Here is a 72,089-nt window from a genome sequence, read left to right on the forward strand (position 1 = left end):
ATTTAAATGTTAAGCTCTTTATATATATATATATATATATATATATAATATATTTTTTTTTTGTCATGTCCTCATTAACATCTCATTATTAAGCAGTTAGCACTCATGAAAAGGACAAAGAAGGAAAAAGAAAATTAGATGCAACTCTATAGGGTGTATTTTCACCTTGATGAGCAAGAGTAACTCATTAGGGTATACTCAAAGTCACACATACATTTCAAGGGGATTATGCCCTCAAGGTATTTTGAAGTTATTAAAATGTTAATTTTTTACATAAAAGAGTAATTTACTAATCTCCAGTAGGAATGCATGTAGTGACAAATATACAGAAAGAAGAAAAATAATTAAACAATTCCAGAATTCCTTTTTTTTTTTTTTTTTAAAGTGAGGGTGGGAGAGATAAAATGTAAGAATAGAATGGCACTATAATTTGAAAGTTAAAATGGTTTAAATGCATACATAAATTATTAATAGTTTCCTCACTGCTGGGACTTCTGCAAATTGTTTTATATTCCTTTTTGGAGGGAAAGAGAGGGAAAAGGATTGAGAAAAATATCTGAGAACTGAATGAATCCCAAACCAAATGCATATTTGATCGCACCAGATACAAACTGAATCCTCTAGAAATGAAACTGTACTGCATTAAGGATTCAGTCATGAAAGGCACAGACTCCGTAGTCTATGTGTGTGTTTCAGTGCTCTCCTGGAATGTTTTTATAGAGAAAATGACTTGGTCTGATCTATGAAAAAAAACCTGAAAGAACCAGTACTTATGTGTGAATGACCATCAGGCCATACATTCTATTGAGTTGCGATGTCTTGTTAAGAGATATTTGTTTTCTTTCTGAATTATATTTTTCTTGAGCAGAAGCAGTAATGTCCTAGTCTATTTAGGAGTTTTCTCCTGTTTGTTTTGATAGTATACCATGGCCATGATGCATTTGTAGTAAATGCTAGGCATTTCATAGAATTCTTATGGAAGATTTGAATATCTCAGATCAACTGGAGGAGCTCCTCCGCAGAGGCAGTGTGTGATTTAATGAACAAGTTACATTTTACTCTTCTTAATTTGTGAAAGTGTTAACTGTCATCACACAGGAGTGCATAATGGCACCAACAGCAAATGTTGCTGAGACAACTTTTTGGGTATCAACAGTGACAAGCTGCCAGCACTAGATTCCCTCTGTGATCATAAAGAGGAGAATCTCTAGCTGCATTTGAGAAGTTGTGGCATTTTAATGCCCAGTCACATATTTGGATGTTAATTTTGCCAAAACTGTACAGTTAGTACAGCTGCCCTTCCATAGAGCAGACCCCTAGGGATATTAAAATATCTATGTGCAAGAACATGATGACAAAACTAAGCCTTTTTTTTTTTTTTTATTAGTTAAATGCTTAATTGTACAAAAGGAATTAGAAGTAACTACACCATTCACAGTGAACTGAGAAAAATACAAAAGCCAAAATGAAACCATAATCATTATGTATAACATTTTATAACTTTTATGTTATGTGATTTGAAACAATTCAGATGAAAGCAATGCAAAGCAGGCAATAGGAACATAAATCAACAACCACGAAAATAGGGAAAATGAGTATGTGAAATGAAGAAATGCCACTCTGAGCCAGGAAGCCATCACTGTTGAACATTACTGTCTCAGGCACTGTTTCAAAAGGCCCAACAACAACACTTCCCCTGCAGATTGCAACTCTGTATTTACCTCATTAGTCAAACAATTAAATACACCATTTGATGGTGGAAATTTTCCATACATTCAAGAACCATATTTTATGTAGTGCTCTATTTTAGGATATTATAAATTAGTGCTGTATGCTGCTGTAACAGGTCCTTAGTTCTTCTATCTCTTTGCTTAAATGCAGAACCAATCACAAATATATATATATATATATAGATGGAGCACTTTAAAGCAAGTTTCAAGCAAGAAATACATATTTGATCAGTCATTTCAGTTTAGTAATGAATTTGATCCAGTGATATCATTAAAACCCCAACATTTTTGTGATTCAACAATGAAAATCTTGGGATACACAAATAATTTTCTCCATTAATTTGACTAAAAAAGTTACCAATACTGTCCTCAGAAATTATACGATTGACTATGTAGTATAGAAAATCACATTAGAGACAATAGTGAAGTCCAGAAATAACCACCTTAAAATAAGCTATTTTGGGTCCCAGACGTTATTTAGCAGAGCTTGACATGCTTTTTAATGTGATGAGCACTGTTGTCAAGCCTGGGTGTTTACAAATAAAATTCAGCTCAGTAGATTCCAGTTTTCTCAGATGATTCTGCAGACTGTTTGCATTGCAATCAGAATGCACAATGGAAGCAGAACAAGGGCAACAGAAGTGCTTATGGGGAACTAGTACTTAAATATAGCTTTTTTTTTTCACAATTTTTAGCATGCATTTTAATAATTTGAATTACATTGAACAAGTTATTGACACCAATCAATAACAACTTCAGTGTGCAGATTCTCACCAAACACAAAAAAGAATTTGTGGAATCACAGAATCATTGAATGATTTGGGTTGGAAGGGAACTTAAGGATCATCTAGCTCCAAACCCCCTGTCATGGGCAGGGACACCTTCCAATACAGAGGTTCCCCAGGGCTCCATCCAACTTGGCGTTGAACACCTCTAAAGACAGGGCATCTACAACTTCTTTAGGCAACCTGTTCCAGTAACTCAGCACTCCTAGTAAAGAATTTATTCCTAATGTTTTATCTAAATCTACCCTCTTTTAGTTTAAAACTGTTACCTCTTGTCCTATTGCTACACTCCCTGATAGAGTCTCTTTCCTGTAGGCCCCCTTTAAGTACTGGAAGTCTACTGTAACATCTCCCCAGAGACAATTTGTGGCATGCACACAATAAGCAGAAGAAAAATATTAAAAGCTGTTATTTACAAAGCATCTTGTTCTGAGAAGAGGGAATTCAATAGTAATTTCTGGAGGTTGAAAGGTTTAAAAGCTTTGAAAGATTTAAAGCTTTCAAAATGGCCCAGTCTAAACTAATAATGGTTAACACTGGAGAATATGTTAGAATATTACTCCTGCTGTGCCAGTTGGCATGTAATACTTCCACTTAGCAATAAAAGAATATTGTTAATGTGCCTCAAGTGTTTCTAAATTCAAGTTAAGTACTTCCTCATTCTGTCTGTAGCCGGGACCATTCTTTCATGGCTTGAATAGACCAAACTAAGTTACTCAGGCTGTGCCTGTATAGATGCATGGACAAGAATAACAGTAGGATAATTTTAGTGTTTTTGTTTGTTTGTTTGTTTGTTTGTTTGTTTGTTTTTGGCTCAGGGTGTTTTGGTGTAGTAGTTTTACTTCATGAAAAAGTTTACTATTTGAAACTATGTATTTATTAATGGGAACAGGAATTACAGTGTCAGGACAGGTTAACAAACAGTCCTACCTAGAATTCTGCACATTGACCAGTGTGGGATCAGAAAAAGAAGAAAGGTATTAAGTGGAAAACCTATGATGTACACAGAAGACAAAGAGAGGCAAAGGATTTTGTTGTTGTTTTGCTTTTGTTTGGTAATCATTTGAGATCTTTGTTTTCTCTTTACAAATTATATATATATATTTGGCATATTCATACCTTGGTTTTCACAAAACTGAGAATATTCATCATCTCTATTTTGAGCTGTTTTAAAAGCTATGGTTTTCTGAATGTATCGAGAACTTCTCACTCAGCATAACTCCATTTAAGTGTAGAAAAACACAGACTACTTGTGTCTGAAAACTTAGGAAATATGTCTCTAATATTTTCCTGAGAGTTCTTTAACCATTTGCTTTTGAAGCAGTTCATAGATATTCATATGAATTCTTATCATATTACTTAACTCAACAGACGAACATTATGTTCCTGCATCCAGAACATACTGGACTGCTTCAGCCTGCCTGAAGGTGTCAGCTCAGAAAAAGGTTCAAAACCCTTATTGTGCCATTTAGTTGCTGAGTTGTAGGAAGAAAGAGCATTCTTTAGTCCTCCATTTGCCCTCCTCTCTGAGTGTATGAAGAATGGTATAGCAGAATCTGAAATAACAGAAAGTTATTTCTCTTTCTGTTTATGCAGTATGGTTCATTTTGTATTAACACAAAGCCTCGTCCTTAAAACTAGCATCTTCATTCATCTCTATCAGTACTGTCTAGGACTTTTCAGTAAGCAGCAGAGAGAGCCACTGTGAAACACTGGTCTTGCTTGCTTTCTATCTAGTTTGGCCTGAAGGTCAAGAATGATATTTTGTCTCATTTGACTAATACTTCTCCTAACAAAGGAAAAAAGAAGGGAGTGTGAAACAAATGCTACTGGACTGCACAGAAAAGAGATCTAAGAGAAAAAAAAAATGCTTTAGGAGAGAAAGACATTGAGAACCATCAATACTACTTTTTTTTTTTTTTTTTCTTCCCCACTCTCCCTAGCTGATATGACACTTCTTGACTTTTATAGGTCAGTCTGCAACTTTGTAAGTTGCAGAGGTCCAATGAGGTCCAATAGAGGGACATATAATTGGTGGTTATGGTCTCAAAAGTTGTTTTCATTTGTTTGTTTTTGTTTGTTTTTGTTTGGTTGATTGGTTGGTTGGTTTGGTTTGGTTTGATTTTTGTTTGCTTGTTTGTTTTCAGTCTTTACTGTCTGTGTTCTAATTCCGAGGTGAAAAAGTTCACAGCACAGTAGGTAGCTGTGGTGCCAAGCAAGAGAAGATCTGTTACCATCTGATATCCATATCACTTCCCACAGGGCACAAAGACACACAGGGAATCAGAACCATGGTGTCAGAAAATCTCTTGAAAATCTCTCAAAATTAAGAATGGAAAACAGTGAAGTAAAAAGAATGAAAATCATCACAGGATGACAAGAAGACATGGAAGGGAGGAGACAAGCCAATAGGCAAGGCCAGAAAATGTGATCCATGTGTATCAGCATATATATTTATCCTGTGTGTGTGATGTGGCAGGGACAGAGAGAGAGAGCATACTACAATGTGGTTATTTAGGCATATTCCACCCATAAGATAACATAAAAACTTTAGTTCTGTGGTGGTTTTACCCATTTGTGCAGCTGAGCTCTACCACAACCCCTCTCAAAGGTAAAGGGGGAAAAAGTAGGATGAAAAGGGCTCAAGGGTTGAGATAAGGACTGGGAGATCATTCAACAATTATCGTCATGGGCAAAACAGACTCTGCACAGGGAGATTAATGAAATTTATTACCTATTGCTAACAAGCTACAGAAGTGAGAAACAAAGAAAACAAACTAAAAACACCTTCCCCCCAACCCCCCCCCCCCCCCCCCCCCCCCCAGTGGCACAGGAGAATGGGGAAATGGGGTCTTCAGTCAGTCCCTAATGCTTCATCTCTTCCGCTCCTTCAGGGTCCCTGTCTGCCCCTGCTCCATGGGGGGACCCTCCCACAGAATGCTGTCCTTTCCAAACTGATCCTGCGTGGGCTTCCCACAGGCAGCAGATCTTCAAGAACTGCTCTAGATATGGGCCCATACCACGGGGTCCATCCCTCAGGAGCAAACTGCTCCAACATGGGTCCCCCACGGGCAGCAGCCCGCCCAGACCCCCTGCTCCTGTGTGGGCTTCTCTCCATGGGCTGCAACTCTGGCCCGGGGCCTGCTCCTGCGCGGGCTCTCCATGGGCCACAGCCTTCTCCAGGCCACATCCACCTGCTCCACCGGGGGCTCCTCCACGAGCTGCAGCGTGGAGATCTGCTCCATGTGGGACCCATGGGCTGCAGGGGGACAGCCTGCTCCACCAGGAGCCTCTCCACAGGCCACAGGGGAATTTCTGCTGCGTGCCTGGAGCACCTCCTGCCCTCCTGCTGCACTGACCTTGGGGTCTGCAGGGCTGTTTCTTACTCCTCACTCTCTCAGCTGCTGTTGTGCAGGATTTTTTTTTTTTTTATTTTTTCCCCCCTTTCTTAAATATGCTCTCCCAGAGACACAAACAGCATTGCTTACTGGCTTGGCTCTGGTCAGTGGCAAGTCCCTTTGGAGCCAGCTGAAACTGGCACTTATCTAACAATGGATAGCTTCTCACAGAGGTCACCCCTGCAGCCCACCACTACCAAAGCCATGTCAACCCAAGTTCTCAGTGAAGAAAGTGTCACTTCACAAGGCACTACAAAGAAATCATCTTCTAGTACCTTTCTCTACTTAATATTGTTCCACTGAGTGTGATAGTATATTAATATGATCCTTTGCTCACTCAAGCTCAAAGGTCAAAAGTATCTACTGTCCCTAAGTGTCTGCATCATGAATTTACATTTTCTCAGCATTGCACCCTCAGCACTCTGTTATTATGAAAGTTAAAAAGTTAAGTTCTAAGGAAAATTTCAAGATTAAACTTGTATAAGCATCCCTAGCTTTCTACGCTGTTATGGATGGAACTGGGATTTTGTAATTAAAGGTGTGATCACATTATTACAGAATTGCTTGCAATTGCAAGAATATACGCTATTTTTCCAAGTGATTTTGGTCTCATTCTGTTCATAAAACTACCCTTGCCTAGTAAGTATTTTGCTATGTTTTGCTGCTTCTATCTTTTTTTTAAGTGTTTTATTTCTGATTTTGCAGAATTTTGTAAATGCAGTTGTTTAGCTTATTTGATTTTTCCCTCATTGTCAGCAAATCTTTTTAAAACCAAATACTCCTCATTGCCATATAAGTATCTGTTCTACAGTTCTCGTATCACTACATTTGAGTTGCCTTCTCTATAATTAGACAGTGACTTCTAAGTTGGAGTGAAGTAACATTCTCCAGAAATAAACGAAAAAGAGCCCGCTCCAAAACTTACATGATAAAACATGCATATGTGCATCTTGCATATGCAATATCGTAGTAACAGATATCTAATATCTGAGATAATAGAATATTTTGCATGTGTCATAGCTGGATGAAAACATCACGCAAGAAAACTAAAAGCTGCTTCACATCTTCACATCTGCACATATAAAGCACAATATTATACATTCCAGAAAGCTTCACTGATTTTATACAAATATATATACATATATACATCCATAGCATTTTATTATTTATTTGACATAGTACCTGCCATTACAATAGAAAGGAGTTCTGTACTAATCCTGATATTCACTCATGTCCAACTATTAGAAGCACTATCCATAAATACAAGAATTTTCTGTCCCATGCTGATTTTATATATTTGAATTTTTAGTAATTAAACATTTGAGCAAGAGTTAAGTGGGTAAAAATAAAAATTTCTCATAGTTAAATTAAAAATAAATATATTTCATGATGCTTTATTTTCCAGGGGTCTGTAGCAAAGAGAGGAAGTTCATTTGAAAGCTAAAGCTTTACAAAATAACCTTCAGTGAGGAGTGGTACCTTTCATTGTCCTATAGGAAATTTGTTTTGCTTTGATAGGCCTTTGAAAACTGTGGACTGAAAATACACTGTAGAGTTTTTGCTAAGCTTCTAAGTTGCACAACTGAGAAAGCATTCACTGTACATGAATAGGAGCTAAATTATCTGTGTATTGAAAATGCTTTTCAACTGTAAGGCTGTAGGTTCATGGCAGAGCTTAGGTCCCAGAGAACAGTTTCCAAACACTTTCTCAGATGCTCTGGAGAGATCACTGTGCTGTTGTGATAGATCTCTTCAGCATTCTTTGGCTGATCTGAACTTTGATCCATTTTGATCCATCTCCCTGGAGGTATTTAAGACCAGGTTAGATGAGGTCCTGAGCAACCTGATCTAGTGGGTGGTGTCCCGTCCTGTGGCAGTGGGGTTGGGATTGGAACTACATGATCATTGAGCTCCCTTCTAACCCAAGCCATTCTATGATTTTTTAAAAAAAGATCTCTCTCTATATATATATAAATAAAAAAATAAAAAAAAAAATCCTTGTTGGGGGCAGAACAATTCGTTTGGTTTTGATTTGAGACATGCTTCTTATGATTCTCATGGACAAACTGTTAATGTATGGGCTGGATCAGAAGTGAGGTGGACTGACAACTGGCTAAATGGCCAGGCCCAGGGCGTGGTGATCTGTCATGAGGCTGGAGCACAGTAACTAGTGGATCCCAAGGGACGTTACAGGGTCCCATCCTGTTTGCCATCTTCAGTAATGATCTGGATGGTGGGGCAAAGCATACCATCAGCAAGATTGCTGATGACAAAAAACTGAGAGGAATGGTGGACACACCAAAAGGTAGTGCCGCCATCCAGAGGGACCTCAGCAACCTCGAGAAATAGGCTGACAGAAACCTCATGTATTTCAACAGAGGGAATTGCAAAGCCCTGCACCTGGGTAGGACCAACCCCAGATACTAGAATATGCTGGGGACCAAAGAGCTAGAAAGGAGCACTTCAAAAAGGACCTGGGGATCCTGGTGGACACCAAGTTGAACATGAACTACCAATGTGCCCTTGCCACAAAGAAGTCTAACGGTATCCTGTAGAAGTGTTGCCAGCATGTCAAGGGAGGTGATCCTTCCCCTTCTGCCTAGCACCGGTGAGGCCACACCTGTGGCCCCCCAGTACAAAAGAGATATCAGCATACTGGAGACGGTCCAATGTGGAGCCATGAAGATGATGACGGGATGGGAGCATCTCTTCTATGGAGAAAGACTGAGAACGTTGGGACCATTGAGCTTTCAGAAGAGGAGGCTCAGGGGTGACCTTATCAACATCCATAAATACCTGAAGTGAGGGTGCAAAGATAACAAAGCCAAGCTCTTTCCAGTGGTGCCCACTGCCAGGAGAAGAGGCAATTGAGCACACATTGAATCACAGAAGGTTCCATTTGAACACCAGGAAACACTTTTTTTTTTTTTTTTTTTTTTTTAACGATGTGTGTGACTGAGCAGTGACACAGGTTGCCCAGAGAGGTAGTGTAATGTCCCTCCCTGGAAATGTTCAAAAGCTGCCTGGACATGATCCTGGGCAGCCTACTTTGGGAGGCCCAGGGGGCTTGGACCAGATGACCACCAGAAGTCTCTTTCAAATTAAACCATTCTGTGATTCTGTGATTCTGAGATTCTGTAGTTATTAAAGAGGCAATGTGATTCATGGGAATAAAGGATTTAGAGAAGCAGCTATACTCAAGCTAGATGAGGTCCTCTCTCAGGACTACTTCATGACTACTGAATGCATGACAGTCATCTGGAAGTTCAAACGAGAGTAACAGACATATTTATGTTTAATTTCAAATATATAGGAAAAGATGTACTTTTCCTATATAAATGGCAAAACGCAAGAGGTGAGTGAAATAAACAGGCAACTAATAGTGGACTCCAAAATAGTATCACAGCAATGCTCTACCTTTTTATAATTTTACACATGCATGTTGCTTTAGCTTCTGTAAGAGAAAAATGGACACCATTGCAAACCTTTTACATGTCATGATATGTTATAGGAAAGCTATGCTTTCTTATTTAAAGAAAGATGCACAGATACTGTGATATGTCTCATGCACTATATGCTTCCATCATTGTCTTCATAAGAGTCACATTCAATGGATAATTACTATTGTTAAAATACAGATGAATTATTATTGTTAAAACACAGAAATAAATGCTACACTGAAATAATGAATGTGACATAATCAATATGTATTAAAAGCAGTAAAAATACCATAATGGAATTATTATTATGGAGTCATAGGAATATGAAAATGAATAGTATCTCCTTACCATTACATTCAGTCTAGTCATTGACTCTGTCCTCCAGACCCATATGTAGATGGGTTTCCATTTTTCTCTTTAGATGCAAGAGATGAGAAATATGTGAGAAATATGTAAGAGAAATGTTTTGTCTCTCTCCCAGTCAAACTTTGTTGTTTGCATTAGGCTTTTAAAGAAGATATATAAAGAAACTCCAGCATTACTCACTCTTTGAGATCCATTTTAAACATTAAGTTCATGTTTCATAATAAAATGAGTATACACAAAGGTGATTGTGTACTTTTATATGTGTCTACAAAACTGGGAAATGATTTCACAGTTTAGAAAATGACCCATTAGGCAAAGATTTCTCTCTTTTGGAATCATGGGTACTGAATTTGGAGAAACTGAACTGTAGTAGCCTTCCCTTTTTATTTATACTGATCAAAATGTTTCTAGATGATTAAAAAAATTCAGTCATTGTTCATCTACATTTGCATAATGACTTTGAAGGGAAAGTCTCATATTTAATTGCCAATTGCATATGCAGCACATATTTTCAAATATATTATTTGACAGGATTTCATTAAAACAAATTAAATTAAAAAGATCACTTACATAGGCACAGAATAACCACACCAGGCCAATGTTTATGATGTGTTTATTACCGATAATTGGAAAATACAGTTTTGTACCTACTTCATTTATTCCCTTAGCACTGATGCATTGTATGTGAATATTCAGAACGCACTGTACCTTGACAAGAAGAGTGGCCTAGTTTTCATGATATTTGGGTACAACAAAGAAGGAATAAATATAAATATAACAATATCCAGAATTAAATCCACATTGAACTGATTAAATTAGTCAGGCTTAGCAAAATTTATACAGATTTTTTTTCTTTCCCCTGGGCAGTAGCAAACTTCCACAATTTTAGGCTGTTACTAATGAGATTAATCTTCTATCTTATTATCAGCTCCATTTTCTATTGTTCATGGGTAACTGCAACTTACATGAAGTTATGTTTTGAATAGTGCCATACCCGTCTTTCCCTCAAATTAGATGGTATTGGCTTGAGAGGAGCATTTGTTCCACTAGAGCCATATGATTGGAACAAAAGTAATATGACAGATCTACTGACATTTATGAATGAAGTATTTCTGGCACATACAATACTTGATTTTTGCACTTTAATACCAATTTTTTGGCAGCACAACTGCTGCAGATGAAAGAAGTGAGTCTCAGCTCTTATTCTTATTCATGTGTTGACCTTAAATTACCCATTTCCCCAGATGGCCAGTCATCTCTCAGCTCTGAAATGCTAACTGGCACCACTATGCTTGTCACACTACTGCAAACCAGTTCTCCTTAAATTCTAAATATCTTCTCCTAAATAAGAAGGGTTTTGTGACTATCTACCAAAAATAAAATAAAATAAAATAAAAATTAGAAAAGGGAGATTCTCTGCTTGACAAAGAGAGGAAAAGGAACATTAGATTATTACCCTAGACCTTTCACTATTTGTTTTATTTAGAATTACTTCAATGAAATCAACTCTACTGTCAGAGTGAAATAAGGCTATCACCTACATTCTTCTGAGTACAATTCATCAACCATTGTATCCAAATTGAGGCTGATGGAGAAACTACTTTTCTCCTAAACATGCTTGAGTAATTTTGGCCTTGGAGTTGAACACAATCTCTTTAAAATGCTTTAGAGGAAAGAGAGTCACACAAGGCAGAAAATGGCATGGTGAACACGTTGTGCCAAAGGCCTTGACAACAAGATCACTAAGTGTTTGGCTTCGGCAATATCACTAAATTATTCTATGAGAAACACCTTAGCCCACAATTTAAATAAAGAGCCTGGTTCCACTCACACAGAAGCAGCAAAATAGTTCAAATTGGAAAGGACTTCCTCTGCTGTGTACAGTGTATACTAGGACTTGGGGTTACACTCTTTTTCTAACAAGTATACACCCATCTGATTATAGTCTTAAGTAATGTACATAGTGTCAGATTCTTTTATGTGATATGATTAGCATCAGTTTCATTTTCTGCAGTTATGAAAGTTCCTGCACACACAACCTTTTTTCATTTCATCTAACTGGTTAGCCATTTAGGCTTTTTAAAAGGGAATGATGCATTCTGATTATAATGATACAGCGATTTCTGATAGAATACAGATTCACTAAGTTACAGATACTCACTACTACTAAATAAGAACACTCTGACAAGAAGAGGTACTTAATTATTTTCCCTGTGTGGAGTATAAACTATACCATTAAAACCTACACACATGCAGTTTTATTTTCTTACATATTACTGTTTTTTTCCCTTTCTTTAAAATCTTCCTATACTTTCTTTCCTTCTTAATTTCAGAAATCATGTCCCCTTTTAACTTACACTTGGAAAGCTTATTCATCAGTTTCCAGATTTCTGCTATTCTTTCTCTCCATTCTTTCTTTAGCCTACTTTATCATCTGTATTTATGTCCAAATTAATTAATTGTTTACTCCTTTAAAAGAAACATTTTTTTGGTTGTGGTATCCATGCAAAATTCCTTTTCTTCACTCAGTTAATCTTTTCCTCTATACTTACCTCTGGTTTATAAGATTCACTCTGTTACACCTTGTTCAATTCACAAGATTCTTTGTCTTGCCTAGTTCATGAGCTCTGAATTCTCACCCTAAATATATTCATTACCTCAATCTGCTTCTCTCAGTTTGTCAGTTCTGCATTGACTCTTCCCTGCATTGTCGTTTTCATTTCTTTCTTGATTTTGTGTTTACTTAGCAAGTTTATTTTATTCCAAATCTCTCTAACCTAATCAAGACAATTATTCTCACTCCCAGTCTATGTAGATATTGACATCTCTCATTCAGTGATTGTCATATTTGCTTGGTTCCTGTGAAATATTAGACACTCTTTCCTCTTGCAACATATATGACACAACAGTGCTGATAACTGTTCTTAACTTCATGTTAGAACAATTTTTTAACCTGAAGATTAATTTTTAACATCTAAATACTTCCAACATCTCAGGAAAAGGAAATGATTTCAGTCTTAGTAGTCAATGCAAGTTGTAACCTTTCCATGCAGATTGATCCAGTCAAGATTTCACAATTGAAATGTTTACATCATAATTCTCACATCAGAATCTACCATATTTCATTTTTTCCTTGTTAAAGCTGATCGTGACATTTTTCTAACTTTGTTACAGTTCATTCTTTTTGGTAAGAATCCTAAAGGAAATTACAGAAGGCACAGTGGATAAAGTAAAGCAACCAAGAGCTGGAGTCACCACGGTTGCCAACTAAATGATGCAGATGAATCTGTGTTTAAAGAACATCAAATGCACCATCTCGATCTAATCCATGACAGCAGATTAGATTACACTTCCCACAAGCCTGGTATACTGTCCTATATTTCTTTCATAGTGACATATGTTTCAGTCTGTCTGTGCCTCTAAAGTTTTAATAAAAATCTTCTATCAACTTCTGTGATCTTAGAGTGAAATTCTCAAGTGTGTGATTTAAAGTCTAACCGGGATCCTCAGGTTTAGTCCAAGCTATTATCCTTGTTTTACTGCCCAGATGTCCCAATATCTTCCACTTGTGTCCACAGAAGTCTACAAAGGAATATAATAATTCTGAGTGTTAGTTCCGATTAGAGAACACAGGGGAGATAATGATTAATGAATTAGCAACAATTGATGCATACAGGAATGGATGAATTTATTTCCAACAGGATAAGAAGCAATATATTTAAGTTGAAATAAGGAAGACTCAGATTACAAATATTGAAAAAAATATATATTTTTTATCTAGAAAGAATAATTGAGCTCTCAGAGTATCAAATGACTTTTGGGATCTTCTATTACTGGAGATTTTAAGGGCAAGTTAGACAAATATCTGCTAGAAATGGTTTAAGAATATTATATGGTTTAAAACCATACCATGTTCAACATGGCTTTCATATCCCTCACAGGAAATTTGTTTTCCCTCGACCTGATTTTGAGTAGACAGCTGAAGTTGATAAACTGAAAGAGAATGATAAAAACTTATATAAAAATACTAAATATATTTCTGTTTCTTTCTACTTCCATAGTAAGGATAAAATATTTTATTACTACCAAAACCATCTAATAACCCTTATGCTGTTTTTGGCTCTTCCTCTAGCTTGTTCACTTCAGATTATATGACTGCATATTAACTGAAATGCTATTACTGAAGAAATAATTTTAAAAAATCACAGGAAGTGTAGTTTAAGTAAAAAAAAAAAATTTAAAAATCACAATTCATTTTTCCCAGTTCAAAACTTAAAAAGGAGAGAGATGTTCAAATGCTAGGGTATTCCAGCATTCATTTCAGTTTATAGTAAATCACACAGCTTCTCTCAGATTTTTTCTTATCTTCTGCCTCTTCCCATTCTGTAGAAGTGAGAAAGGCATGATAAATCAACCAAAACATAATAAAAGGAAAAGTAATATACTTTAAGTTGTAACCTTCACTGCTAAAGCTCTCAGGAGAATAACTTCAGTTTTACTATGAGCTCTGGTATTGATATTCTGCACTTTAACATTGTACATGCAACCAGATATCACATAGGTAACCTGTTACATTTATGTCCACAGTAGAGAATGAGCTGACCTTGGCTGAATACTATGCCTTTACTCTTTGGAGTCCTGTCTTTTTCTCACCACTTTCATTCACTATTTCATGAAAGAGTGAGTGTGAATCAAGAAAAGAACAATAAAAGAAACATAAAACAAAAACTAAATACAGTTTTCCTTATACATGTAGGAAACAAATATACATTATATCATTTCATTACCAAGATCAAAAGCAAATCTCTACAGAATTTAGTCTCATGTTAAGCTTGATTACAAATCAGTAATTATAACAAACATGAAAATCTGAAAAATAGTAGCAATGTTTTAAACTACAACGGTCTATGAGAGATTCTTCAGAGAGGCCTTACAAGAATTTCACACAACTATCATATGTCTAGAATTACAACAAGGTCAGTTAACTCCTGATTGAGACTTTAGGCTTATACATTGCAACCCCTCATTCAACATTTGCCTGAAGCACAGCTTCAAACAGGAGCAAAGCAGCCAGAGCTGCCTGGTTCATCACCTGGTTCAGTGTGCTGAGTAAAGATAGAAATCATAGGCATTAAAATTCCAGTTGTAGCCAAAAAGGAAAGTAAACGGTAGGACTCCATGGTCTTAGAGGTTTTCCAGTCTAAATGATTCTGTGAGTCTATGATTCTAAACTTAAAGGTGCTTTAGGTGTTGTTTAACCTGAGCATGACCCTGTTGTATTAATATGTTGTAACAATATGTCTGGAGTTATGTCTGGAGATATGCTTACTCTCTATCCTACTCTGGTTTCCAAAAAAAAACAAACAAACAAACAAAAAAACACCACTAATAATAAAGCAACATATATACATATATTTTATGCTAATTATTAACAACATTTTTGTGTCTCAGCCTGTTTCATACTGCCATCCAAACAAAGGTGCAACCAGCTCTGGATCTACTTTTGTTTCTGAAGTACATTGGGTGATTTTTCTGACTTGAAGACATACCAATTCAAGTCAGTTGGTATGACTTGAAGCTATACCCACCTCAAAGTGTAGATAATACTACGAATTGCAGGCAAGATTATACATTCTGTGCAATAGATGCCTTGCAATGTGTACAGTTCTTTGTGTAATACATAAAATCAAGTGCAGCCACCAAAGATATATCACCAATTTAGAACACACACACAGCAAAATCCTGTTGGCTTAGACATGACAAGGTAGATAAGATTACAGCTTTATAGCCATGGTTACAATATCATGCCAATATTTCTGAGGCATTAGTAGAAAAACTCCTTTTGTTAATTTCATAAGATAAAAACCTGTAGAACTGTGTTGTTGTTGTCAATGAAGACAAAAGAAAGTAGTAAGGCCTATCATCTAACATTATTATAATTCATTCCACCTAACATTAAAGCAAACAAGCAAACAAGAAACAGTTTGCCCATGCAAGGTATACCCTTAGGACAGTCACTTTAATAAGACAGATCTCTGATGTGTATTCATTAAGAAAAACCTGGACCCAAGAAATGTAGTTTAGACAGTAGTTCAGAATAAGACTCATGATGTCTGTCTTGCTGGCATTTACAGCCCGGATAGTTATTGTAGATTATTTTCTTTCTTATAGCCAGTAGAAAATACTAAGTATCTCTAGGACAGAATTAAATTTCTGATTTAGGAAGAGATATATATTGCTTCATTGATTTTATCTTTGACATCATAACCGAGAGAAATATATTTTTAAATTGATTAGAATTTTAACTCTCTAAAATTATTTAACACTCTAAAATTATTAAAGTATACTTCTACTTGATTTCCTCTGAAATCTGTCTTGGAAAAGATAAACATAATAATAATAATAATAAAGCTGATAAAATGCAATCAGGATCAAAACTGCATTAAAACCCACAGAATTACATGTCATGACTAATAGCAAGTAAAGTGCAAATCTGGAAGGAAAAAAAAAAAAAGCTATGCTTTTAATTAAGTCCATTGTCCTCTCAGTCAGACATCCACTCTAATAACCTACTGCAAATTTCTAGGAAAAAATAAAAAATAAAAATACAGCCAAACTCATGGTTCTGCAAAGATTTGCCTAGTCACTTAAATTTCTGTATCTTCTGAACAGCTCAGCTAACTTCACCCAGTCTGCTTACAGAGCACGAAGATGAAGTTAAACTCTGGTCTTTATAGTATCAAGACAAACTCCTGAAACCTGGGGTATTCACATTCTTTTAAGCTGAGTCTGTTTTCTCGGCTTCTCCTCCATCCTGACAGTAGATGTAGGAATTTCCCAGGGGAAAAGACACTAAATTACACTAAATTCAGGCTCTGTTACACAGTCAATGAAAACACCCACCACAAATCTTGTGTCTAACTGGATACATTTGATTTAAAAAATAATTCCTTTTCACAGTTTCACTGTCATAACTGGGTCATAATGAAAATAATACCATGCAAAATATATTGTCTTTTTCCATCTAATTTGTTTCTGATAACTAATATGTGTATTTTTCAGATATGGCCTGATATATATATATATTATTTTTTTTTCTCAGCAACTTAAACCTCAGCAATTTTTTGAACAAGAAGTCAACTTTCCTTTCTTTTGCCATATCCAGCCCCTCTAAAAAAACTCAGTATGGTACATAAAAGGTTTTTGTTTCAGTATACTTATCAAACATATTGGCCATCATGCAAAGTTAGATGAAAAACTGCTATTTGGAAAGTGACTAAGCAAATAGAAAGATGCAATATTCTCATGAGACTAATTATTACTATTGGTTGTTTTGAAATTTAGAGCACACAGTGCAAATTAGATATATCCAGTAGGCTTTGGAAACTCAGAACAGCTGTAGTGGTTACACAGGTGATGAAATTGTTGTGCTTTTTCTAACATCAACCTGAGTCATAAAATGGCTTATGAATTATTCCAATAGGGCAAACGGGTATACCCTACATTTCTACTACGCTTTTAAAATGGACTTTTCAGTATTGTCTTGTTTTTTGTTTGTTTGTTTGTTTTTCTATTTTTCTACACTCTCGCTTGGTAAAAACTCCTATTTTGTCTTTGTCTATTCCATAATTTATGTACAGATAAGAGAACAGGACCAAGGTTAACAGTTTAAATTACAGTATTTCTCTTGTTGTTATCTTCACATTCAATGGGTTACCATGCTTTTCTTGGAAATTACTTAACTGCTTCTATGAAAGTCACCTTTAAATGAAAAATTGGAGCTGTTTTAGCTAAAAAATCTTGTGCAGGCCTTTATAATAATGAAATCATAGTATTTGGGCACCATTAATCTGTTTGCTACTTAGCAGATCTACACAGAACAATAAAAATAAAATCCAAAAAATCTCCTTATTCCATAAATTCACAAAAGCTGTGACGTCTGATTAGTTTGTTTCTGCAGGTCTTCTCTTGAGATATGACTGACATCCACTAATGTATCACTTTTATATGGTGTTTTTTTTTCCCCTATTCTCCTTGTGTGAACTGGATTCTGGGTTGACATTTACAGAACACTTTTCCATTCATTCACATGTTCAATATACTGGGAGGCTTCATAACACCATTTTGAAGTTAGCACAATTAATTGAACCATCATCACTACTTAAAACTCACCATCTCCTCTAAATTCCACTTTCCTCTCTTTTCTCCTTGCACATGATAACCAAGGTCAAGGTTTAATGGTGAAACATGTCCTGGTTTCAGCTAGGATAGAGTTAATTTTCCTCCTAGTAGCTGGTAGGGTGCGTTGTTTCGGATGTAGGATCAGAATAATGCTGGTAACACACTGATGGTTTAGTTGTTGCAGAAGAGTGATTGCACTAAGGACTTTTCAGCTTCTCATACAGCCCTGCCAGCAAGGAGGCTGGGGGTGCACAAGAAGCTGGGAGGGGACAGCTGACCCAAACTGGCCAAAGGGATATTCCATACCATATGATGTCATGCTGAACAATAAATATGGGGTGGTTGGCCAGAGTAGGGACGGCCACTGCTCAGGGACAGGCTGGGCATTTGTCAGGGGGTGGTGAACAATTGCATTGTGCATCACTTGCTTTGTACATTCTATTATCATTCATTATTTCCCTTCCTTTCCTGTCCTATTAAACTGTCTTTATCTCAACAGTAGGCACCTCCAATTCTTTGGAACTTCACTCCTGAACAAATGCAGAATCCTAAAAGACTGCATGAATGTTTGAAAGAGGCGTGTCATCACCTTGCCAATTCCAATGAGACACAAATCACTCCAACATGCTAGGGATTGGCTGCAATCTGCACAACTCCATCCCCGTGACAGATCCTGCAGCTACTCCAACATCTGAAATATATTGATGACATAAACGTGTGGGGAAACACAGCAGCAGAAATTTTGAGAAAGGGAAGAAATTAGTCCAAATCCTTCCAAAAGCTGATCTTGCCATAAAACAAAATAAGGCCAAATGACCTGCACAAGAGATCCAGATTTTAGGAATAAAATGGCAAGATGGACGTCATCAAATCCCAATGGATGTGATCAACAAAATAACAGCTATGTCTTCCACCAACTAGCAAAAAAGAAACACAAACTTTCTTAGGCTTTGGGTTTTTGGAGAATGCACATTCCAAATTACAGTCTGATTGTATGCCCACTCCATCGAGTGATGTGGAAGAAGAACAATTTCAAATGAGGCCCTGAGCAATGACAAGCCTTTGAATAAACTAAACAGGAGATAGTTCATGCAGTAGCCCTTGGGCTAATTTAAGCAGGACAAGATGTAAAAAAATGTGCTCTACACGACAGCCAGGAAAAAGGCCCCACCTGGAGCCTCTGGCAGAGAGCAAACTTGAGGTTGACCCCTAGGGTATTGGACTTGGGGATATGGAGGATCTGAGGCCCACTATACTCCAACCAAAAAGAGACTGGCAGCATATGAAGGGGTTTGAGCTGCTTTGGAAGTGGCAGGTACTGAAGCACAGCTCCTCCGAGCACCCCAACTGCTGGTGCTAGTCTGGATGTTCAAAGGGAGAGTCCCTCTACAAACTTCACCATTTGTAAAGTGCATTTGCAGTTTTCGTTTCTTTGTTTGCTTGTTTTGCTCTTTAATTCACAAGCAGGGCTAGGTTTTGTTTCCTCTTTTATTCCATGTGCAGTAGCAGGGCTGGGATTCACTTCCACTTCTTTTGTGTGGAATCTGCTACACAATCCACCTGGAATGATAGCAGGCCTGTTCTTTCTGAAGCACAGTCTCTCTTCAAACTCTTATCACTGATACAGCCAACAGAGGAGAACAATCTCCCTGCAGGAGCAAAGATTTTAGCAATCATCCCTGATTTCAGTTCTGAGAAACTTTTTTTTTCTTCAGTGAGACTGATGCTTTCCTCTGAAATTGCAGGGTACCACGCACTATATATTTTTATTCACCCAGAGCGGGATGCACAACCAAGTCCATGTAATTGGCTAGTAAAAATCTCTACTTTCCTCTGTCCTCCTCTCTACGCTTAAGAATATTGTGAAAGGTAGCCAATTGTTGCTGAATTGTTCCTCCTTTTGACAGTCCCCTTAAGAATCAAATAACTGCTTGAGGAACGGGGAGCCAAAGAGCACATGTGTGATATGAAGAGCTCATTTTTTAAAGTTACCTTTTTCTGGAAACGAGAGTTCAAAGTCACAATATATCAATGTCTGTTTAGCTGGTCACTTTTATCATCTTCAGTCAAATTATCTCTTCTACACATGAATGAGCCGTTACCCCTGAAGAAATCACTTTATTATAGTGTCATTATTGAGAAAAAAATGTCTGCAAAAACACTGCAGAAGAGTTTCAAGATGGTTCTTTAGACAACACTTTGTAACTGCTGAAAGGACAGATCTATTTCTTCTAATAATACAGCAGTTTGCTTCACGTGACTTAAATAGTCTGTGGACTAATATAATGTTTCAATCTCAAAACCTTTATCGGTCAATTTAAAATCAATCCCTTATGGCTTTTTACAGCACTAAGGAACAGCAATGACTTTAACTTGTAGAATGATTTTACAGATGTGTTTGATTAATTCTGTTAGGCCCGAGCTCAGGAAATAGCTTAAAATTCATTTAAGTGCTTTGTGGAGTGGATATGCATTGATAAATTTTGTCTAAATGCAGAATATTGGCACTGGAGTTTTTTCAATGAGATCCTGAAAGACAGACCCTTGAAATGGGTCAGTCAGCATCTTTCCCTAAAGTACCCTTAAACAGCTCTGAATCTCAAAAATTAGGTGGTGTTAAAACACAAATGAAAAAAATGAGCCTTTTAGATAGTAAAAACCAAAAGCAACAAACAACAGGAAACAATCTCTAAAATACAGTAGGATTAGAAACCAATGAGTAGGATTAGAGTACAAGAGTAAGCACCTCCCTTCTTCTTGTGTAGATGTTGCTGTTGTTTTTCCCAAGCGTTCTCCTTGCTAATGCTTCTCAGATTGAATTGCAATGAATTCTGTGAAGTCCTTCTTTAGCCTCAGGAAAAGCTTCTTTTCCATCATTTCTGAGGCCTGCTGTGTCTGCTAAGAGCTTGTTTCAGAAAAGCAGCCCCCTCTGCCCCTGTTCCAGTCTTCCCTATCCTAAGAAGTGGTGTTGTGTATCAGTAAGTCAGGTTAGCTATGAGGATCAGGCTAAGTGTAGTACTAAGTGATTTTATTTGGGTTTGCCTTGAATTGTCTCTGCATCACTTTGTAGTACAGAACATTGATGTACTCCAAATTATCTTTGGTACTATTCACTGCTCCCTCATGCTTACTAATACTGCTAGAGCAGAAAGAAGTGTTTGTTAAATGAAATTAAAAGACAAAAACAACTAGACATAAAGCTTGCATGAAAATTAGACAGATTTGCTTCTCTTGCTCTACTTACTAGTTGTAATTATAATTTCACACAGGGTTTGTTTATGTACAGAAGCAATGCCTGTTGGATCATATTAACTTGCATGTAGATGTGTGAGCAATCAAATCCTATTAATTTCAAAGAGGATTCTCAAAGGGGATTCTGTAGTTGATGCAAATTAATGAAATGTTTTTTGACAACACTAGCAAAAATAACTGGTATTGAGATCAAAATTTGTAAGCATACGGAAAATGAAGGAAAAAGAGCTGGTAGCATAGCTCTGTTACAATTTAAAGGCCTTTGCCTTCATCAGTGGTTCTCAACCACAAATTCAATTAAAAGAAGATTAGAAAAGGCCTTAGATCTGTACCCCACATTACAGCAGCAACACACTATTGTTTCACTACAGAGAAGAAGAAGATCATCTAGTAGCCAGAGCAGCACCCAAGCCAGTTCACCAGAGACTCCTACGCGTCCCTGAGTCAATATATTTCAACACGTGCTTTGTCATGCATTTAATTTCTTCTAGAAATTTAGTTCTGTAAACACAAGCATAATGAAACAAAAACATTGACAGACCTGAAAAAAAAGAGGGTTCTGATTTTTCTGATTTACTAAGTGTGGTGGTTTCACACTGATGGGCAGCTCAGCTCCACCATGGCCCTCTCTTACTCCACTCCTCAAAAGAACAGGGGGAGCAAATATGATGAAAAAAATCTCATGGGTTGAGGTAAGGACAGGCAGATCACTCACCAATGACTATTACAGGCAGAACAGATTCATAGAACCATAAAATATCCTAAAGTTGGAAGGGACCCACAAGGATTAATGTAATTTATTGCCAACTAGTAAAAGACTAGAGCAGTGAGAAACTAAAAGCAAATTAAAGAATACCTTCCCCCTTCTACCACCCACCCTTTTGTACCTCCTCCTTCCAAACTGAACAGGGGAATGGGGGGTGAGGTCAGTCCATAATGCTTCATCTCTGCTCCTTCACCTTTGCTCTCTTCCCTTACTTGTGGTGATCTTACCCTGCTGGGCAGCTGAACTCCATTACATCCACTCTCTCACTCCCTCTCTTTAGACGAAGGGGAGAAGAAAGTATTCTGCAAGGACAAAAAACAACTCATGGGTTGGGTTCTTGCACAGAAAGTTAACTCTATCCCAGCCAGACCCAGTACACTGCTCCACATGGGGTCCCTCCCACAGGATGCCAGCCTTCCTGAACTGGTCCTGTGTGGGCTTCCCACAGGCAGCGGCTCCTCAAGAACTGCTCCAACATGGGTCCATACCACAGGGTGCAGTCCATCAGGAACAAACTGCTCCATCATGGGCAGTATCTCCCATCAGACCTCCCACTCTTGTGTGGGCTCCTCTCCATGGTCTGCAGCTCCAGCCCAGAGTATGTTCCTGCGGGAACTCTCCATGGGTTGCAGCCTTCTTCAAGTCAGATCCACCTGGTCCACCCTAGACTCCTCCACAGGCTGCTGCATGGTGATCTTCTCCCTAATGGTGCCCCATGGGCTGCAGGGCAATTTCTGCCCTGATCCCTGGAGCACCTCTCCCAGCTGCTGTTGCACAGCAGCTTTGCCTTCCTTAAATATGCTCTCACAGAGGTGTAACCAGTGTCACTCATTGGCTTTGGCCAGCAGCAGGTCCCTTTTGGAGCCTGCTGGCTCTTATTTAACATGGTGTAGCTTCTGGACTCCTCACAGAGGCCATCCCTGAAGTATCCCTGCTACCAAAACCTTGTCACATAAGCCCAATACGCTAAGTAAGGTAGTCCATGAGAGATCCTGGAATCATTTTCTGCTTCATACAGTGTGACTAACATACAAAGAAAGCTATGTAGGTCTTTGTGTTAATGGTTTATTATTACTATTAATAATGGTTTTTAATAAATTAATAAATTAGTAAAAAATTAGTAATTAATAAAATTACTATTAATAATGGTTTATTATTACTATTACTATTATTATTATTATTATTAAGCTTGATCTCAATTTTATCCTCGCTGATATCAGTGGTACTGCCTAAAGCTGCAGGACAGAACTGCTCCCATAGTCAGGGACACAGGTATGGAATGTCCCCATGAAAACAGCACCAGGACCATTGGCCAAGGCTGACCTCGTGCTAGGCTGTACTAAAGAAAAGAAAGCAGATGGAATAGCGTGGGATTATATTGAGCAGTCTTTTTACATTTTTGCTGTTAAGAGCTCATGCGAAGGTTGTGGTTACAGTACTGCTGTACTCTTACAAGCAGTTACATATTATCAAAAAATAACTTGGTTATATTTGGTGAGTGTGAGCATTAACAAAATTCATCATACTGTCTCTGTTTGTATTGTTACATTTTCAGATTTCTTTACATTTTTAAGTAGCAATGACAAAATAGCAAGCAATACACAGAAATCATTCCAACAGTGCACTATCAACCATATGATAAAGTACTTCAAATGCAAAAGTGCTTTATTCATCACTAAAGTATCTACAGCATATCTAAACATCCTTTTTGCTACTGAAATTTGGTACAAGGAGGAGGAATCAAAGGCAACACTCCAGTTGCAGTGATAGACTGATTATGAAGGTAAAGGAAACAGTAACGGGCAATACAGGTCACCCTTTTCAATGATTAGTAGCTCAGACATTCAAAATTTGTTGTCCAAATATGGTTCTCAAAATATACTTTTTTTGACAAGATAGATGAGCCAGATTTGCACTTAAAAGTTCAAATATCAATTATCTAAGCTGTCTATCAGTATTTTACTCAAATCGACTAGACAGCTTGACTGATTTGGCTCCTAATGCACTGCAGAAGCAGCACAGAAGAAGCATAAGATAAGTAAAGGACTAATGTATTTTTAGACCAAAAGGGATCATTATGATTATGTGATCTAGTCTACTATATTTTAAAAGGCCATAAGATTTCTTGCAGTTTTCTTCAGTCTAATGGCTATAGATTAAAAAAGCTTATTTTTCAGAGAAACACAACTTAAAAATTAGTATGATCAAGACTATTTGTAACTATTGAAAACCAATTCACTGATTACTTATCACCTTTGTTAGCATGTATTATTGGTCATCTGATCTATTTAGCTTTAATTTCCAGATATTGAAAACTGTTATATTTTTGATTCTATGGACAGCAAGACTTCGGTTTTCTTCATGGAGAGGGATCAAATCATTCCCTAGTCTTCTTTCTGCTTGGTTAAACATTATATTTCAAACACAAGGTGCAATGGTTGAATTTTCACAATTGCTTCCTGAGCTGTTGCGGTGACAGACTTGTGTCCAACAGCTATCTCTAGCTGCCCTGGCACAGCAGCATCTCACCCAGAGTGCTCTCTCTGTGACCAGAGAATCAATGCTAATCTCCCTAATTGCATGGGAGACCACAGACATTCTTTTGGGACCTACAGATAGAGATTTGAATGTGTCATGCTAGAAATACTGTGCCTCAAAAGCAAAGCTGAAGATCCAACTTGGATGAACTTCTAGAAAGCAATAGATATGTTCTATATATCAGAAACATAAATTGGATGTTCAGATGAACTTCTTCATCATGCTTCTTATTACATCTGACTGAATTTTTAAGAGGTACATCAAAATCTTTTCAGGATTTCTTTCCTGCTTCGGGGGGTTTATTCTGGTTGTTGTTGTTGTTGTTGTTTGTTTGCTCTTACTTTTCTGAGATGAAAAAATTACCCCTGATTTCAAGATTCAACTTGTCAAGATGAATCTCTTTTTTCTTGCTTTCAGTTTAAAAGTTAAAAGAGCTGAATAAATGCCTTGGTTTCAGCTCAAGGTCTTGGTAAATCTTCTGGGAAAAAATTATTCACCTCTACTAAAGTCATTCTCTCATTTGGAATATTTCTTAGCCAGACCTCTAGCACTGAGGTATGTATATCTATATATATATATATTAAAAAAAAAAAACTCTTTATATTGTAATTTCTCTTTGCTCAGTTTACTAGTCCAGCTCCTAGAAGATGAGTTCCTACAGAGTGATGAGTTTCTACAGAAATTGAAGTTATCTGAACTAATCGTCTTTTTTCTCTAGAAGGATGCGTAATGGCTTAATGTTCCATAGTATCATATGCCGTAACACTTATTGAGCTGGCCATTTTTTCCAGAAGTTTTGACTTCTTGCCCCCCCGTTTTTTTTTGAGAAAAATATTGTAAAAAAATAAATAAAAAATAAAAGTAAAAATACATTGTAAAGTTTTTTATTTATTTATTTATTTTACCAAGTACAAGATTTCTTTACCTTGCGGGCAAGTATCTCCAGGTATTTGCCATTCAGATATCCAGTTTGTTCAATCTTCTGTCCTTTTCCTCTTTCTCATACTTACATTTTATTGCCTTAATCTGCTTTTGCCAGGCAGATGAGTCTCATTTACCTGTGGTGACTACAGTAACTTTACAGTAACTCCTTCTCAGTCTATATATTTTCTGATTCATGGTAGCCGCTTCCACACTTCCTTCAAACTTGGATTAGGGTACTTTCTGAATTTGCTCAAGTGTTTCTCTCTAGAGCTATCTATCCTTTCAATAGTTCATTTACATAAAACTGACTGAGACTGTCAAAAATCCTCTGTCCTCTTCAGAGCAGATGATTATCAAGGACTTCCTAGTTCACCAAGGGATTTTCAGTGTACGCTGAATGTACCCAGTCAATATCTATTCCTGTCAAATGAACATCATTCATAACTAATTTCACATTTGAATAAATTAAAGATATATTTGTGGCTGGAATATTGGTGCAGAGAAGGAATCGTTTAAGATATATCATGGTCATAACATTATTTATTTAATTAATTACATTTTTATTAAATGATGGGATCTCTTGTATGTTTATCTTGTATTTTAAAATAAAACTTTCTTCAGTCCTTAAGCATCAGTACTTAGTACATATTCAGCAAACACACAATGCCATAGGGATTTTTCCAGTGATTCCTAAGGCAGAAAATAATCATGTTATGATTTATAGGCTCTTCTGTCCATCTACACATTCAAATAGTACTTATTAGATCAGAGAAAAGAATTGAAAATAAAATAATAATCAGAAGGCTCTATGCAAGTTCCCCAAAGTGTGCTAGCTCTTTTCACTATTTCAAAATTGCAGGTCAAATTCATCTGGTCAGATATGAACTTCTACATATCTATCACTAAGCAAGCTGCATTTATGGCCACAGGACAGAAACTGCCAGTTTTAATGTGTGATTAATGCTATCTTAGACTATATATTTATCACATTAAAGATCAAAAACTTACAAATGTCTTCTTTTCTTAACACACAAAAGTTTGGGAGCATATATTAAAAAAAGTCCTTACCCCAAGATAGGCTTTTGAACTTGACTCTACTCACATCTCAGGACCATGCACTTCTGGAGTGGAAGACACAGAAACCAGCAGGATACCAATAGTGCTTCCTTCACTTCTGGAAACGGACACCAAATCTATAGACGGTTAGTACTTAGTTTTATATTTTTAATTGTATTTTACTACGGAAAAAGAAAAAGGAAAAACGGAGAAAGAAGGAGGGGGGAGAAGAGGGGAGGGGAGGGGAGATCTTCATAGAACCACAGAATAGGTTCTGCATAGAACCTCTGGAGATTGCCTACTTCACCCCTCCTTGCTCAGGCAGAATCAACTACAGAAGACTGCCCAGGACATTGTCTAGTTGGGTTTTGAAAACCTGCAAGGATGGAGACTCCACAGCCTCTCTGGACTGTTTCAGTGTTTGACCATTCTCACAGTGAAAAAGATTTCTCTTACATATAAATGGAAATTCTTGTATTTCAGTTTGTGCCTAATTACTCTTATATTCACTTAATGTCACTTAAAAGGGTCTGGCTCCACCGTCTTTACTGTCCTCCAGCAACTACTTATACACATTGCATGGGTATCCCCGAGTCTTCTCCAGGCTGAACAGCCTCAGCTCTCTCAGCCTTTCACTGTATGATAGATATTCCAAGCCTTTAACATTGTTTTGGCCCTTTGCTGTGCTAACTTCAATATATCCATGTATCTCTCATACTCAGGAGCCCAGAATCAGATACAGTGATCCAGATGTGGTCTCAGATGAAACAAACTATGTTAGATGTGAAATATTATGGCATAAGGCATGCATGTATGTACCACTACCCATGCAGTACAGAATCACACAGAATGACTAAGGTTGGAAGGGACCTCTGGAGATCACCTAGTCCAACTCCCTTGCTCAAGCAGTGTCACCTAGAGCACATTGCACAGCATGGCATCCAGGAAGGTTTTAAGTATCTCCAGAGAAGATATTCACAACCTCTCTGGGTGACCTGTCAGAGTGCTCTGTATCAGTCAATTTTTGACATTTCTCCTTGCTGTATCATTTTAAACAAATAACATCCAGCTTATATCGAGCACTTTTAAATTAATAAAAGTCCAAGTTCAGTAGAAATAGCAAGAAAATCCACATTAGACAAAAGTTTTAAGGAAAAGTTATGGTGAGTTAAAAAGATTCATTTTTTATTTCATTTGACCATGACAACACATCTTATAGATGTTTAAAAAATTTTTCATGTCAGACATACAGCAGCAAAAGAATTATATTTCCAAAAAAGTCTCACAAGCCAGACAATCTTAATTGAGAAACAGGCATAAAAAAACCCACACAAACAAACAAACAAACACACAAATATATACCCCTGAAACAACATAGAAATACCTACACAAGAAGAATATGCAACTTTTTCTCCACAAACCTGCTTTCAAAATGAGTAGGCCTTTGATTTCAACCTGAAAGTTTCTGAAATGCTAGACGAAGGAAAATACATTATTAGTTAATGTTAGGGCTTAAAGGGTATATGTGCAGGGAAAAAAGTTCCATTCAGAACAGAAACAAAGCCATTTCTATGCTAAGTGTCATTAAGCTATCCACCTATTAGCAACAAATATCAGGGAATACAAACATAGGTTTCAGAAAGTGAGCAACCTAAACTAGTAAGATGCAGTCATCATTATTTATCCTCAACATTAATCAGGTATGTCTGTTTCCAGCTGTTGTTATTTTGTTTAATTTAATTAGAAACAAACCACTGTAACTACTGAAATCATTAGAAGAGGTTAGTAGCCTATGACAATAGCTGGGACTCAAAAGTAAGGATCAGTCATATCCCAGGACTCCTGCCCTTCACAGTCTTATTAGAGCCAATAAATTCGACACTTAAGCTTTACCTTTGGCCCTTCCTTCCTATCAATATGCAAATAACTCTATGATTTTCAGCCTGATAGCTGACAAGATGCATTGGGTACTAAGGGTGGTATTCACAGTGGTGCAAAAACAAAGAAAGAAAAGCCATTAGCACATGAAAGACTTTCATGATCTTGGGTAGCACACATTTCTGAGGTGTAAAGATGCCCTATATCCCAAGAAGGTGGCCAGTGACACTTCTTAGCAGAAAAACTGCTAAATCTGAAGACATATAACGGAGCTAGCTTTACATGCCAAATTAAGGGAAGGAAAATGTATGGTTTACTGAACAAAATAGTGTTAATGTTCAATTGCCTTAAGTCTGCAAATATTGAAAAAAAACTGGAGGTTTATGATTGCAGCCCCAAGCTACAGATCTTATACAAGAAACAAATTTTAAGCCTATCGTTATCTATTAATTTTGTTTTAAACTATGCAGTTTTCTGCACTTCCAATTTAACACACCAGTATTCATTTATCACTGTAGGGCATTATGGGCAGCTGCAAAGTGAAGATTCAACTGGATATTGGCAGACTTACACAGAAATGTAATGTTGCCCTGGGTTACAGCTACAATCTAATTTTGGCTGATGAGTAAACACCCTTGAGTTTGGTTGTATATTCTTTGATCATTATTGGTTGGTCTTTCAAATAATACTGATACTCCTTTCTTTGTCATACCCCTTCTTCTCCTCCACTTGCATTTTCTCTTTATTCTGCATTAGTTATTTGTCTCACTATGAAAATATCATTTATACTTTGCCTTTTTGTATTTATTGAGGGCCATCTTCTATGTTTTGGGTTTGTGGTGTTTTTTTTCAGAAAGATGTCAAGTCTCATAGTGCCTATTATGTTGCCCTGACACTGTGCAAGGCACACAGCAGAGCATTTCAGAAGTTCTTCTGCTTTGCTACACTAGTAGGTTATGAACTGTGCCTCTAGTCATTTACTTCTGAGTGAGATTTACAAACCATGAGTAGCAACAGAACAAGGAAAGAGTGCAGAACAGGCACAGCAGCCAAGAAGAAAAAAATAAAGCAAGATTAAAGCTTCTGGAACTTTAAGTTTAATATCTTATTGAATCAAGACAAAAATAATTTTATCAAAAAATATGCAGGAAGAGAGAACAGTTACTGTATATGTCTATGGAAGATGTGTATGAATACAGTGACTCCGTTTAACGAGCAGAGCTGAATCTTGTCATCTTGCTCATAATGAGAACTTCCTTAGGTGGACAGAAGTATTCTGATACACAGCATGTATTTCTCAATTTTCAAAACTGACTCAAAACTTTGGCTTGAAAAAGCTTGAGTAGACTTAGTTCATCAGCCACGACATCAGTTCTGCAGCTTTTAAGTGGCCCAGTTTCTAATTTGTATATATTGTCCTCAGAAAATAAGTTGAAATAGTTCCATTTAGTTTGGAAAAAAAAAAAAAAGTTTTAGTTTGGAAAAAAAGTTTCCAACAGATTACATCTTATAACCATGACAGATCCAATAAAAATAGGAGTTTGGAACTTCACAAATATTGAAATTGTGGAATGAGATTTTATTTAAAATATATATGTTTAAAGGATAGTACAACAGTCTAATTTGTGAAAAAAAGATCAGATCTTGTTTAGGTAAACAAAAGGACCTCAGTTTGTTTAACCACCTCCAGAGTCCTGTCTGGAGATCATCTGATGAATCTTCAACCTCTTTCATTGGCTATCCTTTTCTTCATTTTTGATACACATCATCTCATTGCCACTGTTAAAACAATTCCTTATCCCACGCATAAAACAGTATTTTTTCTGATCTTTTTTCATTCCAGATAAAAGGAATATTCTGAAGAAATGAAACCGATATGTGCCATTTTTAAAAGGCAGAAAGCATATAGCTGTGTTCCTGAGTACTGGAGAGTCTGAGTAAAAACAAGAACTACTTACCCACATGCATTTTTCTCTGAGTTCTTGCAGCAACTTTCCATTCAATGATGAAATATATGGCACTCTCTTTTGTAAGCTGCGGAATAAACATTTTCCAGAGTAATTTACATTTATTCATGGAAGCATATGATATATGGTTGTTGTCTTAGAGCAAATTATAGCCTGTGAGACACCAGAACAATGACAACATATGGTTCATCCTACCTCACAGAATATGCTAGGTAAATGGCCATCCTAGACTTCTCTGATTTTTATAGGCATCAGCAGAGAAGTGTCTGAAATTTTAAGTTTCCTCTCCTCCCCTCTCCTCTACCTCCCCCTTCCCGTTCTTCCATAACATGGCACAAAACAAAAATATTCAGTAACGATGGTGTGGTGAGAAACAAAGACTGAGCTTCTGCCAGTCTGTGAGTAAACTGCTTACAGGTTTACGTAAATAAAGTCAATAAGGCCTCCTAAAAATGTTTCCAAAAGATACCAAGTCTTATTATGTTTAGAGGTTATCTGCCTGAGAGGAATAAGGAAATAAGTTAAAGGAAGCAGAGATTTGGGAAAAGGATAGAAAAAACTGAAACATTTAAAATATTCAAAATCCTGTAAGTCTCATATCAAAGGCAATTCAAAATATTTAAAATAATTGTTTTGACTTTAAGAGCATGCCATTCATCAATATATTTTGGAAATCTATGTACAGCAACTGGCTGTGTGAAAGTATTGCTGACTTTCATTTCTCCATCTTAATTTATCCAGGAAAAGAAACACAGAACAAACCAGCAAACAACCCTGAAAGTTTCCCATAGGTTGTTATGTTTTACCAAAGAAAGTGTTTTCCCAGTGTCTATCACCCACTACAATTTAAACACCCACTTTTATTAATAAGTTAATATCAATTAATAAAACAGATGGTATAACAATGCAAAATGCTACATCTTCATTTCAGTTTCTTTTTGTCATAAAGGGCTGTTTTTCAGCTGATTTCTCGCTGCAGCTTGGTTTTGTACCACGTAAGGAAAAAAAATTATCTGTAATCCATCAGTAGGCTTCTCCCTTAACAAGGTATGAATTAAAAAGGTCAGGGCAAATCTGTGTTATTTTACTGGGTCTGGTTGGGATGGAGTTAACTTTCCCTGCAGTGGCCCACATAGTGCTGTGCACTTGTAATTAGAACAGCATTGATATCACACTGGTGTTTTGGTTATTGCTGAGCAGTCCTTACATAGCATCAAGACTCCCTACCAACCCCTCCAAGTGCCAGAAGGCTGGGGGTGGGGAAGAAGTGGGGAAGGGACATCACCAGGGCAGCTGACCTAAACAGACTAAAGGGTTATTCCATACCATGTGGTGTCACACACAGCAGTAAAAGCTGGGAAAGGGGGAAGGAGAAGGGGGGTGGGGGGTGCTCTTGTTATGAAGACATCTGTCCTCCCAAACAACCACTGTGCATATTGAGGTCCTGCTTCCCAGGATGTAGCCAAACATCGCTTATTGATGGGAAATAAATATTTTTTTTTCTTCCCTCTGTGTTTCCACATAGCCTTTACTTTTTCTTTTTCCCCTTTTCCCTTTAATTACTCTTAACTCAACCTGTGAGCTTTTTTTCTTACCAAAATATTTTCTTCTCTCCCTCTTAGTTCGAGGAGGGGGAGGGAGAGAGTGGACATGGTGAAGTTTAGCTGCTCAGCAAGGTAAAACCACCACAGTTATGTATGAGTGACCAACATTTCTGACCCTACTGTCCTTATATTTACACTAATAAATTAAACGTGGCTAGGTCTGCTATTAAGGAAAACTGTCATGGAATGCCATGGACTTACTTATACTTTATTCTCTCTAACCTTGTAAACAGGATGCCCTCCTTAAAACTGCTTATTTTCCCATGGAAATTGCTGAACTTTTCCTGGGAAATACACTGAGGTACACATGAAGCAGGGCCAAAACTATAACTATTTGACTGAACCAAAACTATGCTAGGGACCACTCTAAAAAATTTTCCATAGGGGCAATTTGACAATAGAGACAATTAGGTTAAGGTGCCTGGGAATGTCCTGACCTTGTTTATTTTGGTAGGGGTAGCCTTTGTATCTATGTGTCATCGGAATAATTTAGAGAAATATTAAGTTTCAACAATTCATATACAAAATAGAGTAAATCTAAAACCTGGAAAGATTCTTTTTGAATTCAGTGATCTTTAAATTAGGATACTTAGTCCTTCCTCAGATAGGCTTCCATTTCAAAAAACATCTTTTAATACAGCTGGGATGGAAACATGATGGAGCTGCATTCCCTACAGAAAATTTTTGTGAGCAAAGCTAACTCTCTGGTGCCTACTTTCAATTCCATATATGTAAACGCTCTATTTAAACTAATCTTTGTTTTCTGTCCTCACAGGAATATGCAATATTCACATGGTGGGGATACATTCCCTTGCAGGCCTCCTCCACCTGTTTTTTTCTCAGCTTCAAAAGTAGAGGGAAAGTTATTTTTGTTTTCAGTCAATCACACTAGATACCTCTTTGAGGTGTGTCTCTAATTCAGTGTTGTGGAAAATCACGTTTTCTTCTGCTATGTTTTCCATTTACCACCACAGGAGCCAACTATTTAATTACTCCAAATAGGCACCCCTTCCAGAGATGGTTTATTAGCAGAACTTAAGCAAACACAAGCAATTTGTAGTCCATTGAGATGTGCCTGTGTACTTAACCATAATGGGAGGGGAAATATGATTTTAAAATTTGTCCTTTGAACCATTCTGTGTAAAATCCAAGTTATGAAGTCGTACATCCCTATGGACACTGCATGAACAAATTTCCCACATGGCATTTTACAATTAATTTTCATCCCCTTGAACTAAACACAAACAATCTGACAACTGCTTTATGCAAATGTGTTCTGAACTTCTTTGAAGTAGCTATTCTTAAGGCAGATATCATCTCCGCTTGGGGCTGAGCAATGAAATGATTTATATTTGTTTCAGTAAAAGAAAAAAAAAAAAGTGCTAGAAGTTATTTTCTACATGGTTTGCTCCATTAGATACATTTATTCTGACAGAAAGTGCTGAAATGCTAGTAATAAAGTGCTGGAATTACACATTTCAGCTTAGGATCAAAATCCAGCAAAAAGTGAGAAAAGGCTTGTATCTTTGAACTAATCTGGGAAGTAGGTATTATTTAAACAACCATGCAACCAGAGTTTTTCCAAGTAAAAAGCAGTTCTCTGAAGGGTCAGATGGAGAAAGGAATGGCCTGGAAAGACTAGCTGAGACTGTACAAACAAAACCCATAACCTTGGTTTAGGTGCAAAAAATAACTATGAAAACAGAAAAGGCTAAACGAGGTTTTTGTAATTAGGCATTAGAATTATTTTAGTATGAAAGTAGTTTCCAGGACACCTGGGAAACTACTTAGTTTAAGATACTATTAGTATAGCAGCCGAGAAGTTGGAAAAAAATGACAAGTTTCTGAACATGTAAGACTATGTTCTGACTTAACAGCTTCTCGCCAGCTGTAATACTTGATCTTGATCCATCTATTCGATCAAATACTATCAGTCTATACGCGAAATAGGCTAACACGAGCCTTATGAAGTTCAACAAAGGGAAGTGCAAGGTCCTGCACCTGGACCTGGGGGGAAAAAACCCCAGGAATATGCTGGGGACCACCCTGCTTGTAAGCACCTCTAAAGGAAGGGACCCGGGGATCCTGGTGAACACCAAGTTGAACATGAACCATCAGTGTGCCCTTGCCACAAAGAAGGCTAACAGCATCCTGGAGAAGTGTTGCCAGCATGTCAGGGGAGGTGATCCTTCCCCTTCTGCCTAGCACCGGTGAGGCCACACCTGTGGCCCCCCAGTACTAAAGAGACATCAGCATACTGGAGACAGTTCAATGTGGAGCCATGAAGATGATGAAGGGATGGGAGCATCTCGTCTATGGGGAAAGGCTGAGAAAGTTGGGACTGTTCAGCTTAGAGAAGAGAAGGATCAGGAGGGATCTCATCAAGGTATATAAATAACTGAAGGGAGGGTGCAGAGGACAGAACCAAGTTGTTTTCATTTGTTTCCACTGCCATAACAAGAGGCAGTGGGCACAAACTGAAACACAGAAGGTTCCTTCTGAACATCTGGAAGCACCTCTTCACTGTGCACGTTACCCAGAGAGACTGAAGGATGTTTCTTGGAAATACTCAAAAGCTGTCTGGACATGGTCCTGGGCAAGTGGCTCTAGGTGTCCCGTTTTGAAAGATGTGTTGGACCATATGATCTCCAGAGCTCCCTTTCAACCTCAACTACTCTGTGATTCTGTGATCAAAAATTGGTTTTGTTTCTCTACGGACTGTTTTTCTTACATTCTTAGATCTTATTTAAATAACTGTACTATTGATATTTTCTGTCTTAAAAAAAAAAAATAAAAAATCCTCCGCGACAAAAATTGCTCCGAAAAATATATGTTAGCTGGGTTAGAAACAAAACCATCTATTCCATGTCTTGGGGTAGAATCTATAGATAATTTCAAATAGATCAGCTACAACTCAGAAATTGGTAAGCAACAAGATGACAGTGCACAGAGATAGGATTTTGTAAAATTTGTGTAAACTACCCTGCAACTTGTTAGTAAGGAGTTATACATATTTGGCTTCTTCTGCAGATATTTTTCATTTCAGTTACACATTTTGGGGGTGAGAAAGAATTAACTTTTACTATAAATTTGATAAAAATCTAATAACATGAATTAGTTGCCCACTGTCATGCTGGAGATGTCGACAGAAAACATTATACAAAATGGAGGTGCAGAAATTCTGTTTGTTATTTTTTACACTTAACTAGTCAAAACTAGTTACTGTAGAAATATGCCTAAATGAAGTTATTATTTATTTTCTCAGATCAAATTATCATTGGCTAATACGTGATTTTGATTTCACGACTGCCACAGACTGGGGGTTTCTTTGTTGTTTGTTTTTGGTTTTGGTTTTAGTTGCTGGCTTTTTACCATTTAACCCTGAGTATCTCAACTACTGAGAGCGTGGTGAACAATGTGACCAAAAAAATCATCATGATCATCAAGGAAATATTTGTCATATTCAGCATTCAATGATACCACATATTTGAACAACTGAGGAACTATTCAACAGTCAAACTCCAAAGCTGGGCTGAGTAAAAACTGAAAGTACTTTTTTCTTTAATGTTTTTAGGTGGAATAGCTACATAGCAAAAATTCATACATCAGCTTATATATTTAATTCCCTGATGAAGGATTTAGGGGGAGGGGTTTTTGTTTGTTTGTTTGTTTTGTTTCAGTTAAAAATAACACCCTCAGCTATTAAAATCTGTTGCATCAACCTGACAAAAGAAAGGTTTAAAAATCTAAAGAAGAAATGAGAAGGTGAAGAAGGGCAATCTGCATTCCAGGTGAACTGAGCCACACAGAATTGACCATCAGTCAGTACTTCCTGAGAAGTGATGGCTGGGAAAATACCCATCAGTAGAATTAGTCAGAAATTCTTCCACAGTATAGACCATCACCAAGATCTGCTTACACTCAAAAATCTAAATAGCTTGCAAAATGCAAACGAATTTGATTAATTTCCAACAACACAGTTCTGCATCAGAGAAGATGATCAGATCACTGAGAATATCTGGAATCTGTATCTTCCTCCTTACATTAAATTTATTTTGGAAAATCGCTCTATACAGTACTTTGACAATCTATTTACCTGAAGTTATTTCTGTCTTTCTGAATTATCAGCCACCCAAAACATTCAACCTTCCTACTGTTTCCTTATTCTGTATGCTCAAGGAAGTAGGATATTCGTTTTGTCTCGTCTTGGATTCACTACCAGCTATTTATGCATAAAACAGTGTACACTGAGCAATTCAAATAGTGGGCTGTGAAATCACAAGAGGTGAGAAATGCAGGAAATCTCACTCAAAAGGCTTTTTATTTTTTTCTCATTCTAGCCTAAAACACGAATGTGTGTACCTCAAACTGAATCTAGTAGGTTTTCTCAGCTTTAAAGTGAACAAGTAAAATAAAATGGTAAGTTTTCCCCAAAAAATACTGGAGTTAATTTTAGCATTGTAGAATGTCTACAATACCAAATAATTTTCGTTAGAGCTAAACAGACAAACGACAAATGGAGAGCACACCATTAAAGTACAAAACTGAAGACTCATAAAAACTTAATAGTCATGGAATAAAATTCAAGAGTACTGAACAAAACTTTTATTTATTCATATACTTTTTCTTTTTTTTTTTTTTTTTTTTAATTTGTTTGGGTACTTTTTGCCTTGGAATGTAATACCATGAGATAATGGTTCATAGAAGGCCTAGCCAAACTCATACGTGGCCAATTTATCATGATTATCAATCTGGCTGTACTAGTTCTAAAAGTTAGTTCTTGGAGCCACCTCAGCATGTCTGTATGGTGCTCCCACTCACCTATTCAGCTTTCAAGAATTTTTTGTTCCACTTACTGTGCACCATCTGGAAAAATTACCCTAAACCATAAATCTAATGACAACTGCCATGCTTTTTCCTTGCTGAGGAGCTGATGGAGTTAGTTGCAAGGATGGTTTCAAGATGGAACAAGAAGACCAGATTGAAGAACTTAAAGAATACCATTCCACTGGATCTCTTGTTGCTTGTATTTATAATACATCTGCCCTATCTCTGTGCCATTTTAACATATGTTTGAGTTAGCTGTAGTCATGGTGATACCATATACCTTAATTCTGAACATAGCCTCTGCTTAGCGCAGAACCAGCAAGCTTGAATCAAGACGTATCTTTTTTTCACAGATATATTTCAATTCATCAACTAGTTAAGGGTGAGAACTGATGTTATTCTGTGATTGTATTACACAGATCAGAAAGGTACTCATAATGGTTCTTTCTGCCTTTTATATCCGGGAGAATGATTTACAAACCAGAAGATGTGAGTTCATGATTTCAGTTTAAAGTCAATATTATTCTTAACATTTCAAATCACATGCCGCAAATTCCAAGAAGCTGGTGAAACTATAAGATACTTACATTACCAAATTCCTAGTCTTCTCATATATGGCATAAATTTGAAATCACTGTTCGTTTGTATTATTATTGTTATTATTGTTATTATTATTATTATTATTATTACTGTTATTAAGGTGGGATAAAGAACAACAAGCAAGCGGCTGTCTCCTCCAGCCCTAGCCCTTCCTGCCTGGCTACTCTGGCCCAGTGACCCAGGGTCTGTGCCCAGGCTGGGGGACAGGGGGTGCAGATGCCACTTTCCCCTTTCTAGGTTCAACCAGTAGCAAAGTTGAGCACATACCCCAGAGACACATGGACACACACAGACAAAGACAGGACACTGATATGACTGGACACAAATGCTGCCGCAGTCAAGGGCTGCCTTCAACAACACACACACAGGACTCACGTAAATATAGACACCAAAAGCAGACACCCCTTCCACCTCTCCAACTGGCAGACATAAGGTCACTATTGAAAGCACATACAGCACTCTCTAGGTTCTCAGGAACACCCACATTTGCGGATCCTCCAAGTACCTGACACAGTTCCTCTGTCCTTCCAGCACCCTTGCCCACATTCCTTTAGTACCTCTTCGGCAGTCCCTCTGCTGGCCCAGCACCCCTGCACAGATCCTAGGCCCTCTTACCTGCTTCACAGATTGTTTACTCACTGGCTAGTCCAACTCGAAGTTGGCTGCAAATGCACATACACACTCATCCCTCAGGCAAACGACATTCAATAGTCCTCCTTGCACTTACCAACACAGACCCACTGCTTGTTTTGATATCCTGGCCCAGACCCAAGGCCTCCACTACTTGCCCACTAGTCTGGCTTAAACGTTGTTAGAAAATACACTCTCACACCTCACGCGCACCAGGTTAGGAAAGATACAGACACTCACCCCCCCCCCCCCCCCCCCGCCAGCAGATGGCACCATGCACACAGGCTGTAGCTCACAGCCATGCTCCAGCCAGCGGTGCAGAGCAGTGCTCTTGCCTCACCCACACCATTCCCCAGCGGTAGCTGGTTTGGGAACACATCCCTACTGCCCCAGTTGCTGGGAGCAGCAGACACCCACTTGTCCCATCTAATGCTAGGACCGCACTTGCTCCAGTAGATGGCACCACGGGCTGGAGGTGTAGGCAGTATTGACTCCAGTAGCTGGCACCTAGTTCACTCACACCAATCCCCACAGTAGCGGCACTGCGGGCTCAAAGTCCATGGGGCCCACCCTGCGTCTAGAGAGGACCCACCAACTAGTCCCTACCCACTCCAGCAGCGGGCACCACAGGCCAATGGGAGCCTTCACCCTCAGTATGATTCCACTAGCTGGCACCCCACCCACTCATACCAGTCCCCCCAGTAGCTGGCACTGGAGGCTCAAACTCTCTAGGACATTTACTAGATCCAGGGAGCTATGTTCTCCCTCCCTGCTCCAAACTGCTGACACAAGGACCCAGCTCATTCTAGTAGCTGGCACCACAGTCCATAGGCCTACATGCCTGGCCTGACTCCAGTAGCTGGCACCAACTCCACTCACACACACAGGTGCCACCAGTGGATAGTGCTGAGACACCTGTACTCACTCCAGTAGCTGGCACCCCAACTTGGGGTGCCCTTCCCCAGCCTGACTCCCAGTGGCTGGCACTGAGGTTCACTCACCCACATCTAGGTCTGGCACTTAATCCTTGCAGCTCAGGTACACATAGACAAGAGAGTGCAAATACACAGAGAGATAGTTCAGAAAGGGATTTAATGAGAGAAAGATATAAGAAGATAGGACAGACAGTGGTAATCACAGAATCATAGAATGGTTTTGGTTGGAAGGGACTGTAAAGATCATCTAACTCCACAGTCTCCATCCACATAGCCTTACACCTATGAGACAGTTGAAACATATTTTTCATCCAGAAATGTTGTTGGACATCATTTGTACTCCTGCTAAGATTCCTAGAGTCTACTTTAGCATTAACTAGTACTATCAATGATGATATTGGTCACAATAATTTTCTTTTTTTCTTTGTATAGGCAATCATGCTTTGTTCCAGCCAGGAGTATAGTTTTGCCTGGACTTTAAAGAGGCTGGAAGACAAATCACACAAGACAGAGATGTCACAGTGCAGATATAAAACTTTCACAGTCTGATATATGACATATACTATAACAGTATGAGAATTACTTACTGTATGTCTGAACTGTGAATAGGTCTCACCTCTTCCATGTGAAAGTTCTGGAAAAAGAAAAATGGTTGTCCTTCATGGCTGTCATTGCTGGATGAACAGTTAAGACACACACACAAACACACACACACACAAAGGTAAGAAATATATCTCAGATTTTTTCACAAGTTTTTGAGTGAATAAATATGTCAGAAAGCAGGAAAAGTTATTGCTATACACATTGTCTTCCAGACTTTTGAACTCTCTCACACCCTTCTGGTAATGTGAAGGGGTGTTTGACTATAATTTTGATTCATATGATGATGTCATTTATTACCTTGACACTGAGAAGGCACTTCTATGGCACGGTAAAGGTCAAAGCTTACCAGCGAACAGCATGTTATCTAGACCTCTTTGGCATCTGGTGTCTTGGAGCACAGAAGATGCCAAGGCATATGCTGGAAACACATGAAATACAGAACTAGCTTTGGAGCAGAATGATGCTTGTCTTTTCCAACAATCAGATTTAATTAAGTTAGTAAGAAACCAGAGACATGAAAAAGTATGCTGTGCTTCACAGCCCATTGTCAGTACAGGAGCACAAAAAATGTCATTTCTTAGACACAGTATTTCTCAGACAACACAAATCATTTTAAAAGGCCTGGTCAGGCTATGAAGTTGGCCTGTCAGTGGGCATTGTATGATGGGGTGCTTCTTATTTTATTTTTGTACAGCAGATAGTTATACTAGGCATTGTATAGTCATATATCCTTATTTACACATCTTTAAGCAAAACATTGAATCACTTATTTAAAAAACATATTCTAGCAAAGGTCCGAAACATCTGCCTTTTAGGGGAGAAAAAGAAAAGAAAAAAATAAAAAAAAGAAAAAAAAGGGAGAGGAGAGGAGAGGAGAGGAGAGGGGAGGGGAGGGGAGGGGAGGGGAGGGGAGGGGAGGGGAGGGGAGGGGAGGGGAGGGGAGGGGAGGGGAGAAAGAAAAGAGAGGAGGGTCTGGCATGAGCATGACTACATCCTGAGAAGCCTAATGTAGAAGTTGTCAAAGCTGCTGTGTCCTCTAGAGGAATGTGAGACTGGCATAACCCCTTGCAAAATTTACTAATATAACAACACCTCATTCTAGGCACATATTTATAACTGTAAGCCTAGTGGTATGCTCTCATAAAAATTATCCCTGCGTTCACTTTCTTTCTTTCTTTCTTTCTTTCTTTCTTTCTTTCTTTCTTTCTTTCTTTCTTTCTTTCTTTCTTTCTTTCTTTCTTTCTTTCTTTCTTTCTTTCTTTCTTTCTTTTTCTTTCTTTCTTTCTTTCTTTTTCTTTCTTTCTTTCTTTTTCTTTCTTTTTTCCTTCCTTCCTTCCTTCCTTCCTTCCTTCCTTCCTTCCTTCCTTCCTTCCTTCCTTCCTTCCTTCCTTCCTTCCTTCCTTCCTTCCTTCCTTCCTTCCTTCCTTCCTTCCTTCCTTCCTTTCTTCCTTTTTTTTTTTTTTCCTGTGGACTTGATGATTGTTAAATACAAAAAATGTTTTCCTCATAGCAGTCATAAAAATAGTTTCATCATGCTAAAATGTTCTGCTCTTTTTACCACTAGTCAGCCTGCTAATTATAGGCCAGACATGTATTGCTGGAACATTTATTTCACTTCTTTATGTCAGTTAAACAAACAAACTGGAGAAATATATATAAATAAAAATATAAATAAATAAATATGTATATATATATATTATAATCCCAGGCAATTGCAAAAGCATCTTCACTCCTAAATTCTTTTCATTATACATTTATTCATATTACATCATAAACTGTTGAAGTGATTTAATGGCTACTAAACTTTCTGGGAGGATTTCTTGATGGAGTATTGGCAGCACCTGCAAGAGCAAGCAGCTGTCTCAGAAATTCACACTTTTAAACCTAGTATTCATTAAAATAAATAAATAATAAATAAATAAATAAATAAATGTACACTTCTGGCTGAATTCTATCAGTTTATTTTATTATTGATAGAAAAAATGATGAGATGTTCTCATGAAACTTGCTTTATAGTTGCCTGCAAAAATTTGATTCGATGCCACTTAGAAAATACCTTTCTATACAAATAAAAAGAGAATATGAGACATGCTACAGAACTGGTCTAAATATGTATATGTATATATTAGCATCTGTGTTATAAAAGAGTCTTTACAGAAATAAATAGCCTCCCAAGACCTATTTTTATCAGTTGTGATAATTTGTCAGCAGTATGGGAAACATTTATTACTTCAGAGTTCTCCTTTAAGATATAATTTATGAATCGGGAGTAGCTCTGCTAGTTGTTTTCAATAGGGCACCAAGAACAACAAAGTACTCTATAGCAATGACTTCAAGATCTGAAGAGGTATAAAACTGTCATTCTTAGAAAGCATATTTCCCTTTTCCCCATTTTACATAGAATCTTTTGTCATTGTCAACAATGACAATTAAAGCAAGCAGAATTGGAAACTGAACATTCATGATGACAATTCTAGAATCAGACAGAAAAAAAAAAAATTGATAAACTTTAAGTCAGAATATTGGAATACTGTCCTCTCAAGATTTAACCAATTTTAATTGTCCAAAGCTTGAAATACCAATGTCTGTTTGTTTGTTTTTTGTTTGTTTGTTTTTGTTTTTTTGGGGGGTGGGGTGGGGTGGCCATATTGGTAAAACTTGGAATTCTCTGTTCAAATTTAAAAGCTGAAGAACTCCTTTTACTGTAGTTTGCTCTCAGAAGCGCACTAAAAGACTCACCCAGGCTATGTTTGAAATAATATGTGATATTCTGCAACTATTTGATGAACAGGCAAGGGTAAACTTATGAATTAGCTTAGTTTGCAGAGAGTAGACGAAGTCATAAATTAGCTGTGCTACATTCAGAAGTAAACTTCATAAGTACTTCCCCTTTAGGTATTGAACTAAGTGGCTCTGGAACAAGACAACAAAAAATAAGCTGCAGAATGTGGTTGAATTATCAGTGCTGCAAGTTCTAGATGTCTCTTTTATAGGAAATCAGTTTAAGTGTGGTGCTTTACCATTTTGTTGTTACCAGTGTCATGAGCTTTCAGAAAACTGATAAGACAGAAGCAAGCAGTTATTTAAAATAGTTGTGAAGAAATGAACAAAAATTAAAATCAATTCACTGTAGAACTGGATTTTTGTGTATTTTTTTATTTTAAAAGAACACGTTTTTTTTTTTTTGCTCCTAAATATTGAACTTAAACCATTAACAACAGAATTATCCTGACTTTTTAAAATTAATAGATCTTTCCAACAGTTTTCCCCACAATGAGAATTTATAAGGGTGAAAACTGTGGATTGCTCAGTGGGACACATTATTATCTAACTTTATATGAACTAATGAACTGTTTTATCTCAATATTACTAAATGAATAACTTCTCAGTGCTATAATTGCTAATAATGACAAAAGCACATAGTTTAACTGCTCATTTTAAAAAATCCTATTAATATGAGAAAATTGTTTAATGGGTGAAATGGCTTTAATCAACTTTAGCTTTAGAAGTCCATATATCATTTATTAATATGTTTCAATTCAGTAAGTTGATAAGGTTCTTCATATCTTATCTATAATAGTTTACTTGGTCAGAATATTTTAAAAGATTTTATTCTGCTTTCAGAAAATTGATTTTCTTTTTTTTTCTTTTTTTACACAATTCTATTTTTCTTCACTATGCTTAGTAGAATGTTGAGATTACTCAAAGAGGGTTATTAAAAAGAAGTGCTTTTCTTCCAAGCTCTGGCTTATAGTTCCTTCTATTTCTGTATAGAAAAGTAGCTTGCTCTGTTTACTTGGGTATATATCAGCTCTCCTGAATAAACAAACCATCAAAGAGAAAACATTATATATACGATGAGGTGAAATCAGGTAACTATGAAAAGGCAAAACTGGATTAATCTCTGTCTTCAAAAACATAAAACCGTTCTGTCACTCCATTAAAGTACTAAAGATTGAACTCTGACATTCTTATGGTTTGCTGTCTGATCACTATTTAACTTCAGGGCACAAAGATCTCTGTCACCTTCTTCTGTTGAAAAGATTTTTATAAGCATATACACTTGAAATGATTGACACATTTTAGGGAGGACACAAAACTACTTTCTCCCTGTGTACTCTCCCCCGCCCATTACCACAAAAGGAGGACTTTTGGACTTCACTGTACTTCTTGCTGGTTTAGGAGCCTCAGTCCTGCAGTGACCTGCCCTCTAATCCATAGAAAGAGCAATCCATGGTGATGCTTTTTAGTATGCATACAGAACTCTATACTGGTAAGAGATACTAGAATACAGATTATTTCTATTTGTCAATAGCATTGTTCACTGAACAAAACCTGAGTAAAACTTTATGAAATTTAATTATATAGAGGAAGTCCTTTCTTAGTTCAATACTTTCTTTCCTACATTTATATTCAGAACTATATAATGTTCTTATGGAAAACAAAAAATTATAATAATTATGTCCTTCACTGGTAACAGTTAATGCACTGGCAAAGGAGCAAATACAAGTGCCGTTTTTTTATTTAATTTTTAAGTATCTCATCTATTAAAATACAGATATGAAACAAAATGTTCTAGATAACTGTTTACTGTGTAAAGAAGTAGTGGTTCCTCTGGATGGGGAGTCAAAGCAATGAATGCAGCAGAAGTAATGAAAGCTGTTCTTTGAGGAAGGAGTTGTCATTTGAAAAGGCAACAGTACACGTTCATTGTGGTGTAGGGAGCCTATATTTAGTCATAGTTAATATGTAAAGAAAGTTTTCATTCTCATTGTGACACAGACATAAGTCTGATGTTCCAAGAGGAAAGGGAAAAAAAAATGCTTTGAAAGCTAATAGAAGAACATTTGTCTTCACAAATAGATAATGCCATTATGATTCAGGACTTTAGGAATAAAAGCATAAATACAGAGCAGAGCACACACAACACCATGTGGGAAAGAATAGGGACTTCCACATGCACAACCATATTTCTGTATCTGACTTTGCTACTGGGTAGCTCAGTGCCTTGCCCAGGCTGCTCTTGGCAAGTCACTTCACCTCCCTGTATGTCACTTTCCCATCTGTAAAGTAGGGAAGTTGACCTAATGAGATTTGTGGTGAGATGCTCCTTTCCTCAGGTATAGCATGGGACAATAAAACAATAGAATGCTTATGTAACGTGCTTGTATAATCATCTTATACAAAGAAATCTGTAGTCTTTAAAGATATCAATGGACTTCCCACAAGCAATTCACAGCCATGTTGCCCCACTCAGTTGCTCATGAACAGTCTAGACAATGTCCCCTCTGGGGCATGGATTAACTATTCACCAGACAATAGTCTGCTATTCACAGACCAGTAACCTTCTAGAAACACACCTGACACTCTTGCATCAGCAGGTTGACCAGACTATCGAAAGTCACAGGCCTATAAGTGTAGCTCCCCAACTTGAGCTCGGGGTCGCTCTTGTTGGCTGGTCCAGGGGTGCTACCCAGTGAAGGAGATGTCCAACATCATGACAGAGAATGTGAGAGATTGATAACTTCCTCACCTGTTGTTCATCAGTGGGTGAGATTAAAGGTGCCATCCCTTGTCAATTTGACAAGCGTGCTTTTCCCCTGCTTCTGGTATGCACATGTTTAAATTGTTTGCATTTTGCTTAAAACTAGATGCATGCTCTGTGGGTTCACTGCTACAATAAAATCACTGTGACTTGGCATTCAGTTTGTTGTTACTTTGTTGTTTAGTATCCCTGTTGATTGATAGAAACAAGATTCTTGAACAGAGCAGTATCATTGTGTCTGAACAGGAGAGGTAATTTCTTTAAAACGTTAAACAAATCATCCAAAAGGCTTGGATATGATGTGTGTATGAAGATTTGGAGAGATGCCTGACTTAATGAAGGCATAAGGCTGAGTCAGAGATCCTTTTGACACTGGAAACTTTCCTGAAACTAGAATAAAAACTGGCATATTGACAGAAAATAACTAACTATACCATGTATTTTGGGAAGCAGTTGAGTTTTGCCACTAATATGAATGAATTTTGGAAAAATAAAACTCCAGGAGCCAAGGCCCTAAATTTCAAATATGTTTTAATCCTTTGAAAGAATTTATATTCCTTGAAATAATGAATTAAAGAGTGCCTTTCAAGAGCAAACAAGTGAAATGGGAAAGTGCTAATATAGATATTGCTTTATTCCTATTTTTTCTTTTTAATCATGTCAGTAGTGCCAGAATCTCTTCTTATTAATGAAGTCCAGAGGCTTAGACTACCTGCTACTATCAAAAAGAGTTCATCAGCAAAGGGAGATAATGATTTTATCACAAAAGTAAAACAAGTTCTTTTTGGATATGATTTTACTAATATTTTCAACAACTGACATTTTCCTGTTTCCATCACCAATTTATTCTTTCAGTCTCTGTAATCACCATTAAGTAACTTCCAATAGTTTGGCCTGTATAAATTCATGAAAAGCAACATAATGAAATACATACTGTTGTTTTCAAGTCACTAGCTAAGTAACAGAGCATAAATCAGTCAGCCTGGCTACAGAATAGACAACTTTCTAATGCACTCCATCAATCCAAAAATGTCATACTTTCATACTTTACATTTACGGAGGCCATTTACGTGTATAAGTGGGATCAAAATTAAGGTCTTTCTCTTTCAAAATGTCCAGAAAATGTCACATACACAAGTAGAGACACTGAATAGCAAAAATCAGAATTTCCACTCTCTTTTAAAAGTGAGCATAACTTTTCTTACTGAATTATGTTATTTCTCCTTCATCAGTTGTACATCAAGTGATTAGGATATTGTATGCAGAAGAAAAATTAACATGTCCAAAAGATAAAAAAGTTTCATTACATACAAATGAAATATTAAATCAAAAATTCAAAAATTTTAACTAAACAATGAATTGCTGTTAAGGACTCAGTTTTACAGACACTTACATGGAATTATAAAATAATTCAATGTAAATCCTAATGCATATTTAAGCTGAGAGTAATTACATTGTGTTAAATTTCATGTTGAATATATATTTCTCAAAATTAGACTTTTTTTTTAATTATTTTTTTCCTTAATCAATCTTACCAGTAGCAATTGCATATATCTGGAACTGATGCCTTATATATGTCTTCTCAACAGCCAATGAGTTATGTATTTTAATATTTTTTTTTCATTAGTGTAACTAATTTTGACTGGATCTTTTAAAGGTTGGGGAGAATTTTTTAATAACTTGATCTAGAACTTAAAGCCTCTTAAACATTGGAAAGAAAGCTATAGTACCCTTTCTTCAGATAAAAAAGGCTAACTGTTGATTGTGATGAGTTCCTGGTATACTAAATCACTAACATTGACCTAGTAAGACTAGAAAGTGTCCTTTCAATTATTTCCTTTGAAATTTATAAAAGATAATTAACATATGTGTTACAAAAAAATGTATTATGTACCAGAATAACAAAAAAAAGAAAAAAAAAAGGTATTTGTAGTGAACGCAGAGTTTCTGAAAAACTTGAGTATTGGGATCACAGAATTGCAACATGGTTGAAGTTGGAAGGGAGCTATGAAGGTCATTTGGTCCAACACCCCTGCTCAAGCAGGGACACTTAGCACATGTCCAGGTGTTTTTTGAAGATCTCCAAGGAGGCACACTCCACAACCTCTCTGGGCAACCTGTTCCAGTGCCCATCACACGCACAATAAAGGGCTTCCTCATGTTTATACAGAACATCTTATGTTCCGGTTTGTGCCCATTGCACAAGATTTGTATCATGTTCTCTCAGGTATCTATACAGAGTAGAAATATATGGAGTAGAAATTAAAAGAAATAGGTATTTTGGATTAGGTCCTACAAACAGATGATTGAAAGCAAACAAAAGACAAATAAACAAACAAAAACACAAAGCAGTAAAGCCACTGAATATATTCATGCAATTTTGTAATTCTCGGTAAAAAATCTCTACACGAACAGATCTCTGAATCCGCAAATTCATCTGTGAGTGTCTTTGCAGACTCTTGAAGAAGCAAATGGACATGTTTCTGACCTGTGTTATGGTTCCCCATAGCTTTAAAGCCACAAATATCTATGTAGGGATAACTAGAAATAGAGTGGGTGATGACCTGGAACTCAAAAAATGCACAACTACATAACACAGCGGAAACTACACAAACTAACACACCTGTAGAGAAAGACTGAGAGAGAGAACCATACAGAGTATGTTACACTCTGGGATTATGCTGAAAGTCACCATACTGAGGAAGGGATTGGAGCTCTGTCATTCAGAGATACAGAAGGCAGAGGAAGACATGCTTACAAATTATTTTGTTTAAACCAGACATTTCATTATTTCAATGTTACTTTCGTTTCATTTGTATTCCAATATAACATAGCAGATCAGAACTACGGGCTCTTGGGATTACTTTTTCCTTCCTCACAGGGTGGGGATGGCAGACCAGAAGTAGGGAGATGAGTTGATGCTACGATATGGTACATGGTGAGAGGAGAAAAAAGGGAAGAAGAGCTAAGAGCTAAGAGCAAAGCATCCTTTGCAGGCAAAGACATTTGACCTAGGAGGGACTGAGCATCAGTCTGTCAGCAGCAAAGTATGCAATAAGGAGAAAACTCAAGAAAAAACTTTGAAGAGAGAAAGGAAACACTATTTCCCTGGTAACCTTTGGAACTTTCCAAAACTTTACAAAACTTCATTAATGCTTAGCCACTGTGCTTTCTTTACAAACCCTTCTCACTTTCAACCCTCTTGACAGATTTCAGTACCAATCCCTCCAGGTCTTCTCCTTTTATGTTCATCATTCAAAGGCACTATTATTATCCAAAATATGTAAATAAATACTAATAGCATGTAAATATATAGAAATAGCTTATAAATAAATAGATAAAATGAAAATGTTTTCATGAAAATGAAAATGGAGATCAGTGACAAGTGGTGTTCCTCCGCAGTCAATGTTGGGACCAGAACTATATAACATATTTGTCAGTAACATGAACAGTGGGATTAAGTACACTCTCAGCAAGTCTGTGGATGACACCAAGCTGTGTGGTATTGTCGACATGCTGGAGGGAAGGGATGCTGTCCAGAGGAAGCTGGACAGTCTTGAGATGAGGGCCAGTGCAAATCTCATGAAGTTCAACAAGGCCAAGTGCAAGGTCCTGCATCAGGGCCAGGGCAACACCAAGCAGAAATACAGCCTGGGTGGAGAATTCATTGTGAGAAACCCTGAGGATAAGGACCTGGGGGTGTTGGTTGAAGAGAAGCTTCACATAAGCCAGCAATGTGCAGCTGCAGCCCAGAAAGCCAACCGTATCCTGGGCTGCATCAAAAGAAGTGTGGCCAGCAGGTCAAGGGAGGTGATTGTCCCCCTCTGCTCTGCTCTTGTGAGACCCCACCTGGAGTATTGCATTCAGCTCTGGGGCTCCCAGCACAAGAAGGGCATGGACCTATTAGAACAAGTCTAGAGGATGGCCACGAGGATGATCAAAGGGCTGGAGCACCTCTCCTATGAAGACAGGCTGAGAGAGTTAAGGTTGTTCAGCCTGAAAAAGAGAAGGCTCTGTGGAGACTTTATAACAGCCTTCCAGTGTCTAAAGGGAGCTTACAGGAAAGTGGGAGAGGGAGTTTATCAGGCAGAGTATTGATAGGATAAGAATTAATGGTTTTAAACAACAACAACAAGGTAGATTTAGATTAGATATTCAGAAAAAAAAAAATCTTTTTCTCTCAGGATAGCAAGGCACTGAAACAGGTTACTCACAGAATTTGTGGATTGCCCATCCCTGGAACTGTTTAAGGCCAGGTTGGATGGACTTTGAGCAACCTGATCTAGTGGGTCTACTTGTGGATCTACTTGTGGATCTACTTGTCCCCACTTGCAAGGGGGTTGGATGATCTTTAAGGTCTCTTCCAATCTGAACTATTCTACGATTCTATGATTATATCTTCTTACCAGTCCTTCTAATGTTCAAATTGATTACATTTTAAAAGGAAAAAAAAAAATCTTTCTGAAATACTTTTAATGCAATTTTCAGAATTTCAGAAATAATGTTGTCCATATGAATAAATACTGAACACTCGTTCATTTCTCATATTATTAATTCTTCACATGAATTTAACATTCAGATCAGGGAAAACACATCAGAAAGTCAAGCTGCTTAGAAATGAACAAATTTATCCATTCAGTAGCTGAAACAAAAGTTTGGAAATAAAGTAGTCAATTTGTTGAGAAAAATGCTTTTAAAATTATTCTTTAAAAAATCTTAAAAGTGTAAATATTTTTATTTAAGCCCCTGTAAAACTTTGTATTTATTTAAATACATTTTAAAATAACAATTTAAATTTGATTTAAAAAAATTATTTCAAAAATATCAATCATTTATGTTTAAAGTATACTAATTAAAAACATACTTTTCCCAGAAGGCAGTGAATAGTGGAAAGAAACGTTTTATTTAAAAGCAGATATCTTTTTAATATAATCATGGCAACATATAGGAGCAGCTATTTAAATCACAATTTACTAAATGTTGTTATACAAATATCAGAGGCACTTTCTTTTCTAAGCCCTTAAGGACATTAAGTCAATATAAGGTTGTGAGAAAATGACTTTTTCAAAAGTATGCCTGCACACTCCCAGAGCTGTACTTCTAGATTAGCTGCTAATCTTTGTTAATGAAATTTATAAGGAAATTTATGTCTCTTATCTCTGCAATTTTTTTATTTTTATTTTTATTTTTGCATATGTTTGTAATAAATGAGGTTTCAGGATGTCTGTTGGTGATGCCAGAAAGAGAAGTTTTGGAGATGTTAATGACTCTCTGGTTCATCTACAAGTTTTCCGTATTGTCAACACTTCCACTGTTTTCAGCTCCTGAGGGGCCATACCATGAGATTATTGATGACATTGCAGAAAACTGCCTTAAAACTCTTTAATAATATGTGAAGAACTGTAATTTGTTGTTATTATGGTATATAGAAAAAATGTTAATTGACAGTACAGAGTGGAACTGTCATGGTTCTCACAATTAGAGCTCCTGTTATTCGCTGGAAATTTAGGATAACACCCTTTGTGTTAAAGTCAGTGGATCCATCATCTTCAGGAGTTAGTAATATTTTTGTTTTAAATACCCCAAAGCAATTTTTGATAGAAATGAAGGTTCTTCAGCTACAAAAACAGATTATTATGCCTATCAGCTCTTTCAGGGTCAGAGGGGTGTGGGGAAGGGAATCAAAATAACTGTACTTTGTAATATCCAAAAATTTCTTGGTGTACTATCTTCCTGATGTAGACTAAGCCTAAGGCAAAGAATAAGAAATCTTATTTTTCAGTACCAAATTTACTTTCAGTGATACTAGAACATGTCAGGTATTAAAATGTCCCCTGGAGTTGAAACTTGTAGCATACCTGAGCTTTCCAACATCATAATTTAAGACAGGCAGAATCAATAAAGTGGCTATGTAGTAACTCAGATGTGTAATCCATGAAGATTTTGAAGGACCTAACTTAGAAATATATTTGGCTTTGAAAAAATCTATGCTTACTCATCCCTGTTTTGAAGTTCTTCATGAAAAGGGTAGTATGGCATTAGAACACCAGGGAAGTGGTGGAATTGCCATCCCTGGAGGTATTTAATAAAGATGTGGATGTGGTGCTTAAGGACATGGTTTAATGGTAGTTAGGTGGATGGTTGGACTTGATGATCCTAAGGGTTTCTTTCCAGCCTAAATGATTCTATGATTCTATAAAATGCTCCCATCATACTAATCTTGGACCCAGGGAAGTGGTCACAGCACCAAGCCTGCCAGAGTTCAAAAAGTGTTTGGACAATGCTCTCAGACACATGATCTGATTTTTTTTTACTATTATTATTTTTTTCTTATTATTTTCAAGTGCTCTTTGGGGACCCAGCAGTTGGACTTGATGATGCTTGTGGATCTGTTCCAACTCAGATATTCAGATATTCTATTATTCTATGTTTCTATGATTCTATGATGACTCTAATCTGAGTAAGACTTTTTTTATTTTGTGTGTGTGTTTATTTTATTTTACATTTATATAACAAGGATAATTTTAAGGAGAAAACATTGATATGAATGAAGGGCACAATACTCATTAAGACCTGAGCAGTACACTGTGTACACTTGTATACAGTTACTACATAATCTAACAGTAGCTAAAACGATCTTGAAAGGTCTCACAGTCCTTCAGCTGCTGTGCATAAAATAGCAGCTCATTTAAAGAATTCTCACTCTGTGTTACTACCTCTTACACGAGTCTGATATGTAAATGCATATTTAATATTTATGAATAGTTAAAAATATTCAGATACTTGTAAATTCCAAGAGAAACAGGTAATGGAAGTTTCTGGCAGGCTGAAGAGAAACAAAGCCAAACCAAAACAGAGTTACAGAAGTATCCCAACAACATCAAGAAAAATACACCACTTACTAACCTGTCCTCATCCACTTTTTGAACTCAGTAACACTTGATATCCATGGGCTTTCAGTAGGATTGAATACCATATTCTGATTGTGCTTTTGCATTTTGGTGGTTGTTTATATGATGGCATTCTCTGTTGGAATGCCTATGTGATAAAATATGTCTCATGATATTTGGGGAACAAATTTGCAGAATAAGTGTTGCCTACTGAATAGTTACTGTCCAACCTTAGTGGATGTCATACTGTAATGAAACAGCAGCAGTCAGAGCTTAAACTGAGCTTTTGACAAAGGTGTAAGCTTCATTATAGCAAAAAACAAGCAATAGTACAATAGAGTACAGAAATAACCCAAATATTTTTCATTGCAAAGCAGAAATAATAATGGATTTATCTATTTATCTATTTATTTATTTATTCTTTCTGGGGACACTTAAATGATGAAGGATATAAGCTAGTAGAAAATCTGAGGGTTATGGAAAAGATGTGCTCAGCTGAACAGGCAACTGAGCCAGCTACCTTAGATAAAAGCTTCTCCAGCCTAAAAAAAAAGTAATAACTTCAGCTGCAGAGACAGCTGTTTGTCTGCCTTTGCAACTGGAAAAAACTTGCTTATAAGTGGTCTAATAAATTATTAGTATGCCTGTTAGATGCTTGAGGCTGGAACTGCAAACTCAGCAACAGGTTACATCTACAGTCTAGCTTTTATTTAGTTGTACCTGAATCAAATCAAAATTTATTCACAGCTTTCAGCTATTTTTCATGAAAATTGAAAGAAAGATACAGGGACAAGATAGTCTTTTTTTCCAATGGGCTTTAGAGGCTCTGTTTCACGTATTTGACAGATTCCAATGCTTCCAAAGTTGTTCCTTGGTTTATATATGTCAGGAACATTGCGCACAATAGTACAAAATGTCAAACCCAAATGGGGAATGAAAAAGAATAAATTTGCTTCAGTTCCATACCATTTTTAAATCAATCATATCTCTTTTATTATATCTCTAGACTACTTTAGAGGAGTAACCAAAAACCCTTAAAAACAGTGCCTGTACATTGGATCTAACACAGTTAATTCCTGACTCCAGCCTAAAGAATTCCTATGAAAGATAACAACAACAGAAGCCGGAACCAAATCTAGCCAGAAATTTTTGGCTGTTTTGCTCAACTAAATTTTACCTTCTTTGCTGACAGACTAGACAGGGTTCATAGCAGCTGGTCACACAAAAATAGTCTTTATTTTGTCTTTAACTGTCATGGACTCTTCCCCCAAAAATATTTTAAAACAATTTCAAATAAAACTTCAACAGAAAAAAGCTATCAAAAGAATTTTTTAAAGAGGATTAGTCATATGAATGGACCGCAATTTGCTCAAGTTTTATAAAATTATGAAATAAGCAACAAATAATACAAAAATAATTGTTACAAATACTTTTTAAATAGAAATAATAGTCCTACAGGCATTGCATATGAATATATTCTATTTCACATACTTTGGCCTGCTGATATAAATGTTTGGCTTTTTGGTTGCAAAGAACTATCTATAGGATTAACTGGGAACAAAGAGGATGATTCATGCTAAAATATCCACTCCTAATTGCTGTCATCTAAGAGAACTGAGAGAGACTAAGAATTTCTTCAGAGATAAAGCTGGCACAGGTATATTTAAAACAAAAACAAAACAACAAAAAAAAACAAAAAACAAAAAAAAAAACCTCTTACTTAGCTCCAAAATATATATATTTCACAGTTATCCACATCAACCTATGCATATGCAAGAAATTGTCATTAAAAGATCACTTACAAATGGAATGAGTCATGGAACAAAACTGATAAAACATATCCTGTAGAGGAAACTGACTTAGCAGTGGCATGGATGCTATGATGCAGAATCTGAATCTTTTCTACTTGGAAAGATATCAGTTCAGTAAGGAATCAAGTTACTTCTGAAATACGGATAAATAAGAAAAATAACCCAGAGGTAGATTTTTGATCCAGGGTGTCATGATTTGTGTAAGAAGTTCAAAACACACTTTGAGAGGAGCTCAGATAGAAGTTAAAAATGCACTTTGATTTAAAAGCAACTAGAGTCACTGTTAAGCTAGACAAGAAGTATGTTAAATGAATTGAACAAAAGTATTTACCAAGGAGAATAATTGGAAGTTGTCATACAATAACAACTTGCATCATCTTTATGGGGGATTTTCAGACAGGGAAGTTATTTCAAGAGTGAAACCTCAGCTTGTTACACAGAACCTTAAACTATGGTACCTACTAAAAGAAATCTGAAAGCCCAACATACAGATGTCACACGGTCTTGTTAATCGAGTTCATTAAAACAAAATGGAAAAAAAGCAGATTAGAAATTCCAGAATTACTTATTATGGCCAGTTTCTGTTCCCAAAAGAGAAAAATGTCTATAAAGTTCAGTGTGAACAGTACGATCAGTAAGCGCTGTCCTGAAGCCCTGAAATCCATCTTTTTATTTATTTATGTGTTTAAGTACAGGGACAGATTGTGATTTTATTAGAAGGAGGTAAAATAATTTTATATGTTACATATGTCACATACATGCATGTACATGCACAAACCCATTTCAGATATGAGTCTTTGATTGACTTGCAATGAGTCATTACACTGAGAAAAGATGAAGCAGAGAAACAAAAATTCTAGCTAGTCATAATCCTCAGATTTACACAAGTCATATGGATGTTTCCCTCCCCATATGAAAAGAACTTGTTTCTATGTTTTGCATTTCAATCTAAAAAGAGACAACATTCACTGGAACTAAGAAACGTTCTTTCAACCTTACTGTCTTCATTGTCTTGTGTATCCTGCTGGTGGACTTCCTGGTAAGCAGAGAGCTCATGTTGCTCAGAAATACAGAAATATCTTCTGTATCTGTTGTCTAATGGATATTAAATAGTAGGTTGCCCGTTTGCTGAGGAGAGCTATGATTATTTGCCTATATAAATAAATAAATAAATAAATAGAAAATCTATTTTGTAAAAAATGTGGGACAGTTCTACAAATAAATTATGAGTTATTCTTCATAGCTTACTAGGGGCTCTGTTCTGGTTGGCATTGGTGTCCTGGAAAGCATATTGCATGCACTCAAGGACATTTTTCAGTAGAGATGGAGATATTACTTAGATGCGTTTCTGAACTAGAAGATGTAGCTTGTGTCAGGACTAAACTTTGGCCATGAAAGTTAAAAAACAGATTTGGCCAATGAATCATGAACATTCAGAGGAGAAATTTAAAGCATATACAAAAGTAAACATATAACACACTCTGTAGTTTTATTGTCCCTTGTGCTCAATATGTGTCTTCTCTAGCTAGATGTCCAACTCTCAAGACCTGGACTTAGACTGATAATTGTAGAGCGTTTAGCACAATTGGATTGTGCTCTTAAGCTAGGCCCCTGAATGCCAGCATGGTATCAATAACATTAGATTAAACCAATAGACAAGCTAGACCTTTTGCATTACTTGGCTACAGGCAATCAGTTGTATTGTGACTGGTGAAATAAATCACAAAGGTACAAGGTATATAGCTGGCACGACAGAATTAGTAGCCAAGATGGAAAAAAGTGGAATCTTCTCCTGTGCAAAGAGATAGTGGTGTCTGGCATATTGGAATTGTTTGTTCCCTTCCATAAATCTAGCCTCTGCTATGTCTTCTACATTGTCCTTTCCACTCTTTCCATATCTTGCTCTCTCTCTTTTCATTACCTTACTTTGTACTATTTGCTCCCTCTTTTACATAAGCTGTCTTCTTTCTTCTCAAATTGCCCTTCCTCTCCCTAAATCCATCTTTACATTGTGACTTTTTTTGTTCATTTCTTTATTTCACCCTTCAAGTGTCCATTTGATCACTTCTTTTCTTTCCCTTCATTGACTCAAACTGCCAATGTTGGCCCTGGAACCCCTATATTTGCCATTATGTATCTGGAGAACCAATGCTGTTTTTTTTTTTTTGTTTGTTTGTTTTTGTTTGTTTGTTTTAGTGTACTATTCAGTCACTGTATTTAAACAAGACCCAAAAAATGGTGAAAGAAACCTAGAATCTGGAACTGGAAGCCTACTGATTTCTGTTATTTTTGAAAGCCATTTGGAGGTATATGGTGCTTGCAGGTAAGAAGTTAAAATTGTTTTAAAAGGCTTCACTACATGAACTCCTCATTATGTTGGGTACATCCAGTCCTCTACCAAAGGTAAATAAATAAATAGATAAAACAAAAATAAATAAATAAATCAAAGCCATACTGTTCAAAAATATTGGCCATCTGAAAAGGACAGAGTTAATAGAAGTCTGGTTACAAACAGGAATATATAAATAAATAAATAAATAAAAGTTACTATTCTCTCCGATTCTCTGGCAACTCTTCCTGGCTATTAAATGATAAATATTTATTTCATTGTCCAGAATTTCTCTCAGTGAAAAGTTACTCAGTTTTTGCTATTACCCATGGTTTTACCTAGCACCAGAGTTCAATTTATTTAATTCTTGCACTACTCCGAAAGACACATTCAAAATTATCTGTATAACCCTTGAAGTCCTTAAGCCTGACTTAAAAAAATCTATTTGTTTGTTTTCAAATAAAACATAAATTTTGTGATATAAATATAATTCTGTATTTGGGTATGGCTACTCTCAACAAAGATGTTAACCTTAAAGTACAAAATCCTGTGCGAATTTTGATGAAATTACAATTTGTCAGTGATGTTTTACATTTATGACTGGGTTGTGAGCATCATCAGTAAAAAGAAACGAGACATTTTTCAGTCAGTTATTTTCAATCACTCTGACAATCTTTGGTTAAAAATGGCCACCTTTTAGCCAGCTGCAAAGTAGGAAAGTTATGAACAACAGGAGACAATGGACAGCACAGTGAGGAGGACAGTACTCCAGGCACAATCCATATTTCTTTACAGTCCTACAGAAAGGGCAAATTCTTTGAAAGTCAAGGAAGTAACTTAGGAACATTTCCTTACGTAGAAACAGGATTTTTGAGCTCTGTTTTACCATTTATTTCTAGATTATCAGTATTTTTCAAAAAGTCTGCATATTACAGACCAGACAATCAAAACACGAGAGTCCTTAAAATATATAAATTAAGAGGACAGTGGCACACCATCAAAATATACAAAAAGTAATCTTTTGAAAGGACTTTTAAGAGATTGGGTTTTGCCATTGGCTTGACTGGGTCAGAAGTACTTTATGGTTTATTGTTGCTACAGGACCTAAAGCATAGACACTTGAGTGCTGGATGACTGTTTCTAGTTGCAGAGACAAGTTCATCTGAATGCATACTGCCCATAGAGCTTGCATCTCTTTGAAGCCTTCATTTTGGAGACTTCTGTTATTTTCCAAAACCTTGTATGTATTTTACCGTTCAGGGCAAAGCTATACAGTCACATCTAAAATGTTTTCGGAATTATAAAAGTTTCAGAATTACAGAAACTCCTAAGTTTACATTTTCAACACAGAATAAACATCTTTTTATGTGTTCTACTCTTGAATTTATTCTGGCCACTCACTACATACATTCCCTTAGAATATTAATAAGCACAGAGTGGCAGATTTTATTTTACACTAGTTCAAAATATTTTATTTTTTCCTATAACAAAACATGGATGATGAACTACGAATTAAGCTATTACCTCAACTCAATATGTAAAAATAGAGGTGTTTAATACATTTGCTATCCTTAGTGACAGGAAAGATAAATGGAAATGGACAATATGAAATGGGAGAAAAATACCACCCAAATGTGCTTTATCATTTGAAGCGGGAAAATGATATAGAAATTCTATTTTCTTGCTGTCATTTACTTTAAAAACTTCCTGCTTCACAACATACAATGAATTATGAAGGTGCTATCTATTTCCAGTGCTGAGAAGCTTGTCTTCAACAAAACTTATATTTAGTTTTCATCATATATTTAAATTCATTCATAAAAGTATAGTTACTGGAGAAATCCTGTTCACTTCCTTTCAACTTACAGAGGGAGTTTTTAGTTTTTATTTTTTAAAGCTTTAATATATAAGCACAGTGCTGATTAAGAATTCTGATGTGGATCTTTACATCAGTGCATCTTTAAATATGGACTTTTTGTTGGTTTTATATTTATTTAAGTAGAAAATAGGAATTCTATGCTTTCCTATCATAAGAAAACTTTATCAAGTAAAAGAAGGGACACTTGACTGACTCTACAGTACTAAATCCAACATCATTCAGATAAGAATTATATATCATAACAAATTCCTAACTATAAACATCTAAGCAATCATTGACACTTTTACTCAATATTATTGAAAATTATATTCTGCATTGTTTCGCTGTAAATCTGCCTTCTAATTAGCTTATTTTTCATTTTCCAATTTGAACAAAAAAACTTGAAATGTTGAGTTCAGTTTTAAGTCAAAATCTAATTTTGTTTTTGCTTTGAAATGAGTAGTTTACCAATTGCTGAAATCAATCAATCCATAGTCAATAAACCACTCTCAATTTTGAATTAAGAAAGAATCTATGATAATGTAGATTTTCAAATTAGCAGTTAAATTACAAGGAAACAAGCATTCTAGATATACAATGTAAGTATATGAGTTACAAACACGTCAAAAAAGCAAAAATAAAAAGTCATTACATCTATCAGAACCTCAGCAGATATGAACTACCACAGGCTGTTCTGAAAATATACTCTTATAAGAAAAGGATAATGCCACTTGAGAAACCTAAATCAGGAATATATTCTGGTAAAATTGCATTCTTCATACCAGCATCTTGTTCCCCTTCTTTGCTCTTATTAGAGATTTAGCTTCTATCTGATTATGAATTTGTGAACATTAATTAATTAATTAATAATCTGAGGAGATACTAAGTAGTATTTTATTCTTTGATGACATGGTTGAGATTTCTCAGTCTGTCTGAAAAAGGAAAGTTTTAATGACAGTGGTAGAATCTAGTCTTTAAATTCAGTGTGACCAGTTCTAAAACTAATTCTGCTCTCCATTAAGTCAATATTTTTGTGTTGGTTTGAAGGAGAGTTTTATGCAGGTTTGGTCAGATAGCTTCAAATACTCTAAAGATTTAAAAAGGGAAAAGATGTTATCTAAAAATAAAAATTACTATTTCAACTACAGCTAACTAGTTTATTTCAAAAGTGATGAATCATAGCTGCTGTGACAAGCTAGAATTCCCTGTGATGCAAACCCAGTTCTAAAGTGGCTAAATATTTATCAAGGAAGACCTATTTTGGAAACTTTTGAAGTAAACCTTGAGTCATGTCTTTCCAGATTATGCTATGTATAGAAATCAGTTTCCATTTCAAAACCTCACTGCATTCTATTGCTTTACCACTAGTATATATTTTACAGGACCATTAATCTCAGTCAGAATTGTATTGCATAATTTCAGTCATTTTCTCTTGTTATTCATTTATGTAGGTAACTGGAGCAAAACCAAAATCTTCCTTTCAAAGTCACTGAACTGTTCTTCTCCATCAGTTATCTGTTATCCTAGGTATGTAGTATTACACAGAATCACAGAATCGTCTAGGTTGGAAGAGACCTCTAAGATCATCTAGACCAACCTCTGTCCTAACACTAACAAGTCCTACACTAAACCACATCACTAAGGGCTACATCTAAACGTCTTTTAAAGACCTCCAGGGATGGCGACTCAACCACCTCCCTGGGCAGCCCATTCCAGTGCCTAACAACCCTTTCAGTAAAGAAGTTCTTCCTAACATCCAACCTAAACCTCCCCTGGAACAACTTTAGCCCATTCCCCCTCGTCCTGTCACCAGGCACGTGGGAGAATAGACCAACCCCCACCTCTTTACAGCCTCCTTTAAGGTACCTATAGAGAGCGATGAGGTCTCCCCTGAGCCTCCTCTTCTCCAGGCTAAACAACCCCAGCTCCCTCAGCCACTCCTCGTAAGACTTGTTCTCCAGACCCCTCACCAGCTTCGTTGCCCTTCTCTGGACTCTCTCAAGCACCTCCATGTCCTTCTTGTAGCGAGGGGCCCAAAACTGAACACAGTACTCGAGGTGCGGCCTCACCAGAGCCGAGTACAGGGGGACAATCACTTCCCTAGACCTGCTGGCCACAGCGCTTCTTATACAAGCCAGGATGCTGTTGGCCTTCTTGGCCACCTGAGCACACTGCTGGCTCATATTCAGCTGCCTATCAACCAGTACTCCCAGGTCCTTCTCTGCCAGGCAGCTTTCTAACCACTCATCTCCCAGCCTGTAGCTCTGCTTGGGGTTGTTACGCCCCAGATGCAGGACCCGGCACTTGGCCTTGTTGAACTTCATGCAGTTGACCTCAGCCCATCGGTCCAGCCTATCCTGCAGAGCCTTCCTTCCCTCGAGCAGATCGACACACGCACCTAACTTGGTGTCATCTGCAAACTTACTGAGGGTGCACTCGATCCCCTCATCCAGGTCATCGATAAAGATATTAAAGAGGACCGGCCCCAGCACTGAGCCCTGGGGGACTCCACTAGTAACTGGCCTCCAACTGGATTTGGCTCCATTCACCAGAACTCTTTGGGCCCGGCCATCCAGCCAGTTTTAAACCCAACACAGTGTACGCCAGTCCAAGCCACGAGCAGCCAGTTTCTTGAGGAGAATGTTGTGGGGAACGGTGTCAAAAGCCTTACTGAAGTCAAGGTAGATCACATCCACAGCCTTCCCCTCATCCACCAAGCACGTCACTTGGTCATAGAAGGAGATGAGGTTCGTCAAGCAGGACCTACCTTTCATAAACCCATGCTGACTGGGTCTGATCGCCTGGTTGCCCTGTAAGTGCCGCGTGATGACACTCAAGATAATCTGCTCCATGAGCTTCCCTGTCACTGAGGTCAAGCTAACAGGCCTATAGTTCCCCGGGTCTACCCTCTGACCCTTCTTGTAGATGGGTGTCACGTTTGCTAGCCACCTTTTGACTGGGACCTCCCCTGATAGCCAGGACTGCTGATCAATAATGGAAAGCAGCTTGGCCAGCTCCTCCGCCAGTCGCTCAATACCCTCGGGTGGATCGCATCCAGCCCCATCGACTTGCGTACATCCAAGTGTTGTAGCAGGTCACCAGGTCACCAACCATTTCCTCGTGGATTGTGAGGGCCACATCCTGCTCCCCATCCCCTTCCACCAGCTCAGGGTACCAGGTATCCAGAGAACAACCGGTCTTGCCTTTAAAGACTGAGGCAAAGAAGGCATTGAGCACCTCAGCCTTTTCCTCATCTTTTGTAACTAAGTTTCCCCCCGCATCCAGTAAAGGATGGAGATTCTCCTTAGTCCTCCTTTTTGTGTTGATGTATTTCTAAAAACGTTTTTTGTTATCTTTAACAGCAGTAGCCAGATTGAGCTCCAGATGAGCTTTGGCCTTTCTAATTTTCTCCCTGCACAGCCTCGCTACATCCTTGTAGTCCTCTTGAGTAGCCCGCCCTCTTTTCCAAAGATTATAAACCCTCCTTTTTCTCCTAAGCTCGAGCCACAACTCTCTGCTCAGCCAGGCCGGTCTAGTTCCGCCTCGGCTCATCTTTGGGCACGTGGGGACAGACCGCTCCTGAGCCATTAAGATTTCCTTCTTAAGGAGTGCCCAGCCTTCCTGGACTCCTTTGCCCTTCAGAACCTCCTCCCAAGGGACTCCGCCAACCAGTGTCCTGAACAGCTCAAAGTCAGCCCTCCGGAAGTCCAAGACAGCGGTTTTACTGGTCCCCTTCCTGACTTCACCAGGAATAGAGAACTGAACCATTTCGTGGTCACTCTGCCCAAGACAGCTCTTGACCACCACATCTCCCACCAGTCCGTCACTGTTTGTGAACAGAACGTCTAGCAGGGCACCTCCCCTGGTAGGCTCTCTAACCAGCTGCGTCAGGAAACTATCTTCCACGCTCTCCAGAAACCTCTTAGACTGCTTTCTCTGGGCTATGTTGTGCTTCCAGGATATGTCTGGGAAGTTGAAGTCCCCCATGAGAACAAGCGCTGACGATTTCGCAACTTCTGCCAGCTGCCTGTAGAACTCCTCATCAGTCTCCTCATCCTGGTTCGGTGGTCTATAAGAGACCCCCACCAGAATGCTTGCCTTGTTGGCCTTCCCACTGATCCTAACCCATAGGGACTCAACCTTATCATTCCCAGCCTCAAGTTCCTCAACATCAAAACACTCTTTAATATAGAGAGCCACACCACCACCCCTTCTGTGCTGCCTGTCCCTTCTGAAGAGCCTATAGCCAGACATTGCAGCACTCCAGTCATGAGAGTGGTCCCACCACGTTTCCGTGATGGCAACCACGTCATAGCCTCGCTGCACGATTGCTTCCAGCTCCTCTTGTTTGTTACCCATGCTGCGTGCATTAGTGTAGATGCACTTCAGTTGGGCCATTGCCTTCTTCCATGGCTTTGCCATTGTTCCCCCGGCACAGCTCCAACAAGCCTTCTTTCAGCCCCATCCCCCTTCTTTCCTAGTTTAAAGCCCTCTCAACGAGCCCTGCCAGCTCCTGGGCTAGGATCCGTTTTCCCCTTAGAGATAGGGACCCGTCAGCGGCCATCAGGCCGGGTGCAGAGTAAAGCGCCCCATGGTCAAAAAAACCAAAATTTCTGTGTTGGCATCAGCCTCTGAGCCACGTGTTAATCAGGTGGGCTTTCCGTGTCCTCTCGGTACCCCTCCCTGCTATTGCAGGGATAGATGAAAACACCACCTGTACTCCCACTCCATCCACTAACCGTCCCAGTCCCCTAAAGTCCCGTTTGATAGCCTTCAGGCTTCTCTCATCAGTATCATCACTGGCAGCCTGGACTATCAAAAGAGGGTAGTAGTCAGAGAGGCGAACCAGGTTGGGAAGCTTCCTGGCAACATCCCTGACCCTGGCCCCAGGGAGGCAGCAGACTTCCCTATGGGTAGGGTCAGGCCGACAAATAGGGCCCTCTGTTCCCCTGAGAAGGGAGTCGCCTACTACAATCACCCTTCTGTCTTTCTTGGTGGAGTCAGTCTTGAGGCGTGGAGTCAGCTTCCTCGCCCTAGGCATCCTCCTGGGTAGACTTTCTACCTCGTCATCACCCACCGGTCTCTCAAGCTCCAGGGCCTCAAATCTGTTACGTAAGGGCACCTGAGAAGGTGGGGCCGGTAGGGGGGGACATTGCCTGAAAGGTCGAGCAGGGACCTGTCTCCATCCCTCCTCAACTTCTAGGTCGCCTCCCTCTGCCCGACAGCAACAGGGCAGGGGGTCCATCCCCATTAGGGGTGTCTCACCCTGGTACCTCTCCTTCAGGCCCTGCAGGGAGTCACTCCACCAGTCTATCTCCCTCTCACACTCCCTAATAGCCCTCAACCTCTCCACCTCCTCTTTGAGTTCTGCCACCAGGCGGACCAGGTCATCCACCTGCTTGCACCTCACACACACGGCGCCTCTGCCTCCCTCAGATGGCAGCAACAGGCTCAGGCAGTCCTTGCACCCAGAGACCTGAACTGCCGCATTTTTGAGCAGGCGGCCAGTCTGGGTGGCCACAGACTTTCTAGAGAGAGTGCTCTGCCTAGTGAAGACCATCGCAGCCTAGCTAGCGGTCTACAGACGTTAAAGATGTTGTTCTTATGGGTGGGGCGAAACTCTGCCCTGCCTGCTCACCCTGCCTGCCCAAACTGCCGCGCAAACTGCCGCGCCCCGCCCTTCTGACGCACCACGCTCTGTTTGCCCGCCCGGTTCACCGCGCTCCCTAGGGGCTGCTTTTGAACGGCGGGGGAGGGGGCGCTGCTGGCTCCGCCTACGCCTCGTCAGCCTCCCTCGCGGGGGCTGCCGGGTCCTGGCGGCTCCCTCGAGCGGCTTCGATGTTGGAAAAAAAGCCCTGCCCGTCCCGATCCCCCGCTCCGCTGCAGAACGCGTCTGCCCCGGAGCAGATCGCCTCGGCAAGGCGAGTATTGTATCCTACAAAGTAGTTTCAGAATGATCCAGTAGCTGATAATTTATTACTTGTAAAAGATTTAATTCAGTATGATTTCAATGTCATATTTATTAATAAAAAAAAACAAAACGCAGCTATTATTGAAAAGAAAAAAAAACAGCTATTACTGAACTTTCCATATTGAGGGAAATCTCATTTAGCAATTATTTGGCCTTTAATATAATGCTAGCTTGTCATTTGCTTTGTAAATCTTTTTCATTAAGTTTTATGAGTCTTTTCAGTAAATTTAATGAAATGCTAAAACAGTAGTATTTAAGTACTTGTCTCTAGTATTTAAGTATTTATCTCATGGCCCAAAAAGATAATGAAGATTTAATGTTTTATTTTATTGGGGTACATGTAATTCTGGAATCCTTGTATAATAATTTCACTAGACACACTAACCCAATTAATATAACAATTCCATACAGTTCTCTCTCAAACTGACAAATGCTCTCATTAAGCTGAGTGAATCCTAAGTCTAACAGAATCAGACCCATTCTTTATATGTCAATAATTTATCTTTGGTTTTGCCTGTCATCTAACTCAAATGAGTAATACTGTCCTCTATTATTGATTTTTATGTACCACAAAACTGTCTTTCAATTTATTTTTATTTTTTTTTAATTTAGCATATTGCTAAAAATCAATTGCTAATAAACAAATGGTGCCTTCGGTTGATTAATACAGCTTCTTACACAACAACAATACTGGGAAATTGTGTCTGTGTTTTTCTTCAAGGCAAATAGAAACAAGTCAGCTAGCACTAAGTAAATAGTTCACCACCTTTACTGTTTCAACAGCAATTGCTTATGGAATTCCATATGTAAAGTGTGAAAATGTAGATCCCAAACCATACACATATGCTGAGCTACTTCTACTTTTTCATCAGATATCTTGAATAATATTCCAAGTTCTAAGGGCTACAATATCTATGATGAGAGACAGACCTTTTGTAATTTAGGCAGTATATCATTCAGTTGTTTATATAAGGATGTATGTGTATGCTTGTTTGCGAGTATGTGTAGCTAAACCTTAAAACAACAACAAAAGAGTATTTGGAGCAAAGGGATATCTAAAAGCCTATATGCTACTGAAGATATTTCTCTAAAGGCAGCATTTTGCTCATTTTGAAAACCAAAATCCTCTTATGTTTCTGATTGATCAGAAATTCATTGGAAGATTTCATCTTCAGTCTATTTTCTAAGGTACGTTGTTTATTTATTTATTTATTTTTTTGCATAAGAGAGTCAACTCTGTTCTTCCTCAGTCCAAAAGTTTTTAATTTCCATTGGAAATGGAAAAAAAGCAGTGTTAGGTAACTCCTAATAAAACCATAATAATTAGTTGGGAAAAAAAAAATCAGACACGCTGATGGAATTTTTAAAGCAATGAAGGAAATTGTAAACATCTATATCCCAGTTCTTCAAACAATAATTTGAAACACTACCATATTCAGAGGCTAGAATATTACTGGGAGTTGTTAAAATAATAGGTCAGCTATGAGTTATCCATATCAGCACCAGATTTGCAAACATACATATGTGAAGTTTAAAGCTGAAATCCTACTTTGTTTACTTGATCCACTTTCACTGTACTTTCTGTTCCTATAACATGATCTTTTTATGTATATCTTGGAATTAAAATTTCATATCTTCTTAAAAATTAAATATTTAGGCCCACCTCATATGGCAAGGAGTATTAACAACTTGAAAAAATATTTTTTAAAAAATCAAACAAAATAAAATCACAAGTTTGTTCATGAAGTCTCATTGCGTGTTTCAGATGCTGTGCATGGCAATTCTAAGAAGATATAAACCTTTGGAAGTGTTGGCTGCTTGCTGAGATTTGTATGAACTCGGCAACTTTGTTTTCTATAAATCACTAGAAATCCAAGAATTTTTTCTTTTTCTTGGATTTTGAATAGCAACAATGAAATACTCACCTCATCTGAGGCAAGAAGGCTCAAGCTTTTGTGAGGGTTTTTATCTGATCAGTGGAGAGAGACAGGTTCCCCCACAGGACTTTCAGAGTGCTTCTGTCGTTATGGATGAGCAACCTTCTGAAAGAGACTGCAGAGACAGTCTTCCCAATCCCCAGTCTTCCAAATTCATAATCTAATATTACTGTTTCTAATCTTCAGTAATTCCAGAACATTTGCCTGAGTTCTCTTATTTGGATTTGGTATTGTTTTATTGCATATTTCCATCCTCAATACAGTGTTGTTCATTTCTATTACAAAGAAAATTTAAAAATTTTGGACTGAGAGCAGAGTCAAATCCTCTCTAATGTCTTATCCACTCTTATTTATCTGGAGAAACACTATGTAGTGTTGGCAAAATCTCTTTGTAGATTATTTTGTCTTAGAAGGTTTTATGTAAAGTTCTATGGCTCTTTTTATATTCTGCAACATTTGAGCTTGACGTATGCTTTACACTTGTCACAGTTCTTTTGTTTATAGTTAGATAAAACTTACAGAAATGGAGGGTAAATATTTTTGGCAGTTTTACTTTCCTTTTAAAACATTTTTTTTTGCTGTTGTTGTTCCTGAAATGTTTACTTAGCGGTCAGAAATGAACGTAAATGACTGCATTGTAGCCGGAAATAAAAGACATTAAATGCCAAAAAGATCAGAGTTGCAAAATTAAGTGAATACTAGGCTTAACTGGCATTAACTCAGACCTTTTGATAAAAAATGGTATATTCAAACAAGAAAGGCTGCTTTTCTTTGACCTTAAACAGATTTGGGTATGCTGGCTATACAGATCATAATATATTTATAAAAGAGTAAACATAATAAATTTTTGCATCGATATACAATATTTTTTACCCTTTATGGGGTGATCAATAACAAACTTAAATTGCAACACAGAAAATATGGATTAGATCCAGATGTACCCATAGAAATTCTCTAGCATGAAGCAACATTTAACACCAAAATAGGTCATGTAGAAAGACTGTAAAAGATTCTGAGCTGTCTAGACCTTTTTTTCTTTGTTTGTTTTGTGAGCATGTCACAGAGACAACTGCCAGAATAAACATCTCTGGGTTTTACACCTGGTCTTGCACCTGGATTTGAAAGTGAACTACAAAAGCTTCCTTACACATTTTTTAGTCCTAGTGATATTATGTAAACGTCTCATTAGCCACTGAGTAACAGCATTCCTAAATATTTATTTTTACCAAGCTTTGAATTTATTTATATTCTTACTGATTTTTTCAATATTTCCATTTATCAAATTCTTTCCCAGGCTATAAATATTCAAAAAACAAATAGAAACAATACTCAAGAAGCTTCCGAAGATCACAGAAGATGAAGATGGTAAATAACGTTATGGCTGTGAAGAGGAAAAAACAGTCTTTGAAAAACAGAACTTTACGTCCCATAAACACCAGCCTCAAAATCTGTGACATTTTCATGGAAGTGTCAAAGCAAAATGTTTGTTATGTGTCAGTGTAGAAAATGCTACACAGCTCTTTTGTACATCATCATTTCTATAAAAAGTAAGTTGGAATATAGCTGAAAAAACCAGATATTTTCAAAAATGCAAATATTTCTTCACAGCCTAAGGAAATTGGGACTAACAAAAGATGTTTTCCTTGCTGTTCTTATAGCCTTAGGATGTCACAACACTGCGTTACTATGGCTGCATTGATTATTTGACCACTGAAATGGTTGCTGCATGTGTATTCAGACATAGCTAGCAATAATAATAATAATAATAATATATATATTATTATTATTATTATTATTCTAGATTCATATGGTTCCAGTAACAGATGATTCCAAAATAATAATTCCTTTTTTTTTTTTTACATCTCTTCTGTAATCAAAGTCTGTAAGAAAACCCAGTGAACACATACATGTATTTCACAGTTATAAGGGCATTCAAATCCATGGAAAATGCATGATAGTCCTACTCAAGAGCTGTAAAATTTTGCAAGAGAGAAAGTATAATTTGCACAAGTCAACTTTTACAAAAATTGCAGATAATGCAAGGGATATACCTGTAAGTGACTCAGAAGAACTCCTTAATGTCAATACTTTAAACAGCAGGGAAACAACTGTGAATCATCCCATAGGAATTAGGAAGGAAGGACTCCTCTAAAAAGACAATGCAGCCCATAGCCCAGCTTAAGTGCCTCTACACCAATGCATGCAGCTTGGGAAATAAGCAGGAGGAGTTGGAAGCCAAGGTGCAATTAGAAAACTATGATCGAATTGCTATCATGGAAACGTGGTGGGACGAATCATATAGCTGGAACATTGGAATGGAGGGCTACGAGGTTTACAGGAAAGACAGGCAGGGAAGGAAGGGTGGGGGTGTTGTCCTCTATGTTAAGAAATTAACAGATTGTGAAGAGTTCCCTCAGAGAAACAGCCAAGAGCAGGTTGAGAGCCTGTGGGTGAAAATTAAGGACCAGACCAACAAAAGACATACCGTGGTTGGGGTCTACTACAGGCCACCTGATTAAGAGGAGTCTGTTGATGAGGCCTTCTTGCTCCAACTACAGGAAGCATCGTGCTCACAGGCTCTTATCCTCTTGGGGGATTTCAGCCACTGGGATGTCCAGGTATTAGACAAACGAACCAGAGGAGAAGCGTTACTCAACCTGGTGCTCACTAATGCAGAAGAGCTCATTAAAGAGGTTAAGATTAGAGGAAGCCTAGGTTGCAGTGACCACACCCTGGTTGAGTTTGTGATCTCAAGGGGGACCTGGACAGGCTGGAGAAGTGGGCCCATGTGAACCTAATGAGGTTCAACAAGTCCAAGTGCAAGGTGTTGCACCTGTGTTTGGGCAATCCCAGACAGGAGTACAGACTGGGAGAAGAACTCCTTGAGAACAGCCCTGTGGAGAAGGACTTGGGGGTTCTGGTAGGCAAAGAGCTTAACATAAGCCAGCAGTGCACACTTGCAGCCCAGAAGGCCAACTATATCCTGGGCTGCATCAAAAGAGGCAAGGCCAGCAGGTGGAGGGAGGTGATTGCCCCCCTCTACACTGCCCTTGTGAGGCCTCACCTGAAGTACTGCATCTAGGTTTTGCACCCTCAGCACAAGAAAGACGTGCAGCTGTTAGAGCAGGTCCAGAGGAGGGCTACAAAGATGATCAGGGGGCTGGAGCACCTCTTGTATGAAGAAAGGCTGAGAGAGCTGGGGATGTTCAGCCTCAAGAAGAGAAGGCTCCACAGAGACCTCACTGCAGCCTTTCAATACTTAAAGGGGTTTTATAAAAAATAAATAAATAATAAATAAATAAATAAAAAGGAGAAGGAATTTACTTGGGAAGATAATAATAGGATAAAGGGTAATGGTCTTAAACTAAAAGAGGATAGATTTAGACTAGACACTAGGAGGAAATTCTTCAGGAGGAAATTCCTCACTGGTAGTAATGCACTGGAACAGGTTGGTAAGAGAAGTTGTGGCTGCCCATCCCTGGAGGTCTTCAAGTCCAGGCTGGTTGGGGCCTTGGTCAACATGATCTAGTGGCTGGCATCCCTGCCTATGGCAGGGGGGTTGGAGGTAGATGATCTTTAAGGGCCCTTCAAAAACTAACTATTCTATGATTCTATGATAAATGCCATTGTGCTTTTTGTGTGCCTACACAGAAATATGTTTACAGTAAGGATGCTTGGCTCAGTATAAGTTTCAAAATATATTGTAGAGAGGTAATGTAGGACATATTATTAAACACAATAAGAATTCTTAAAAGGGAATCTTTCAAGGTAAAAGAATGTTAATAGCAACATTAATGCCAGAACCAATACTAACAATAACAGTAATAGTCTGAAATTTATTTGTCTAGGTTAATGACTATTACATAAATCAAAGTATTTAAACTACATAACAATGGAGGTGGTAAACAACTAGTGCCCTTTCTAGCAATATTTCTTCTATAAAATAAAATAAAATAAAATAAAATAAAATAAAATAAAATAAAATAAAATAAAATAAAATAAAGCCAGTGTACACACTGTCCTGGTTTCAGTTAGGGTAGAGTTAATTTTCCTCCTAGTAGCTGGTAGGGTTCTGTGTTTTGCATTCGGATGGGAAGAGTGCTGATAACATGCTGATGTTTTAATTGTTGCAGAGCAGTGTTTACACTAAGCCAAGGACTTTTCAGCTTCTCGCTCTGTCCTGCCAGCGAGCAGGCTAGGGGTGCAGCAGGAGCTGGGAGGGGACAGACCCAGGACAGCTGACCCAAACTGGCCAAAGGGGTATTCCATACCATCTGACGTCATGCTAAACAATATATAGGGGTGGCTAACCGGGGTGGGGGGGCCGGCTGCTCGGGGATAGGCTGGGCATCGGTCAGTGGGTGGTGAGCAATTGCATTGTGCATCACTTGTTTCGTACACGTTATTATTATTAATACTATTATTATTATTATTATTGTTATATTAATATTATTATTAATAATAATAATAATAATAATAATTTTCCTGTCTTAATAAACTGTCTTTATCTCAACTCAGAGGCTTCACTTTCCCATTTCTCTCCCCGGAGATAACCGGGGGGACAAGTTGCCCCTGCAGAGGGTATTCCAACCCCTGTGGCAAACCCTGTGACTGGGTCAGAGAAACAAGCTGTAGCAGTGCAAGTTGCCCCTGTAGACAAGGTGAAAAAATGGTATAGAGACTCAGGTCGTTTAGAACGCAGACAGTCTTCTGCTAGGTCTAGGTATAGAGAAGACGAGGCTGGGCCATCAAATGTGTAGAAGGATGAAGATGAGGATGAGCATGTCGAAAAATCAACAGTAACTACCTGAAACCTATACCAGCGTGAGCTACGAGATGTGCGAAAAGATTTTGGTCGCTGTATAGGTGAGCAGCTTGTCACCTGGCTGCTCCGGTGCTGGGACACCGGAGCCTATTGTGTGGAATTAGAGGGCAGGAAAGCCAGGTGGCTGGGATCCCTTGCTAGAGACGCAGGCACTGACAAAGCAATTGGAGATGGAGCACGATCTCACAGCCTCTGGAGGCGTCTCCTGTCAGCTGTGAAGGAAAGGTATCCCTTCAAGGAAGAACTTGTCTGTCTACCAGGCAAGTGGACCACTATGGAGAAGGGAATTCAGTACCTGAGGGAATTAGCTCTACGGGAGGTGATTTATGAGGACCTAGACAATAGATAAATATCCACAGATCCAGATGAAGTCAAGTGTACATGACCCATGTGGCGGAAGTTTTTACGGAGTGCACCATCATCATATGCCAGCTCATTGGCAATAATGGCCTGGAAAGAGGATGAGGAACCCACAGTGGATGAAGTGGCTAAACAACTCCGGCAGTACGAAGAAAGTCTCTCCTCTTCCTTACAGGCCTGCGTCTCGGCTGTGGAGAAACTTTATGACAAGGTCCACCAACCTGAAGAGAATTTACCTTCCTCCCCACCCGAACAAACCAGTGTCCACCAACTAAAAGAGAATACTTTGGAGAAACTTTCTGAAAAGATCCACCAACTTGAAGAGAGATTATTTTCCTCCCCACCTGTACAAACCAGTGTCCACCAACTAAAATAGAATACTTTGGAGAAACTTTCTGAAAAGATCCACCAACTTGAAGAGAGATTATTTTCCTCCCCACCTGTACAAACCAGTGTCCACCAACTAAAATAGAATACTTTGGAGAAACTTTCTGAAAAGATCCACCAACTTGAAGAGAGATTATTTTCCTCCCCACCTGTACAAACCAGTGTCTCAGCTATCAGGGGTAAGCGTTTATCCGCGCAAGGAAGATAATATGGTAGGTACACACTCCGTGCCACCCTATGGTTTTACCTACGTCACCATGGAGAGAACATGAGAAAATGGAATGGAAAATCTACCTCAACCCTAGAGACACGGGTATGTGAGTTGCAAAAGAAAACAACCGGGAAAAAGAGGTTCTCTGAAAAGCTTGCTGCTCCAACTTCCAGCAGGCTGTCCTTTAGACACAGAAACAAAGATTCTGACCAGGATTAGAGGGGCCCTGCCTCCAGCCAGGGGGAGGAAAGGGACAATCGAGTTTATTGGACTGTGTGGATTCGATGGCCTGGCACGTCAGACGCACAGAAGTATAAGGCTTTAGTAGACACCGGTGCACAATGTACTCTAATGCCATCAAGCTATAAAGGGCCAGAGCCCATCTGTGTTCATGGCGTGACGGAGGGATCCCAGCAGTTAACTGTATTGGAGGCTGAAGTGAGTCTAACTGGGAATGAGTGGCAAAAGCAGCGTATTGTGACTGG

The 72,089-nt window shown here is 37.9% G+C and overlaps 1 long non-coding RNA gene across 1 annotated transcript; it reads right to left on the minus strand.

Annotated features, from left to right (window-relative positions):
- Window positions 1-25,871: 25,871 nt before the first annotated feature.
- On the minus strand, window positions 25,872-28,074 carry LOC308191380. Its single transcript, XR_013947929.1, has 4 exons — window positions 28,034-28,074; window positions 27,858-27,909; window positions 26,449-26,554; window positions 25,872-26,070 (listed from the first exon to the last, which is right to left on the minus strand). It is a non-coding gene; the product is annotated as an uncharacterized lncRNA (long non-coding RNA).
- Window positions 28,075-72,089: the final 44,015 nt, after the last annotated feature.

The sequence above is a fragment of the Anser brachyrhynchus genome (genome assembly GCF_964034855.1).
Source record: "Anser brachyrhynchus genome assembly, chromosome: 3".
In the NCBI taxonomy this organism is placed as follows: Eukaryota; Metazoa; Chordata; class Aves; order Anseriformes; family Anatidae; genus Anser; species Anser brachyrhynchus.